The 71,379-nt window shown below is 47.5% G+C and overlaps 1 protein-coding gene across 1 annotated transcript; it reads right to left on the bottom strand.

Annotated features, from left to right (window-relative positions):
- Positions 1 to 29,702: 29,702 nt before the first annotated feature.
- Positions 29,703 to 54,079, bottom strand: WNT11 (Wnt family member 11). The gene is made up of 5 exons (XM_035560499.1): positions 53,997 to 54,079; positions 44,575 to 44,810; positions 42,116 to 42,393; positions 40,320 to 40,612; positions 29,703 to 29,877 (listed from the first exon to the last, which is right to left on the bottom strand). Exons 1-5 carry the CDS (start codon positions 54,077 to 54,079, stop codon positions 29,703 to 29,705), a joined length of 1,065 nt encoding a protein of 354 aa, XP_035416392.1.
- Positions 54,080 to 71,379: the final 17,300 nt, after the last annotated feature.

The following is a 71,379-nucleotide window of genomic DNA, read 5'->3' as shown; positions in this document are numbered from 1 at the left end:
AAAGCTAAATTTAAGCTGTTGCATTACTAGCTGTAGTAGGCAGTGGCTGTCATTTGCTCACCCCTCATCTGGATGCATCAACAACTCACCAGAGGACCCAAATAAATGTTAATTGTTCTCGAAAATCACATGCAGCCCACAGAAAATGTCATGTATGAAAGATTTGTGGTGGAGGTCAAAAATCTGGAGAAACAATAGATCAGACCACTGCCAAATTACACAAAATTTGTAATAGGAATGAAAGATGTGGGAGTTCGAACAAAACGGCTCTCTAGACTTACCAACTGTCAGGGTTTCCTCCAGCCTGTGCAGATTTTATTGTTGTTCCCCAGCATGTAGAATTTGGACAGAAGTAGGTTTCTGAAATATGAACAGCAGGTGAAAAAGCTGAGGACACTGCCCCAAAGATACTGCAAGAAGCCACACACAGCACTGCATCCAGTTTGCCAGGCACTGCAGCATATGGACTGGATTTTTTTCTAAGCACCTAAGCAAAGCGCAAAAGATCGTATTCCCCAAACATCCCCCTTTATGGTCAGTGGGAAGAAAGGGCTACTTCCAGCAGAATTGGGCTGAAATGCCCTCTGAAGTTGTCTCCACTGGTTGCAGTGTGTTGAGGATGCTCCTGACCTCAGGACCTCATTTGGCTATCTGAGGTTAGGTAAAATGAGGTCTTTAGATCTAAAAAATGGTAGGTGAAGAAGCTACGAGGAAGAGTGGAGGTAAAGAAAAGGAGATGGAGGTGGGCACCGTGTGGCTGGAAGAAGTGGAGGCCTTAAGTGGCAGATAGGGTAAAATAAGTCAGAAGAAGGAAGATAATGGGGTTGGGGAGGGAAAGAGGCAGGAAACAGCTCCTTTAGTGAATTTGTGGAAAAGATGAGAGCAATTATTCACAGCCATCCCCAGTTGTCCAAAGCAGTAAATCATCAACCCTTATGCTCCCACAAGAACTCTACCAAGATCTGTGAGCGTAGAAAAAGCAGCTCTGTGAGAGAGAAAGTTCAGGACAGACATAAAGTTCACCCAGATATCAACAGGACACACGAAAAGCCATGGAAATGAAGACACAGAGAGGCTCTACCAGCTGGAAATACAGGAACGATCTAGTCGCATGGGATAGATGGACTGGACAGAAATGCAGCTGAATCACAACACCCAGATTTTTGGGAATAGATGCACTCTCAAGGACACACCATGAAAGCTAGAGGTGCCTCGTACTGGCCAAACATGATCACGGATATCTGAAGTCTGGTGAGCAGATGTTGCACAGGCAAGGAAATGCTGGCCAAGCAACAAACAGAGACAAGGAAAATATACAGCATCCCCAGCAGATTTTGGAACAAACTAGGAAAGGACCTTTTCATCGCAAACCACACAAACTACCTCATCGCTGCAGACAAGTGTTCAGGCCGAGGGGAGGCAGATGAACTGTCAGATGAAATGCAATAAAGCAAAGCAGCATTTCAGCAGGCACCTTGTTTGACTTGCAGTAACTTTGCATGATTTACCCAGGAAGAGAAATCCTGTCCCAGCGTGTCGCCCTCTGACCGTGACCAAGCAGCAAAGCTGAACCAGCAGTTTTATTTGCTAAGGCTGTGCCGAAGGAAGCAAAGACAACGCTTGGCAAGACGTTTCCGAAGGGAAAAATGCTTTCATTGAAGACCAGCATGACACTCTGATTCAAGCACCCATGTCCAAATAGCTGCACAGCATGAAAGAAGCAAAAGGAGTGGAAAAAACAAAACAAAACAAAACAAATAAAAAAAAAACGAAAACACAAGATGAGAAGGAAGAAAGCCAAAGACCAGAGCTTACCTTTCTTACAAGCTAGAGACTGTGTAGAATAACTTTCCAGGTATTTTTCTCAGGACTGGACCATTTCCTTGGTACAAAACGTGAACGTGGAAGAGAGTTCCGTGCACTGAGAAGTAAAAGACATAGAAGAGAAAGCATTTCTTTGAAGCCACAAGTGCATTTGCCCATTGCGAGTACGAGCTCCAGCCGCAGATGTAAGAGATTACAGATCCAGTGAGACTTGACCAGAGGGACACGGAAGGAACACGGGCCATGAGCCTGCAGCAGATACTGGAATATATGTGAAATATCACATACCCCCAGAAGAAATACATTCTGGATGGTTTCCTGTTCTAAAAACAAAGGTCAGCCCCAGTTCACTGTGAGACGTGCATGGGAATTTAAAAACAGTCAAGGGGTGAGGTCTCTGGTCCAGCCCACAACCAGACCTCGTCTCTGTCTTTTCTTACTCCGTGGTCCCTACATTGCCTACACATTCAGGAGCTAAGCTATGGACTAGAATGAGATGAAGAAACCTCTCCGAACCCAAGTTAGTCTCATAATTCTTCAAAACCAGTAAATATTTGGCCAATCTTCCTCCAGAAAGTGTTGCTGTGAAACTGGTAAATAATATGTAACAGAAACACAGATATTAAAGGGAGAGTGGCGGAATGTGAAAGGGGAAAGAGATTTATTACCATTAGCTATTTGTGCTTTTAATTTTCTTCTTAAAAACAAAACAAAACAAAAAAAAACACATGGAAAAGGGGACAGGTCTGAAGGTAGCATCCACACAGGGGAGGGTAATATGATAGCCTGCTTATGTTTAAAGCATTTTGGGGAAAGCAGGGACCCCTAATTGTGGGAAATAGTCAATAGGGGAGGACTGCAATGGGAAAGGAAGGAACCAGGTCTGAGTGTTGAATCTCCCTGTTTATGCTTGAGCTCTGGCATCTGGTTCCGCAGATTTGCTTGAGGGTAAGTGAAGGGGGGTGCAGCACGAAAGCAGGGGAAAAATGTGTGGTCTGGGAGTAATTTCTTGGTAGTGTTTTAAGTCTGGGGAGATGGGACTGATTCCTCCCCTGAATTTCCTTACACCAAGCGTAGGTTGTTGGAAGTTGGTATAGAAAAATAGTCCTGCTATCTAACTGGTATTTTACTAGAAAATGCATCTGTCTGATCTGTTGATCACTGTCTTTATATCTAAACTTTATTTCCTAATTCACTAGAGGATGGGGTGCACTAGAAAAGTGCTCATCTGCAAGGCACTGAAAGCACAGATGGCATTGAAAAAAAAAAAAAAATCCCTTTCCTTTCCCTTCCAATCTGTCAGATTCATGGACCAGAAAGGATATCAAATCAATCAGGCCTGGCTGTGTGTTTAGTAGTAATGGAACATAAAACACATTTGGGGCTCACCTGTTGAGAAATTCAGACGAAAGTTTCCCTTCAGAATGTCTCGCTTTCATAAACACCCAAGCCCTGCATGGCGAGGAGAGCTCCAGAAACTCCCCCTGCTATGCAGCATGAGGATTAAACAGCTGGATTTAGCTCGATTAATAAACACCCTGCTCAGAAAGTCCTTCTCTATAGGGCTGTGTATACTCTACCATGAAAGCGAAGAGGCCAAGGGCTTCCAAACTGTGAGTTATTATTTCGAACTTTCATATAACAGGGTGCTTCGGTTTTCCTCCTTCCCTTGTTGGTTTTGTCTGGCTGGACTTGGTACAGTGTGTTTTTTTGTGATGTTTTTGGGTCTTCCTTGTGGCTGCCAGGTAGATGGCACTGTCCCTGCCAGGCTGGTGTGTCTCAGATTCCCCAGCTCATCTCCAAACATCTCAACACTTACCTTAGGGCAAATCTATTGAGCCCGATATTTTGAGACATAATCTGGCACAAAAGATCCATTGGGTTCTGTTTTTCTAAAACTGGTGGGCTCTATCGTACAAATTTCCTGCTTTCCTAAGTCAGAGAGTCATTGTCAGAGGACTGATGAGTACTTGAGAAACGGACGTGCACCCAACTTTGACTTAAGCACACAGCCACAGGGAGAAATGGGGTCTATTGCTGCCCCTGTCAGTGTTTAAGATAACACTTCTAGAGAGCTGTAAGCTGGGAAAAGTTGGCTGTGGCTGCCTGCAGAGGTCTGTAACTTGGCCATAATCCCAGCTGATATGAAGCTTTGACATTTGTGGTGGGTGCTACACCCTGTAGATACACACAGCCAGGCCTGGTCCTGGAGCTACACCCTGGGGTTACATCACGTACAGCCAGGTCTGGTCCTGTTTGAACAGTTTCTCCTGTCACCTTTGAAGGGTTTTATTCCAGCCTCAGCTATTAAAAGCCCATTTCACAACAGGTATTTGCTATAAGCCTCTTTAAAACTTCTATTCTTAAAAAAAATGTAGCTACGAGCAGCCTGAAATGTGGTCACTGGAGAAGGAGCTCAGCAGACACGGTGCCTCACTGCACGTGTCTGTGGTCTGGTCAGAGCCTCCCTACAAAAACAGAGGGCTCCTTCCATCTCCCCAGGGCACCTGGGATGGTGTGAGGACCAGCCTGGTGTACCAGCAGCCCACCAGCCACTCACCTAGGTGTGACCTTGATCAAAGCACTTTGTCGCAGTCCCCCCACTGGGACAACAAAAATAAAAGCCAAAACTTTCAGTATTTGCAGAGCTGGGGTCGCATAAGGACTCAGGAACATAGCTCCAGTGCCCGCTGTTCTTACAGTGCAAAACGTGTGCCTCCCTGAGGACTGGAGAGTTGCTCTCCATCTCCTCTTGCCCCTTACTTGCCCAGGCACAAGGTAGAATTGGCAGGGGCTCACCTCACCCAGGGTTTGCCACCTGAAGCTCTCAGAGCAGGACTCTGTGACAGCCCAGGGCACATCCAAGGCTTGGTTCATCCCACCAGCCTTCATCTCCTGCAGTGGGATGGGACATTGCCCCTTTCCACTTGTCTGGAAGCATTTAGGATCTGCACAGCCAAAGGACCCGGTGCTTGGGCTCACAGCTGCTGGCATCCTAGGATGGTTTTGGCAGCATTGTCAGAGCACTGAGCAGAGTCTATTCACCAAGCACAGTGTGGGTGCGAAAGAAAGGGAGTTTAATTGTGCGGATATGAGGCACGATCTGCCAGCAAACCTGGCCTGCTTTCCTCACCTGGTCAGATGTAGCCTGGCCAGAAGCTGAGCTCAGAGACAGCAGAAGCCAGGAGAGGTGCATGCAGACCTAGTGACCAACTCAGGTGCACAGGGGTTGCTGAAAATGCATCTTGTTGTCCTGACCTGTAAGTTTTTCCTGCCCTCATCTGAAGAATAAATAATAGCTGCAGCATGGAAAATTAAAGTACCCTTCCCACGACCAGCACGATGCCAGTGCTGCTGCATCTGCTGACACAACTCTCTTCGCTTCAATGTTCACGTGGGGCTCTGCTGTCCCTCTCCCTTTATTTCCAAAAATTCCCTTGTTTGTCCATGGTTGGTGGTGTAAGCATTAACCACAGCTGTATTAGGGCCACCAGACAGACTGAAGCTAGCAATAACGCAGCTGTGTGATGACACCTTGTCTTCTGTGACAAAGGATCCTTCCCTGATTTCAGATAATGACGGTGGGTTTTATTTATGAATAAGCTATTTTCCAGGGGATGAGAAGCAATGAAATCAGCCCAGGCTCAGCCAGCTTTCTGGGGATGCAGGAATCTACAATAAATGGGATCCATCCCATGACTGTTAGCCTCAATTAAGCAGTTTCTTGTTTAAGTGCCCGGAGATGCACATGCTTGTCAAATACTAATAGTTTTAAGTAAATGTCGACCCTAGTGTGACTTAGGTAAGCCATGTCCAAACCCTTACATGTTTCAGAATCCTTCAGGCCTTGATCTAACATCCGCTAATTGGAATAGTCTTTCCGACAGACTAAATATTTGCAGATTCCCTTTCCTCGGCAGCGCACTGGAGTCTCAGCACTGACATCCTCCTGGCACTGCGTCCTGGGTACCGTCCCCCGGGAGGGCGATATTGGACTTTTAACATTATCTGGAGCTGATTAGCATCAGATCTTCTGGCATCTGTCCCAGTCTTCTTCTCTGTCCATTCTGTGTTTTCCCTTTTGCTATTATTCTTATTTTTTATTTATTTATTTATTTTTTAATAAAAGGAATATATTTGACCAGCATCGGATTTTGAGGGAGACTGAAATACATCAGGGGGCACTCAAAAGATTCAAGGCAATGCTGAGGTTGTTAAATTTTTCAGGGTTACTTCTCCTGGAGGGAGGTTATTGTGAATTAACTGTGGCAAAGACTCCAGGTTGACACAATGTCCAGCCACAGCTATGGGTTAAGGTGGTCAGCTGCATGGAAAGGTGCTGCTGGAATGACAGATAGGTGGTTAGACTCAAAATAATTGCTTTCCTCCCCATTTTGCTATAGCCTTCCTTTACAGCCTTCTCTGTCTCAGCCCCCTGAGGGCAAAACACAATGAATCCATCCTTTTTATTCCACTCTTAGACCTGCATCTCTTACTGCATGTCCATGAGTTTTCCTCATGCAATAATTTAGGAAAGGCTGCACTGGGTTAGCCCAGAGGTAGCCTCTCTGTTCTACTTCTGAGAAGATGCAGGAGCTCAGGAAGGAACAAATGAGCCTGCATACAGCAAGACCAGTTTCAGATCTGTCCTTGTTCTGTTCCAGGACCTTAAAAGACATTTATTTTCCATTCTCCTTCAGTTCCTGGCACTTTTTATTGAGCCTGTAGACTCAATATGTGAGGCAATGGCAGTGCTGGGTGTTGCTGACTGTTAGAAATGTAATGGAGGCTACCAAAGACACCTTCATGCCAGCAGCCAGACAGGGCAGTTGCTTTCTTGCCCCTACCAAGCAGGACACACATTCCATATCTCTTTCCTACCTCGGCTATATTTTTCAGGACTGTGTCTCAACTATTTCACATGCTGCTTGTGAAATGCAAATGCACAACACCACTGACAAATCCTAAAGCAATCTGGGATGGCTTAATTTCCATTTTCTCTATCAGCTTAAGAAGTGGACGAGTGCTTCCTGGCATTGTGTGGAGATTTTAAAGGTGGCAGAATCCCTCACACCCTTAATTTGATCTCCTGCCTAGCATACACCAGGCACTTTCACCTCGTAACTAAACTGATTTGTTTAAAGTACCTTTTCCTGAAGGTACCCTAATGATTGGCCAACCCTTTAACCATTCCTTGATAGATTGCCACAGGCTGTCAGCTCCCCCTCCAATTTACAAGGCCCACTTGCTCATAACCAACGTTTTTTTGGCTGCAGCTCCCAGCTGTTGGCTCTTGCTGTTTTTTTTTTTTTTCTCTGACTAGAGCCCTTTATTATTCCCTTGTGTTAAGATAATATGATTGTAGCTCTTGCTGGAAGCATGGATGATTTTGTCCTCTGAACTTGTGGCAGCTTGGATAAGTCAACCAGCAAAAAGGGTAGGCTTGAACCACCATGGCCCAGGTCAATTCTCCTCTTTTCCCAAAACTATTGGGAAAATGGGGGTGGTTGAGCAAGTCTTCAAGCACTCTGAAGGCAGTAAACTTGATGCAAAGCTAAATCCCTGCCATGTCAGAGCAATGGTACAGGGAAAGCACAGCAGTGGGAGAAGACAACCCTCGTGCTTCTCTGCAGTGAGGTCCCACTTCATCAGCTCACTGCGCTTCAGTGATTTCCCAGATAATTTGGCAATGACTGATGGTCAGACAGGGGTGGGAGGTGTTTATCCCTTAACCTGCCATGCAGCATGAAGTTTTGGAGAGCCACGAGCCCCATAGCTCCACCTCAGACTGCCTGGCATCCGTACTGGGAGGATTTCGCTCTGTCCTTTTCCCCATTCTCCCTCTCAGCTGCACCTCAGGTGTCACTGAAGTGAAAAATGTTTTTCCATCGACTTCAACGGGCCCCAGCTCCGTCTCCCAGCGTGTGCTCGTGTCTCACTTCCAAGCGCGGCTACCGCGGCTCAGACGCGGCATGTCTGAAGGCTCCTGGCATGCACGTCCCGCAGCTTTCCTGCTCAGCTCTCAGCCGCATGGCCAAGGACTTCACGCCTTGATTGCAGACCATCGCCCGGCTGGATGCGTGGTTCCTTCCAGACTGCCAGCATTAGTAACTTGTCTGTGTCCAGCTTCAGCCCTGACCGGCGTGGCTGTGGCTGATGCTTCTGGGGGCCCACCTACAGCTCGGCGCCCCCCTCCCTCCCATCATGCACACACAGACACCCCTACGTGTATGCAGAGCCATGTGCATTTCCTGGCTTTGTTTCAACAAGCAGAAAATAAATATATATATAAATATATATAAAAGTGGGAACCTCTGCTCTAATCTGCAGGGACAGGATTCCTGAATTAATAAGTCACCAACATCTAATTCACCTCCCTGTCCTTAGCAGCAAGCATAATGATTCCCTCTTTGCCTCTAACAAAAACAATAAAAAGACAAAAAAAAATATATAGAGAAAATTCCTGAACAATGCTTCCTTTTTGTGCTCCTAACTTCAGCAACTGGGGGTACTTCCATGATCTCAAAATTAAAACAATCCAGACAAACAATATGTCGAGCTCTGTCCTACTTCCTGCTGCAATTATTCCTAATGTTTGGCCTCAGATCAGAGGCAGCAGCAATCTCTATAAATACGACAGCGGAGCAGAGAGCTATTTCCAACAGAAACGCCTCCCGAATCATGTCAGGAATTTATGAGGCTGAGAACGGGCCAAGATTGAAATATGTTCTGGATCAAATGGCATTGCATAGGTGGCTCTGATCAGCTTGGCAGTGGTGGGATGAAGGAGGAATCCTCCAGATGGAGGAGTGGAGGGATATTTATTGATTTAAAAAATACTAAATTAGAGCTGAGAGTGACAAGAAAAAGCATTGGTATTTTCAAACTCAGGCTCTGCCAGACAGGCCCAGCAAGGAAAAGGCTTTAACAAGTCTAAATTCCTCTTCATCTTTTTTTTGTTGTTGTTGTTGTGTGTATGTGTGTGTTGTTCTTATTCCTAAAGCTCCCTGGACCACGTTGTGCCTGGTACATAGGAAGAAGCAATCCCTATCCCTTTACCTTTTCCTCTCTAAATCTTATCTTCCTCGGGGCATGCTTTCAGATTTGGGCCCCCACTCACTGCAGACTGTTTGGAGAAGGCATCAGCTGTGGGGTTTCACTCAGTGCCTGCCTCTCCTCAAATATAAAGCATTTTTTTGCTGATTCCCCTTTCTGCTGAGACCATGTCAGGCTGGACAGAGTCCTCCTCAGAGCCAGCTCAGCCACCTCTGCCTAAATAAACCAGGTGGGGAAGGGAAAAGAGAGCCATGGAGAGATGGACTGGCACACTCTCTCCCGTTGCTGGTTCTCGAGGTACAGCACTGGGAAACACAGAAACTCGGAAAAGGAGCACCAGCATCTATTTTATTTCACTGCATTTGCTGAGGCTCAGTGTGAACCTTTTCACCCCATTTTCCTGAACCTTGAGGAGACCAGAGATCTCACCTCTGCAGAGACACAGGGACCAGCATCATCTCAGGCAGAGCAACGTTTCTTTAGTAAGCAAACTGCAAACCTATAGCAGCATCACAGCCTCAAACCAGGAGTTTTCAGGGGCAAGCTCCTGGTTCGCACCTTAATAGGGCTTTTGGACAGGGACAACAAATACGATGCCATGTTTTATCAGTCTCAGCTAGGCTCCATGAATTCCAGGCTGGTTTTGAAGGAGCTGTGATGTTCTGAAATCATTGTGTTTTTTTTTTTTTTTTCACTGAAACCACTCCCAGATGTCAAACCCTGTGAGCAATATCATATGTTGATCAAGGTGGCATCACGTAGTTGAACACCCATTTGACCCTATGCGCACACAGGGAGTACAGGGGTCATGGAAAGCCCATGCCCTCTGTGAACTTTTGGACCAATTTAATAGTTGTTATGGTAAATTAGTCAGCATTTGGGGCAGCACCCATCTATACTGTCTCTATAGCCAATGGAAAAAGACTGAAAACTAGAGAGTTTGTCCACCACAGTCAGATATTGAAGATGAGCTGCTGAGGGTGCATGGACAACTACTTTTGTCTAGGTGACAGTATTTAGAAGCAATACCCATTCTTGTCCTCTGATTTATATGCCAACTCAAAGCTGGGATATATATCTTATTTTCCACACTGTCCATGCTACTGGTAATATGTATGATAAGGGGAGAATGAGGGGAAAAGGGAGAAGTCGTTTTTGAATAAATAAGGAGATCATATAGAGCCATCAGATAGTGTCTATATTGCTAAGGAGGACATGGCTTAGAGCTGGCATGTCTAACAGGAGGAGAAAAGTAGCCAGAAAAACAGTATAAATTAAAACAACCTTCATCTCAGGGCCAAATTCTCCTTTAGCTTCTTTAGGAATTCCCAAGGATGAAATGTGGGACCTGTATATTGGCACTTGAATACAATAAAATTGTACCTTAGGCTGGTGTCAGAGGCTAGGAGGATATTGCAAATGAAAGAGGAGTCATTGCTTGCTTTTATAAACACTTTTTCAAACATTGCTGTCTGCCTATGTCTGGGCACAGGACACTATCTGTGACCTGGTCTAAGGTAGTCATTCTTACATCAGTGCATTTGTACGGACAAATGGATTCTGGATAGAGGTGACTTTTCAAGCGTGTCTCCCCAGCTCATGAATATTTAATTCAGTTCTGCTGTGGTGGCAGATGAAGTCATTTTACGGGCAAGATGTTGCCCTGACTCACACCTACACAGCCTGCGGGATTCTGCTGTATCCTCGTGTCTTCTCCAGCCCCTCTGCACATAAGCTGCAAATATTTAGACTTCTTGGCTCGCCCTCGCCAATGTGCAACTTAAACCCTCATCTGTGTGACCCCTGACTTTTGCCTCAAACCTTACAACTTGTATATCATTACCGAGTTCCTGCTCCATCATTCCTGGGCCTCCTTTTGACTTTTCCATCAGATTCACTGGAGGTGGAGTTCCCATGTTTTTCCAATATTCTTCCACCGAGCGCTCTCATTCCTGGGGCTGGTCCATAATGCATAATGCTCCTCTCATGTTCCTGCCAGGTAGGTCTTTATTAGTTTTGGTTCTACGTGTTGGATCATTGTTTGGATCATTATGTGACTAAGTCCTGGACAATAACAGGATTCTGTGCATTCACTGGGGGTTTCGTCATCATTTCCAGGACCAAAACTTCCCTAATTAGAATGAAGTAAGAAGAGAAGGAAGAGAAAGAAGAGGAAGAGGAAGAAGAGAAAGAAAGAAAAGAAAAAGAAAAAGAAAAAGAAAAAGAAAAGAAAAGAAAAGAAAATAAAAGAAAAGAAAAGAAAAGAAAAGAAAAGAGAAAAGAAAAGAGAAAAGAAAAAGAAAGAAAGAAAGAAAAAGAAAAGAAAGAAAGAAAGGAAGAAATGAACACAGACCATCCACTGTTACCCTCTGTTTGCAAAAGCCATCTAAGCAGTGAAACAATGCTCCCAAAATTTGCCTTTAGATGTTACAGCCCAAACTCACTAACTTTTGTCACCTTTGACAGTTTTTTATTGCTGTTTCCTTCAACACTGGTCAATATTTGCATAATAAAGTTTCTCTGATGCTGGAATGCAGCCATGCCTTTGGAAACAAGCCCTGGCTCTGTCAAGAATGCCTCTTAGAATGAAAGAAATATCTGAATTTCCTTAATTTGTGTAGGGATTTCCCTTTCAGTAGCTTGGCTAGCCCTGGTGGAATAATAGCTAAAGGAGACATTGTGCCCTGTTATTTTCTTCTTTCTCTTTGTGCTTCAAAGGTCAAGATAATATAAGATGCAGCTCTGCAAAACTGAAGGAAAATCTTCAGATAATCACTGTGAAGGCACAATAGAAGACGCAGCTGGATTTCTGCAGGGGAAGCAGCTGTGGGCTCTGTTTCGAATAGGTAGGATTTGGGAAAATTCCTAAAGGCTGGAAATACGTGTGGCATTTGTAAAGTACAACATACCTGGCAGATACAGAGCTAACATCAATGTTTATTATAGCAATAACACCTGTGGCCTCTGAGAGCTGAGTGCTCAACAGAGGAGAGACATTCAGGGGCTTGTTAGTCTGCTGTGATATGCTTTAGATGCTAGTTCAATTCCAGCCTGGTTTGACAGCAGTGAAAAACTGGTATCCCCTCCCTGCCTGGAGTCAGTAAATTTAGTTATGTCCATCTTACACAAGCCACAGTTGTCCCCTGTGATATCTTGTCATCAGTGAGGGGGGTGGTGAAAGAGCTGCTTCTTCCTCTAGGCTCACTGAGAGCTGGTTCCCCTTCTGTTATGTCTGAAGACCTCACAAGCCCCTCATATTGTTTGACCAAGGCACACCACTTCCAAACTTTGCAGGGTGATATCTGACCTGGTATTTCAGCTGGCAAGCCTGCCTTCTTTGCCCTACCTGACCCGCCATCTCCAGAGTAACTTCTTGCAATGAGATCTGCATGAAGAGATGCAGATTCCTCAAGTCAAAGCAAGGGATGTCTTGTTACATAGTGACCTTTCAGTCACTTATTTATTGATCGCACAGAATCCAAAGTGTGTCCATAATTTTATGCTAAGTTGGTGCATGAGGCACCTATTTACCCCTTCTTACGCAGTCAAGTCACTCATATTCCCATAGACCACATCCAGGCTATCAAACAGATTTAGACCACAAGTATTTTGGCATGAGATCTTTATGTATATATAACAAGATACTCATGCTCATGCTGCGTAGGGGACCTAGAGGTTTGCTCTAATATTTGCAGCAGTGTCAAAGTATGCCTGGAATGCTGAACCCATGCATTCTGGATTAAGGACAAGCTGGGTTTTCTTTCTCGTAGAGCAGTCAACATCTGCTGGCCCTTCGTGGAGATGCAACCCATCATCTGTGAGCAGCTGGGTGCCGGGGCTCAAACACACAGCCCGGTTATGGCAGCTGCACACATTGCCATATGTTGGGTGAGATGGAGGAACTATCCCAGCGCATATTCTCCATGCAGGGCAGGCAGAAGTTGGACACTTCTGCATGGTAAGCTGAGCTGACGTGAATGACCTCACATTTGGCTGCTATGGCTCACCTTGCGTTTGATAACCCTATTAAATGGCTCTGTCGCGTTCAGGACCTAACCAGAGGTATTTATGGAGACTTGTTGGGTTTCAACTATTGCCACGTGTCTTTCCAAAGGAAGGTTTCGCCGAGGCATGATTTTCATCCCATGAAGGTAAGCAGGGAAGTCGGTCAGATGACTGCATGTCTGACAAAGTATTTCCAACGTCTGCACTGGCAAAGATCTTTTTGCCTCCTAAGGGCACAGCTCCCCTTAATCCACAACAAACTCCCCTGTAGCATTAAAGCAAGGAGGGTTGTGCTCCAATCTAGCCTTGAAGCCCATTTGCACGGCCTGGTTTGCATCAGCAGACTGCCGGGTCCGCAGTACATGGCATTTGGTCTCGGGCCTCCTCTGGGCCCTGTGTGATGCCCCATGGCCCTAGTTCATAGCAATTATTGGAGGGGTTCAGTTCAAAGTGTCTGAAATATTAAGTGGGCTGTGCTGCAGCCTGCCAGAGCAATGTTTTTATAGTAAGAAAGTGAGGGTAGGTGTTACAAGCTCTGAGATGTGGCATAAAGACTTGTGGGGGTGTTTGAAGGTGCAAAGCCTGCCGGGACAGTGTTGAAGGACTGCGCCGGGCAGAGGGAGCCAAAAGTGGTGCAGTCTCATCACCGACACCTCCTCTACTAAATAAAGCTGGCCGGGGCCTGTTCGCTGGCCCTGAGGCCAAGTGTCACAGGATGGCTTGTGTCCAAACACCTCGGCTCTCCTCTCCCTGAAAGCAGGGCTTGGGAGGGAGCTAATAATGAGGCAGTGTGGACAGCCAGTGCTCAGGCTTGTGCTCTGGACCTCTCTGACTTAGCAGTGAAGGTATTCCTTGAGAATCTGGGAAAAAAAAAAAATCATGGATTTTTAGACCGGCTCTGCTGCATGACCTAGAAGCAACAAGGACCTTCTTCAGCTTTATAATGCAATCTGAAAGTAGGTGGTTGCCCAGCTCTCCTTCATCAAATGCAACAGCAGCAGCATTGCCCACCTCCAAGTGCAATGTCACCCCAGAAGAGAAGCCCACCATGTCTTCTGGCTTCCCCTTCCATAGGTCATTCATGCAGGCAACGCCATTCCCAGACAAGGTTATTACAAAACTGTCTTATTCCACAAGGGAGTTGCAGACTCAGCACTGCCAAGACTACAGGGAAACAGCCCCTGGTCTCATGTCACTGGAAATGGGCTGGGTCCAGTCTCTTGGAGGTAAGTGTCTGTCTCTCATTACTGTAATATCTGAATGATCCTCATGCTGAGAGGGGAATAAAGACCTTATCTTGCAGATGGGAAAGAAAGGGAAATACAGATGAAATATCATCAACAAATGTTACACCCAAAACCTATGCATTTCATATGAACCATGTCCCCACTAGTGACAAGGGTTACCTCGTTATAGAAACGCAAATTTTCTACCATGTAACTCAATAGTTTTGTACAACATAATAATATAGCAGTTATATCTTCTGAAGATCTTTGTGCATATGTTATGCAAAAGTTGGCTAATACATCCCAAATGTCCCAGCTGGTTTATGACAAAATACACATTAGCCTGGCTAGCAATCACTCAGAAAAAGGCTTGTTAGGCAGCTCTTTGCCATTATTTTTTTTCCTCAGACATTAAACAGCCTCGTCCACCTAGATCATAAAATGTCTTCCTAGCCCTGCAGACTGTTAAAAGTGTGCCTGCAGACATTTACTGTCACATCTGGAAAAGCCCATGCTATCATAATGACTTCAATACAGATTTCATCAGAAGACACATGGAAATTAAGTTGGATTCACCAAATCCCTTGAAAGCTGGTGGTGCTCAGCTTGTATTGCCAGTGAGTCTCCAGGACTAGTGTTGGATCAAGCTGCCACGCTATACTTACGCCTTTCCCTGTTCCAGCAGTCCTGTCACTGACTGGCTCTGCATATTTTGGATTCCTGAGTGCCTCTGGGACTCTGGTGCATGATTCCTTCTCTGACACTTGCTAACATGATGAAGTCACGTCTCCTTCTCTTGAAAAACCTCTATAAAATCATAAAATCATATGGCTTGGGTTGGAAGGGACCTTAAAGATCATCTCATTCCAACCCTCTGCCATGGGCAGGGCCCCCAGCCCCCAGCCCAGGCTGCCCCCAGCCCCACCCAGCCTGGCCTTGGGCTGGGGCACCCCCAGCTCCTCTGGGCAGCCTGGGCCAGGGCCTCAGCGCCCTCAGAGGGAAGAATTTCTTCCCAACGCCTCCCCGAAGCCTCCCCCCTGCCAGGCTCCAGCTGGTGCCCCTCGTCCTGTCCCCCCAGCCCTGACCAAGAGTCCCTCCCCAGCTTTCCTGCCCCCCTGCAGGCCCTAGCAGGCCGCTGGCAGCTCTCCCCAGGGCCTTCTCTTCCCCAGGCCCACCACCCCCAGCTCTCTCAGCCTGGCCCCACAGCAGAGCTGCTCCAGCCCCTGAGCATCCTCGCGGCCTCCTCCGGGCCCGCTCCAGCAGCTCCGTGTCCTTTTGCTGGGCCCAGAGCTGAACGCAGCGCTGCAGGGGGGGGCCTCCCGAGAGCGGGGCCCAGGGGGACAATCCCCTCCCTCGCCCTGCTGCCACGCTGCTGCTGCTGCAGCCCAGGGCATGCTTTGTTTTCTGGTGCTTTTCTGCACTCGGCCTTGGTGAACCTCACGAGATTTGCACAGCCCCACCTCTCAGGCCTGTCCAGGCCCCTCTGGATGGCATCCTTTCCCTCCAGTGTCCCAACCGCATCACACAGCTTGGTGTCATCGGCAAACCTGCTGAGGGTGCACTCAATTTCACTGTCCATGTCACCAACAGAGATGTTAAATAGCTCCGGTCCCAATACTGACCCCTGAGGAACACCACTTGTTACTGATCTCCACCTGGACATTGAGCAGTTGACTACAGCTCTTTGAGTGCGACCATACAGAAACCCCAGGCTTGATTACAACTTCTTTAACAAATGTTTCAGGCCAGGAGACAGTTCCAGATTTTGCTGCAGTGCTAGTAGCGGCAGGGTGCTCCCTACCTATCTATGAGCCTGCTAACTCATCCTCTTGTTTTCTAGTTGTCTGCAGTCTGTGGCAATGGATGGTCCATGGTCTGGGTCATGTTATAACAATGCGGTGCAATGGGAGCTCCATGAACACAGTACTGCACATCTTACAGGTAGCACTAGCTGTGGCTGGAGAAGAGCAGACCCAAAAGACCCAAAAGAGTCCTTGGCCTGTGGTTGTGCTGCTCCAGCTGATGGAACATGTATCAGCTGGAAGATGGCCATGCCTTTTGCAATGCTATCTTCAAATGGTGGAAGTGGCAAAATTGTATTTTGATTATAAATGTCTCATTCCCTCCTGGGACTGGCAGCCTGTGGCTTTGGGGACTCTGCCCACAAAAGGGCTGTTTCCACACCGGAAAATGTGTGAAACATGAAATTTTGCATAAACACAGAGAAATGTTTCTTCCTAAAAAAAGCATCCAGTGTCACAAACCCAAGTATGGGAAATCTTGCCGAGAAAAAAAAAAAAAAAATCTTTTCTCTTGTTGAACATAGACAAGTTTTACTCCCAAGTTTGATTTCAAGCCAGGAAGGACAAAAGTCCTTTTCATGAAACTTTAAAATACTGGGAAAGAAATACAAAATTTACAAATTCCTTTCAATGCTCCTCCCTATTTTACCATCATTACTGGAAACTCACTGGACCTGAAACCTTTCTGGCTTGAAAACCAATCAGGTGACATTTTAAAATACAGCCTTGAGAGGCAATCAGTGTCTTCATTCCCTTCTTTCCCTTGATTGTTGCACTTTCTTTTCTCGGTGGTTCCCAGCCCTGTGCCTTCCAGCCCACTTTTAAACCCACTACCTGCCTTTTTGCACACACAAAGCAGCACGGTCATGTCAGGCCCCTGACTTCCCACTCAATTCTACACCCGGGTCATGATTGAGTTCATATGCTTACAAACCCCACACAGGCTGTGCAATGAGCTCTGCCTTGAGCCAACCAGCACTCCTGAGCCCATTGCAGATACTTTCCCACGGATGTAAAGCATGATGAGGTGGGTGGCCACGCCATCAAACACACGCTTTTGCACCCTCTTTGCACGGCATTCAGTACTGGACACTAGCAAGGTTTGGTGGTGCCATGAAGGTCTTGTGGGCTGTTTCCCCAGTCCTCCATTCAGCTTCTCATGATAGAGAGGCTTCTGCTTCCCCTGCAGCCCTCACCTTGTGATACCTGAGCATGTTTCCACTGTCTCAGACAAGGTGCAAAGGCTTCCAGTTGAAGTAGAGACCTCTGTGACCGAGGTGAGCCCCATGCAATGAACCTCTCAGGAGTTTATTCTTGAAACCCCGTGCCCAAAGCTAGCTGAGCTGGAAAGACAGTGAAGCTACCAGCTCCTGAGGCATTTGGGGCCAGCCTCTGGTCCTCATCATTCACTCCTCTCTCTGAGCAGCATATTAAGGGATCTCGTACATGGTAAAGAAGTGTGATGGAGGTACAGAGTTTTCCTGCCATAGCTGAGAGAGAGGAAAAACAGAAGTTTGCTGCTAGCCCTTCCTGGTTAGTTGTCTTATTGTTCTGTCCCATGGGAGATATAGCAGGAAGGGGCTTTTGTGACCTCTGTTACTACCTCCCAAGAGAGATGCATGCTTCTTTTACTCTGGCAGGGGATTTGGCTCTTCTTTCTGTAGCCCTTCCAAGTGCATGCAGGCTGAGCCCCAGTCATTGTTCGTAGGCCTACCATGGGGTGTCAGGGTTTGCCCAGACATACATCCTCTCTGCTTGTTCATCAAAATGGGTGGAAGAAACCTATGGAGGAAAAGCAGCAGCTCAGGAGAACCTGAAGGTAGTATGGGACCCACCACTTCTTAGTCTCATCCCTCAGACTTCAATTTATTAAGCGAGAAGGTAAATGAGTAAAGCCAAACTTGACCTGATGTCACCAGTGAGGATGAAAGTGGTTCATTGCCTGTGGTCAACAACTCGGTGTTTTTGTGAGAGAAACTTTTATTTATTTATTTATTCATTTATTAATCCAAAGAAAAGGTTGTTTCTCTCTCTACAGACCTGTGACCATGTTGTGGCCCAGGATCACTGCCTGAGATCTGTCTGTTGGATATGTAATCTGTAGGTCTCCTGGAAGGCACCGGGACAAGGAAAATAAGCAAAGGGGACCCAGTCCTAAGCCTTCAAAGCTGTGTCTGTGTTAATGAGCCAGCTACAGCCAGAGCAATGGCTCCAGATCTGTCCGATGATCTTCCAGACTGCTCAAATCTTAACTTTCTCCCTGTTGTGTTTGAGGTCCATACCAGCTGGTGAGACCAGACAACGTCCCGGCTTGGTCATCCCAACAAAGGGCAAGGATCATTGACAAAAGTCAGAATGATTGAAGTCATCTATTTGGGGGATAAAAGCCATCTGTTTGCCAGTTCTCCTATGCCACTTGCCCTGGGGGCCAGTGAAAAGGATCCAGCCTGTTCTATTTACTGCTCAAGTGCAGACAAAGATGCAGGTATCTTGGGGCTGTACTTAGGCACTTGAGTCCAAGAAAGGAGTGTGATTTCCAACACGTCTCTCCCTTTGGCACTGCCTGTTGGCTGGGCTGAGACATTTCCGTATGAAGCCTTCAGGCTGCTGTGATGCTGAGATGCCAGTGGTCCTCATTTAGACACGTCCAACTGGCCTTACCCCATCTGCTAGCAGGGCTGTGTCTCCGCTAGACCCTTCCCCATTCCTCTGATCCAAGGAAGGTAAGAAACAAGTACAATGCCAGCTGGGACAAGTACCAGAAGAAGCATGGCACCGGCAGCAGGAACACAATGGCTCATTAGTACCTCACACCTTCCAGGAGCAGCAGACCTGTTCTGGTCGAAACAGTTTGTCTGATAGGGTTCTGTAAGTGAGAGTAATGTGGTCCATCTGGTAGCTCCGGAACTGGGATCTAAGCCCAGCACCTTGGTCAAAGTCCAAACAGAAAGTTCAGCTGTAGCTGAGACTCCACATTTGAAGAATAATATGGTGTTCCACTCTCAAGCACACACTTAAGAAGCCCTGGTTATAAGTGAACATAAAGGAGAGCAGGAAAATGAATTGGTGTTTCATAGAGAAATGCCTTTCTTTGACACATTATGCTGATGATTTACCATATTTCAATGACAGTTTAGCCAGAATAGAGACAGGGCGTCAGCTCCAAGAGTATGGGGTTATTATTACTAAATGAATTTACCTCTCTCTACAAGAAGTACAGTTACTTTGTTTTTCCTCGAAGTACAGCGAGTATAACTGGAGTACTCTTGACAGTGTGCTGTTTTGGAGCGTTTCTGGGCTATTTTACACCAGGATGAAACAGGCACGCAAATGCTATTATACTGATTATACATTATACATTATATATTATTACAACTGATTATAGAGGGACTGCAGGGTGAACTAAGTCAGCAACAGAGTTGGCACACCCGGGCAGACGGGATATCTCCCACCTTTGATGCTCTTGACACATCAATCCCCTGACGAAGTTCACTGGAACTGGCCACTGAGATCACAAGGTATTGACAGAGGACAGATTTACAGTCATTCTTGAAGACAGAAGAAGAATGTCCCAAAAGGCTTATATGCTTGGAAAATCAGGGTGCAAACTCTAGTCCTCACAGCTTACCAGAACTTGCCACCTCCCCTACAACTCTCAGTTCTGATAGACAAAATCTGGGCAAGTTTACCAGGTGGTTTAGGCCATTGCCAGTCCCAAGTGTACTCTCTTTTTCTAACCCTCTGCCAGACATAGCTAGCCTTGTGAGAGGAGCAGATGTTCTCCGGGATCTAAGATGCCCCTAATCAGAGGTCCACGTATTTATTGTCACTCCTTTAATCCATTTGCCACAGGAACAGATCTGTCGGTCTTCCTGAGGAAATGAAATACATTTCCAAATGTATTCCCACCTATTCCCACCTCCTTCCTTCTTGAGCTTCCAACCTGTAGGCTGCATCTGTCACAGCTCCACTTGCCTCTGGAGGCCCCTTAGATCCCTGTAAAGCACCGTGGGCTCCAGCTGGGCTTGTGAGCTGTCAGTACCTCAAATGGGATATTCAGCACCTCAGCTTCCAGACTTGCCCATGATGTAAGAGGGAGCTTAGACCATTATCACCCAGTTCCTGCTCTGTTCTGCAACAACAAGTCCATCTTTCCTCTGGTTTAACCATGCAGACAATGTGGGGATATAAAGGATATGAAAAAAAGATGGTGTCAAACATAACTGCATTTTTACATAATGCTCCTGTAGCTAATATAATGCACAGTCCAATGCACTTTACAAGGTAAGCCTTCTAAAATCTGCTACCAAACACCAGAATTCATATGTCCAGCTGGTATAAATCACTGCTGCTGATTTACACCAGCTGAGAACCAAGTCACAATTTCTTAATTAAATAACTTCCCTTTGAGCAAAAAAACTGCACTTATAAAAAATGTAACCGAACTACTTCATACAGCATGTCATTGAAGAGAGAGAGAGAGAGAGAGAGGGAGAGAGAGAGAAAGAAAAAAAAGAGAAAAAGAGAGAAAGAAAATGAAAGAGAGGGAAAGATATATATATATATATATATATGTATATATGACTTTAGAGGTTCAATTCCTTTCATTGGGAAGGAATGGGGAAGTTTGGGAAGCCCAGACTAAATCACTCACAATGATAACAGGGTGATACTGAGAGCAGTAAAACTGATTTATCGGGCTGAGTTTATCTGATTCCAGAGAAAGTGAGTACTGCTGAGTGCAGCCCTGACTGTGCTTGCATCCGACAAGACACACAGTTCAGATGCAAAATTACATTAAGCAGATGTAGCCCATTAAGAAGCTGAGTCTGAAAATGTACTTTATCCTGTCATGGCAAATCCTAGTTGAAAACTTTGGTCCTTAAAAAAAAAAAATCCTATAAGAAATGATCTATTTTGGGTTTTATTACTTTAATCTTTTTTGTGTCAGTCCTAGTTACAGGGCAATGATAAATATAAACCCACCTCCACTGGATTTCTGACATATCATAGCTCTGTTACCTAGCCTCAGCTGAAACATTGGAAAATCCCTGAGGAGGAAACCCAGCAGAACCAGTCTTGGATTTGGTTATAATCCAGAATTAGTCTAGTTGGAGATCAGATGCAAGCCAGGTAAAACACAATTCATATATTCGTACCCCATACCAGGGTAAAAACCGGCATAACAGAGGGTATGCAGCCGTTTTTCTCTTCCTGGTACACATCCATCAGCAAGATGATGCTAAGTTAACTCAGATGTAGACATCTTCATTGCAGTCACCTGAAGTTTCATGAGATGATTCTCCAACGAGGTGCCTGTCTGCATGGGAGCATCTGATATAACGTGGGACCTAGGCAAGAAGGAAAGCTTGGAGGAGATTTGAGATCTGTGGAATCTCTTTTGTTGTGCTAGGAGACGGTGGAATTTTTGTTTAAGAAAAATTGTGGTGAATTCCTGGACCCATTCATTTATATCTACCCTAATTATACATTTATGTCAGTTATACAGTTGGGAATAAACATCTGTTCTGGGCTGAAAAAGAATAAAAGGCACAGAAAGATATCAGTCACTCGGACGCTCAAGTCTCACTACTGAATGTAGCTGCCTGAAAGGCATTTTGAAGTGCCAGCCCCTGCATGCTGGATTTTTGGCTTTGGAGCATTTCAGTTTATTCTCTATGATTCCTTTATTCTCCTGTACTTTATCCAATATACACACCATTGAGAGAAGCTTTCAAAAGTATTAGCAGGATATAAGTAACAAGAAACAAGGTCAATCTCATTAGACTGACCAGGATCATTTTGAGGAGAAAAGGATGAAATTGAGAAGAGGATCAGTGTATTTCTATGCAGGGAGATCTCTCAGCTTATCTAAGTCTCCTAAAGGTAAGCCAGGGCACTTAAGCTGTTCACCAGACCACATAGAGTAATGGAAAATATTTTTCAAGGAGAAATCCTCTACCAGCAATCCAGTGTTCATATAAAACAGTTACTGTATGGCATTCATTTTGTTCTTTGAAGTTTCTCTGTTTACATTTTATTATCGGGAATAGTCTCCTTAATGGCTGGGAAAAAAAATGATGCTTTGTACCAGAGCAATTAACAATATGGGTCAAGTTCAGGGGACTCGAGTCTGACATTTGGTTTCAACCACAAAGTGGACAGGGCGCTTGGATGGTTTGTTTTTCTTAGTAAACTCCATGAGAATTAACTTCTTTTGTTATCTCGGAATTATCTGCAAGTCCCAAGAAGAAAATGTTCCCTCTAATGGAGAGAAGAGGAAAAAGTGAATCTAACCAGCCACATTTAGATGTTTACAGTACTTGATATTACCCACTGAGTTTTGTTGTTTTATTTAGAAGTATATTTAAGCAATTTATATAAAATAACAGATGTCAGCTGCAATCATCCTGGGCACAGCAGCTATTTAGGATCATGCTCTGGTTCTAATAGTCCAACTAGGCTTAACATCTTATTTGCTTGGTTCATAACAAGACCAAACATCAGAACAGAAGGACCTCTACACTGAGCCTCCAGATAAGGATAAATCTCCTCTGACTTCCCACATCTGCTCTCTGGATGGCCATATAAAAAGTGTCACACTAAAGTGTCACACTAACCAGCGGGCACCATTTATCTTCCCCTGATCCCCTCGTTGTAGACACACCAGGTCTCCAGCACTCTGAATTTTATCTCTTTGTGAACAGCACAGGGAATGGAGGATGGTTTGCACAGAAATCTGGGTGCTGTCAGAGGAGGTGAAGAATCCGTGACTTTGCGCTGAAGCCCTTTTTAACTCAGAAGCCCATCTTGGTGATTTGTGGCTGTAAGGACCAGGTCTCCAGCAGCCGCCTGGACGTGGGGCTGGGCCCCCTGCTCGGGGTGGCCCTGCTGGAGCAGGGCTGGCACCACAGGGACCTGGAGCTGCCTGCAAGCATCAGCCACTTGGGGATCCTGTGGTCTGGAGGTCTGACCTGTCCTGTGCCAGGCAGGATCAGCCTGAGGCTTGCTTACAGATGACTTTGCGGAGCTCATTTTGGAATGTCACCCAGCTCGTTGGTCCATGGTGGGCCTGTCAGAGCCCTTGGGACCAGTGCTATGGAGGGAAGAAAGTGTGCTTGAGTATCCACAGATGCACGGATGTAATTCAATTGCATGAATGTTGGAGCTATTTGGAATACCCTGGGGTGTCCCCTGGGCTTTCCTCTTCCAGCCTAGGTGGACAGGGGTCTTCTGCGGGGCCAAGGTCCCTCCTGCAGTCCCCTGCAAAGCCTCAAAAGGCACCAGATGCTTCCCTGCAGGCTGCCGAGGGGAGCCCTACGTTCAGCAGAGGAAGAGTTATGTGGGGAGGTCAGGGCGAGCTGGGGAGCTGTGACTGCCTTAAATCAAGCAATTCTTTGCAGCTGTCAGGTTGACACTTTTACGTCACGCCAAGGGCTGCTCCTCAAGCATGGATATGCAGGGGGGGTTCTTTGCACTTCTAGTGCAAGGATATTTCCAGCTTGTGCTCCCCACAGCTCACCCGCTGCCTGCAGCAAGGAAGGAAGCACCTGCAGAGGTGAGCCGGGAGGTGGTATTTTAATCTGTCCGAGCCAGATGAGGAGAGCAGCCCTGGACAGAGCATTTGGTCTATCTGGAGTTTAGAAAAGGAAACAGTTTTCCTGCCTGACCTTGGCCCCGGTTGACATGTGCAGCACTTTGTAAAGTTAATTGCGTATTGAACAGGTAGTGGAGTGGAAAGGAGCTGCAGGTGGCGCGTGCTTGCAGAGTCTGCTCTCAGCAAAGCAGGGTTTGGATCTTCCTTTGCATGATCAGCCTCCCAGATCTGGGAGGAATCTGCCTTGAGCTCTGCCCACCAGTTGGTTTTCTTTGTTGGTGCAGTTCCTGCCATTAGTGATTTTTATAATGATCCATTTTATAGCAGCTCATCCTAAACAGTTTGGAAACTGTTTAGGGTAAGACAGAGGGGAAGAGAGAGGAAACCTCTCTTTCCTTTGAAATTCCGTATGAATTTAGAGAAAGCAGCTGGTGCTTGAGGAGGTTGAAGCTGAGCTGCCACACGCTCCCAGAGGCCCCAGATTAAGACAAAAATGGGGTTGGGAGAGTTGGGAAGAAATGGGGAGAGACAAGAGGCTCTCACTTCATCCTTTGCTGATGTCCCCATCACTGTTCGCACAGTTACAAAGCTTTTCCAAGGGTTTATTTTTCCCCTTCCCTTCCAGCTTTTTCTGCCTAAACTCAGACCCGTGAAGATGGCATAGACCCCTGCCTGATTTCGCCTGCTTTTATTTTCAGCTCCCACCTTTGCTCCAGCCCACCTTCATCGTGCATCACCACCGAGCAATGCTACAGCTCCGATCCCAGACTGGTTGAATTTGGGGCCCGGCGTTAACCCTAGGAAATCTGAAAGAAACGTGCCTCTCCGTTTCAAAAAGCCGGTGTTTGTCAGCAGTTACCACTTAGATCTGAGGTATCGATAACCGCCCTTCAGTCCTCCCAAGGTTTTCAGCACTTTGGCCCTGGTCCAGAGGAGCACTTACACACGTGTTTAGCTCGGAGAGGGCGAGCAGTCCCCGTTCGGGTTGTGGCTGTGCGTTGTGGATGGGCATATTCTCCGTGCAGAGCAACCCACAGCAGATTTCATGCACCGTGTTCATCCCCACGTGCAGAGGGGGTGCAGCGTTTGCATGATTTCCCTTCCTGCCCCAGCTTCTGGTGTCGTTCGATTATGTGACACCCTCTTCTGCTTTTTTTTTAATTATTTTTTTTAGGAGACATTTCCAGGCCATGTGGTTCTGGTGAAAACCTTGAAAAATTCCACTTAAAGGAGTAAAAAAAAAAAAAAAAAAACCACACCTCCACGTAACACAGACATGATCTTTAAAATAACTCACTTCATATTTACAAGGCAGACAAAAACACATTTTTACTTTTAACAAAAACAGACAAACAAAAAATAACAATCCACAATGCATACCATTGTTATTATTTTTTATTATTATTGTTGCTCTTATAATTAGAAAACAAAGCTAATGCTGCGTCCCTGAACAGGGGGTAACTTTTGTTCTAGATGAATAAACCATAGCTCTGCTGAAATATTTAATCAAACTCCATCTGACTGATGAAACTGCTCCTGAGGGGAAAACAAAGCAAAACAAAACATGTTGTGCATGTTAAAGTCATTAATCTCAGGTGGATTTCAAGTTTCCTGTTCTTTCCCCCCTCTCCCAAATCTTGTTTTCTGCTCCATCTCGCACGTGAAGAGGGCAAAGTCTGGGTCCAGTCTGCTCTTGGTGGCAAAATGATGGTTTTTCCCCACAGGGAAGGCAAATCCTTCGTGGTGGGATGAGGGTGTCAAGGACGAGGTTGTAGATTGCATGGTAAGGAGAAGGACTGGCTAGGACTTTGGTTTGGGATAAAAAATTACTCCAGACAATGCAGGATGGTTTCACTGCTTCCTGCTTGGATTCTGTCTGATGCCTGGAGTGATCCCATCAGAAATCTGTTTGCAAACGGATGGTGCGGGAGAAGGAAAAGCCCAGGGTTGCGCCTTCCTCCTGCTGCCCTCATCCCCTTGTACCTCCAGAGCATCCTCCCAGCATCTTCCCCAGGCTGGTACCTGGGGTGGGCACCGCATGCGTGGCTCACTGGGAGGATGCTGTCTGCAGGAATCTGTTTTCTAGCAGAAAACAGGCATGGTCCCTCGAGGACTCTAATATCTTTCTCCTGACAAAGGCACCATTAATTGCATTCAGATTTGTGCCTCCTTTCCCCTCCTGCTGCCCTCACCAAGAGCTTTTGTAGCTGCACGTGAAACACTTGTGGGGTGCCTGCTTGAGCATGATCAAGATGCTTTCCACTTTGCAGACTAAAAAAAAAAAAAAAAAATTGGACGGGAGTTTTCTATAATGAATGTTGTTTGCCTACCTTGGGGAGCAACCTAAATGATATAAAGCTGGAAGGGGGTGAGGATGGGGGGAATTCATCAAAAAGTATAAAGCCAGCTGGATGCGTGCAAGGTTTAAATCCTCAGATTTGGAAATAGCATTAAGTACAAGCTGTTTTATTAAACCACAGATATTTTTTTCAAATGAATAAATGCTACAAAGCCACCGACATAATACTTTTCAAGATTGCTTGTCTTTTTCCCTCAAGGGTAATATTGAAATATTTTGAAATAATAATATTTATAGGAATATATCAGCTGTATTTTCCCAGCTAATGTAAATCAACAGAGCTGTATAGTAGGATGTGGAGCTAAGCCAAATTATGCCAGCTGTTAGGATCTAGCAGGGCATGTTAGGAGAGAGGGAACTGTAGCATCACCCTACAGAGACATTCACGTTAATTAAAGCCATTTCATTCAGAAGCTGAAAGACATTTGTGTTTCAGAGCAAAGTTTTGAAAGCTGGCTACCATGGGGCTGATATGTGAATGTGTTGCTCTGCTGTTAGGGATAGATCTTCCTTGCAAAAACCTGCAAAATTGGTTTGTGGCAAACATTCTTTCAGGCCATACTTGCACAGAGAATTAACTGGCAGCTGCATTTCGGACTCTCATTGCACTGAGCATTGCAATTGCAAGCAAGAGCACTTCTCTCTTCTGGCCTCTTTCATAGAATCACAGACTGGTTTGGGTTGGAGGGGACCTCAAAATCACCTAACTCCAACCCCCTGCCATGGGCAGGGACACCTCCCACTACTAGGTTGCTCAAAGCCCCATCTAGCCTGGCCTTGGGCACTGCCAGGGATGGGGCACCCAGAGCTTCTCTAAGCAAACTTCTCTCTGCACTTTGCTGCTGATGCCAGGAGAAAAGCACCCAGAACACCAGGAACTCGATGACCCTAATTTGCTGGATGAAACATGGCTGTGCAACGAGGGGTGCTGGTCAGGGTGCAGCCACTGCAGAGAAGAAAAAGGTTTCTGAAACTTGGGAGTTACGGCAAAAGGAGTGTAGCAGCATTGATTCATAGATCAACAGCCTAGGACATGAGCTGGGGCCTCAATGACTCAAAGAAGCAAAACACAGATGAAGCCAGTTGTGAAGGATTTGGGGAGGAGCAAGAAGAGATTTTGAGCCTGGATGCACTGAACCACAATCCTCCAAGCACTGCAGCCATTTCAGTTCAACATCTAAAGGTCACTTCCCACCTTGGGGTCTAAGGACCTGCAGATGCCTGGTAGGCTTACTCACATCTTCTCTCATTCTGCAAAGATAAGAGTTTTTCTGACATGGGAAAAGCAGCTGAGGAACAAGGGCCTGACATTGGAGGAGTGAAATGTAGCTGAAAACAATGTGCATACGGAGCATTTCTTCCATCTCGCTATTTTTGCGCCAAGCCCAAAGATTCAAGACATCAGCAAGGGAGCAAGAAAAAGTCATTACAGAACAGAATTGAAATGCTCAAGTTTTCCTTCAGTCAGAACATCCCTTGGCTTCGTCAGAAACTGGAATTAAAAAGAAAATTCCTTAAAAGAATGAAATCTGACTTTGTCTTTACAATATCAAACAAAGCCAAATTCTGGCTTTGGAGAGCAGTGGGACTCGTGCCACCGACCTGTCTGCATGTCAGCCTAAAGACACCCAACCGCTCATCACACCGTGCTGCGGAGACATTTTAGTCCACCAGCTTTTATGGGGTGACAATAACACAAACCACTGACAAAGTACCAAAAGCCTCTTTTTGCCTCACCGGGACTGGGGGAGGGAAAGGCAGGGAGGAGACCAAACCCATTACAGCAAAGCAAAGTAGCTGAGGAGAACAAAATATCTCTAATTTTGCTATAGCACACAATGCTAGAGAATGAAACATCTCTAATTTTGCTCTACAGCCCACCATGCTATTTTCTTCTAGCTCCCAAGGGCTGCTCAGAAGCAAGTCAGAAGCAGTTGGCTCCTAGAGAGTGGCTGGTTGGGAAGAAAAGGATTCAGGGGAAGACAATGGCCGTGTTTCCCCCTAGGGAAGTGCCACTGTCCCCACATTTGTGTAGGAGTGATTTGCTGGCTGCTTACATGACTTTGATTGCAGAGCAGGCTCCCCAGAAATGTTTTGAAGGACCTCACAGCCTCTGCAGCCTTCTCCTGGAGCAGACATCCCCCTCCAGCGTCCCTTTCCCTAACAGAGACACAGAGGTGAATGCCCATAGCAAAAAAAAAAAGAGAGACAAAGCAACTTAACTTGAGCTAAAATCTCCACTGCACAGCATCTCTCTGCACTCTGGAGTGAGAAACAAGCCACCCATGAGAAGCATCAGTCACGTTTGTGAATGCACTCCCTGGGGGCACTGGGATATTTAACTGATGAACAACAAAAAAAAAAACAAGAACGGTGACTCTTCCTTCCTCCGAGTGCTCCGTTTCATTATCTTGACTGTATCTTGGCTAATTCTGCTCAAAATAAAGAGGCTGGGGAAACAGGGAATACAGGAACTTATCGATCGCACGCCAGCGAGAGCCTCAAGCCATGCTCTTCTCCTGTCCTTGGGAAGGAGACCGGGGTTTGCTTTCCAAGTAGGAAACAATGTCCTTGGGTGAAACATAATAAGCTAACATTCTGCTGTTGCACCAGTAACTTCAGCATTTATTTCATACTATTGTTAAGGCTTGTTTATAGTATATAGATATGTTTACGTAGGAAGAAGAGTAGAGGAAAGCACAAGATATATCTTATAAATATTTCTGTATGTCTGCGTACAAAAGAAAATATGTACAGCCACCGATAGTGGTTTTCTCTGCGCCAGGGCAGAAGGACTGATGTGTTCCCACTCCTTTCTGCAGGGAATAGCTGCTACCCTGCATGTCTGCTTGCCAGGACTGGACCTGCTGTGCTCTCTGCATATTTTTGGGGCTGGGTCAATAGTTTTGCCAGGGGGAGAGAGGCAGTGGCACCTTTCCCTAAGGACTGGATGGCCCAGTGTGGCAGAAAAAGTATGAGTTGCCACAGGTCAAGACAGAAAGAGAGCAGGAGCTTTTTTCTTATTTTTTTTTCCACTGGATTTTTCACTTCACTTTTGTATTTTAACCTAATGGCTCCACTACAACCCAAGGACCCCATTAAACCCTTCTCAGCGTGCCCTATTCTCACTGTCTCTGGCATCCCATAGTTGTTTTTATTTTCCTTGGCTGAGTGTGAAGCCCCATCCAGCCCAGACAACTCAAGGACAGATTTTCCTGTAGCAGTAACTGGGAAGTCACAGACCTGCTTAAAAGAAAGGTTAAAACGGGTTAGTCATTTCAGGGGATGGACCTGAAATCTTTCCACCTTTACCATCCTGAGTGGATGCTTCCATGCTAAAAATTTAGTCTTTGGCAACAAATGCAGTTATTGCTGAACAGTTGTAGCGTTTTTGCTTCTGGGATGGTCCTAATGCAGACTCGGTACCTGTGTGAGAAGGCATAAGCAGGCGTGAGCCTTGGTTATTTTCAGGCAGGTGTTGCTTTTCTTCCCCAAGGGAAAGTTTCTAATTTTGCTTCTCAAAATATTAAGGCACTTGATGGCTGGACATTATTGGCAACCATAGGAAATATTTTGGAAGAAGATACCATCCCAAATGAGTTTTTGTCTTCTCAGAGAGCATTTTATTGGTGGGGGAAAGCCTTCCGTTTTTTACATTTTTTTAAAGGTCTCATTTTTACGTGGCATGATTGCTTTTTTTGTCCTCCTACCATGTGTCTTCAAGTCCGTGTCTTTACAAGATGAACGACGTCTAGTCAGGGAAATGTTTTCTCTTCTCTGAATAGTGCTGGGGTGCCGCTGGCGTCTCAGCTCCCGGGCGGAGCGAGGGGCTTTCACTTGCACACGTATCTCTCGACAGTCCTCTCGCACTTTTTACAGGTCACGTAGCAGCACCAGTGGTATTTGCAGTGGCACCGCTCCACCACTTTGTCCATGTAGGGGTTGTAGCCTCTGCCGCAGCACATCAGGTCACAGCTGTCGCTCCCATTGGAGGTCTTGTTGCATTGCCTGGAAGAAAGGAAAGGTGGTGAGCAGTTGTAAATGCCAGCAGGGCTTTCCCAACCAAGTGTCTGGGGTGATGCTGGGGTCTGACGGCTCTGCAAGGTGCTGGGTGAAGGCAGCGTGGTGGAGACCCCAGGGCTGCACTTGCATTTTTCTGGGCAACCTTCTTAGGGCTGAGAATAGCTCCAGTTGGAAGGGACCTGCTGGAGCGGGCCCAGAGGAGGCCGCGAGGATGCTCAGGGGCTGGAGCAGCTCTGCTGTGGGGCCAGGCTGAGAGAGCTGGGGGTGGTGGGCCTGGGGAAGAGAAGGCCCCGGGGAGAGTTGCCAGCGGCCTGCCAGGGCCTGCAGGGGGGGCAGGAAAGCTGGGGAGGGACTCTTGGTCAGGGCTGGGGGGACAGGACGAGGGGCACCGGCTGGAGCCTGGCAGGGGGGAGGCTTTGGGGAGGCGTTGGGAAGAAATTCTTCCCTCTGAGGGCGCTGAGGCCCTGGCCCAGGCTGCCCAGAGGAGCTGGGGGTGCCCCAGCCCTGGCAGTGCCCAAGGCCAGGCTGGGTGGGGCTGGGGGCAGCCTGGACTCAGGGGATGTGTCCCTGACCATGGCAGGACATTGAAATTAGATGATCCTTAATGTCCCTTCCAACCCAAACCATTCTGTGGTTCTGTTTCTATGACCATAAAGTCCTTCTTGGGCAGGAGGTTTGGACCTAAGGACCTCCAGGCAAAGAAGTGAAGCTATCGTGATACCTTCACCACACCACAAGCTCATCATCCCTAGCAAAGTGTATTCCCAGGCAGGCTCCTAGGCTGTCTGAAAGGAGCTGGGGTAAGATGATGCCCTGAAGAACAAACACCGGTGTTTGTCCAGCATGACCTAACCTGAAAAACACAGGGGACGAACCCTGCAGCCAGAGAGTATTTGCAAAGGCTCCGTGCCAATGATCCCAGGCTGGGAAAGCTCCTGAGCAGACTCCTACAGCCGTTACTCAGCCCTGAACCTCTCAGGGAAATTACAGCCGATCCTAACAGGGCCAGGCTCTGCACTTTTCCCTCCGAGTGTGTCCCAGCCCAGCAGAAGCAGCCGGGGAGCTGGCCCTGTCCCACCCCGAGCCCTGACCCAGGAGCAGGCAGCACAGCGGGAGCACAGCGCAGGATGACAAGTCGCCAAATATCACATGGCCTTTCACTGCTTGTTTTGCTTCTGCTTTTAATTAAAGCCAGGCTCGTCGGGATAAGTCGGGCATTGTGTGGGGTTCCCTTGCTTCAAATGCTTGCGAGCAGCTGGCTTGAGGTTTTTGGAAATAACCCATGAACTGGGGAATCTTTTTCCTTGATCACCAGCATGGAGAAGCCTTGGAAGGGACTGAAGAGCTGGATCCTCAGCCACTCTCAAAGACCAGCTATCACACTCTCCTAAAATACTCCAAGCTGGTAGACATGAAAGCACAACAAGCATTGACTTTTGGGTGGGATGAACCATATCCTGGAGATGACATTTCTCCAGGGGCTGTAAAGATAGCCCTTGAGACTTGACATTACTGTAAGAAAGGTAATTTGAAGATTGCAGGGAGACTGCTGACATCTCCCCTAAATCTCATCCTGCCTGGCTAGTTTGGACAGAAACAGTTTAAGGCAAATTTGGGGCAGGGAAAGGAGAAATTCGGACGCTTGAGCTGAGCACTCCATTAATAGATGAAAACAAATCCATGAGATTTATAGGAATTCCTCATGAGGTAATGCTTTAGGAGAAGTTATGGGATTAATGAGGTGTTGGGATTTTGTTCTTGTTCTTCTCTTATTTATTTCTGACTCAGGCGGGCCTCCTGTTTGTTATTTCTGACTTGCATTCCTCCCCAGGTTCAGTTTCTAAAGGCTCCCCCCCTTCTCCCCTTCATTCAGGAGTGTGTGTAAATATTTACAAACCTTTGAAAGCCTCTACCGAAGGCAAAGTCTGCAACCACACCAAGTGTGTTTGCCTAATGCTGAACCAAAGGCGTTGTTACTGCCCTGGGGGCCAGGGCCCCTCTGCCAGGAAGCCTCCGAATGACTCCTCATAAATGTATTTGTAAATGCATTAAATATTCAGAGCAAAGGTTCAAATATAGGGATGGTGACATTAGAAGAGGGGAGGGAATTTGACAACCTTATTCAGCTTTACCAGAGGCTGGAAAGGCTTCTGCATGGAGGTTGCCCTAGTGAGGACTGTGAATCTGCAGGAGCACGGGGCTGGGTATGCAGTATGCCCCTGCCCCCTTGTGCTAAAAGCCCATTAAAATGGCCAAGGAAAGGGACATGGTGCCACTCTGGCTCCAATTCAGCACCAGAGAGTCAAATTTATCCCATTTAGAGAACAAAGCTCTTCCACCTGTTGTCTGGGTTCAGGGAATCACCATTTCCTTGCACCCAACTCCTGTGGTTTGAGGGGGGGAAAAAATGACCTAGATGGGATTTCCCATAGCTGTGTCCATCCCTTTCAGCCTGAAATATAGGAAAAGAACAAAATCTACCAAAAAATACCCAAATTTCCCTCAGTTTTGGATCAAGGAACAGTGACATTCTGGAAGGAAGGAGGGGTAAAGAGCCAAAGCAAAGCTTTTGACTCTATCCCGAACCTAAATGTCTTTCTAGAAAACTTTTCCGACAATGCCAATAACCAGACATATTGTTCTCTGTTTTAAATTATAGTCACGGGCGAATTATCTTAATTTTCTTTCTTTTTTTAAACAAACCCAAACAAAGTTAGCTTCTCAGCTGTAACTAGCCATACAAAAAGCAAGTGGGGGAAGGCAAAGGAGCCCAAAGACCAGAGTTTACCCACAGAAGCTGCCCCCAAGCATCTGCTTTCAGAGCCCATGGCTGCGATCTCAGCAGGCTCCCTGCTGATGGGTTAAGTTCAGTCTCATTTGTTTTGGGCCCGGTCCAGCACAATTCCAGCAACTCGGAGAAATGCCCTCCTCCCTATTCTTGGAGAGAAAACATGAACACAGGCGATTGCATCTTAACACAACACCGTAACCTCTAGCAGCACTTCAAAGACCGGTGAAAAACGATGCTTCGGCCACAATCCCAGTCAAGGTCCTGGCTCAGGAACAGGCTTTCACGTTGCCACGGTGCTTTGTCCTTCTTTATGCAAGAAGGGAGGAGGCCAGCCCTGCTGACTGGACAAATCCTGCTCAATCTCCTTGTCCAAAACTCCCCCTTCCAGCCCTCTTTGCAAAAACACTGCCGTGCATCACTCCCTGAGCCCCAACAGCTTCATCACGGGGGTGTTCTCTGGCACAGATGGGCAAGGACATCCTGGCACCTCTAAGAGTCTTCCCCGTCTCACATCTCTAGGCCATCTCACCGTTACCTCCTGGGGGATTTTCATTTTAAAATTTCCTTTGCTCTCTTGCAGAGGGGGGAAGGAGGTTTGCTGCTTTGTTCTGCAGTGAGCTGCAGAAGGAATTTCAGCTGGAAATCTAAGTACAGCAGGCAGGAGCACAAAGCAAACGGCAGCTTGCTCAAGCTCTCCTTAAAACCACCTGAGCCATGTGTTAGGAGAACTTGAGCAAGATTTTCTAGTCAAAAGCAAGATCAGTGAGCCCTCTACCTGGAAACCATCCACCTTCTACCATCCTGCTTAGGATTGCTCTTTCAGATCTCTTAGGGCCTTGCAAAAGTGCAGGTACATTAAAAGCTATGGGAAGATGTCACATACTTTCACTGTGAATGCCAGTTCCCTTCTGTCCCATCAGCAGATGACAGGATAGTTTTTGGTTGCCCAGCTGGCATCTGAGAGCCAAACTGGGGCCTGCTCTGTCCTGTGTCACCTGCAGTAATGCCATGTGGCAACAGGGACATGCTAGGCATCCGCTGGGACCTCACTCCCCAAGTCCTATTGAAAAGTGGGAGCTGCTTCCAGGGACATAAGAAATGTCCTGCCTGGCCCAGCACTCTGCAATGGCTGCGGGAGATGCTATTTAGAGAGGAAAACACAAATCTGGCCACTTTCTCTAGTCTTCCCCCTCACACTCCACCAGCATCTGGGCTGTTGCGTTAGGGATGACAGAAGATACATTCCTGTTTGACCTCACAGGATCCCCCTGTGGGCATGCTGGCCATGGGTTTGTCTCATCCCTTTCTGACCGCAGGGAAACCACCTGTCTCCATGAACTCCAGCAGCCACAAGTCCCAGAAGACACTACTGCTGTGTAAAGAAATACTTTCTTTTCTCTCTTTTAGATCAAGTTCCTAGTCGTTTCTCTAGTGCCCTTTGCTCCGGTAATGTCATGCTGCACAGCGGTACATAAAGGAAAGAAAAATAATTTGAGTCCCCCAGGAAGTATGTAAAACAATGGGCATTGCTAAAAATACATCAAAGTGCACAATTTCATGTACGATTTTGAGGGCAGGATCTTAACTACTTTTAAATTGCTTTCTCATCCACAAGGAATATCTGGAGACTGACACTGAACAACTGTACAAAAGAGAGTTATCAATACTTCATGTCAGCAAGGAGATGTCAAGGGAGATCCTGGAACCAGCCTGTATTTTCATTAAAGAATAGAGAGAAACCTTACAAGCCTGTGGATAATGCTGGGGCAAAAGGAACCGAGAGCATTTTGCGAGAGTGGATTAAAATGCAAAGCAAGCAACACACTTTGAGAAAGATCCAGATAAATGTGGGAACATTCCCAGGAGAGTCAGAGGAGCAGTTCAGAAAGCAGAAAAGGTTGAAGGAACTGGCTTAGAGAAGTAAGAGCTGACTCCCCATCTACAAAAGATTATTGCAAACATGGGAGAACAAATGTTCTTTATATGCAGAGGAAAGAGGACAAGAAATGACCGGTTTGAATTGGAAAAATAAAAAATAAAAATAAGAATCAGGTTGAGACAAACATAGCTCTAAGGATAGTAAAGGTCTGGAACAGGTTGTTCCAGAAGCTGTTTTTTAGAGAGTAGATAAACACCTTCAGTAACGGGCCAGGTATTCTCAGTTCAGTCTCACTGCTAAAGTGATCGGGCTCTGTGGAGTCATTCCCAGCCCTGATGTTCTCTAACTCAACACTAGTTTGAGGCACAGGGACTAAATAGGCTTAGGAGAGCTGGCTTGTTTTTTTCCCCCACAATTCACTATCCACTGCAATTTTACTATATGAAATTATATTTAACCACCAGTACGCTCATTATTCACAAATGTTTTCGGGTCAAATTCAGGTCTTTCGAAGTGGGAAGGATTCAAACTTCCCTGGGGCTTAAATGAGAAAAAGCCCAAGAAGGTACAGGTGGGCCAACTGCTGAAATTGGTGCCAACCACAAGCATGTTACCTTGGGAAGGTGGAAATGGCAGGTGGAAGGAACAGAAAGGTCCTATTTTTCTGACTTTTCTTTGGTTTAAGCTTCTGGAACACTCACAAAGGAATTTTTGTTACTAGTTATTTGCTATTTGTTGAGTCCCATGAACAAAAGGTGGCACATCAGTTCCAAAAACTGCTAAACCATCACACAAATTATAATGAAATCAAAATCTAAGCTCAGTGTATTGTTCCTTGTGCTCTCACTGAGCGATGGAAACTTAAGGAGGGTCTAATAAAAACCAAACACCAAATGCTGTCATCTGCCCAAAACTACCACTCATTCCCCTCTAAGTATGGGTGCTTCTGCTAAGAAATTTCATTGCCCACATAATCACACGATGCAAAGCACTCCGGCAGATGAAAGGCAGAGTGACTGGACACTAATGGGGTCAAAACAAAGGGTTGTCATTGAACATTGAAGACCACTGGGTCCTTGTTTCATAGCATTTAATCAACCTGGATGTCTGGACCACCAAAATGCCAAAGAGGCAGCCACCAGCCACTAACTCCTTGCAGCTAAACGAGTCACCACCGAGCAGCATGTTCAGTTAACTCCATGCATGTTCCTATCCATGAAAACAAATCAGCATAAGACACCTCGGGAGAGAGTTAAGACTAATATTTTATATTGCAGAAATAAAAGAGCCAATACATAAGCAAGGAGCAACCACCAAAGGATGGCCGCGTTCATTGCCAAAGTCAGCTAAGGAGTGGTGGCTGAGCACCCCTGCCTAGCTTCAGCACGACATTGCAGCCTGATTTCTGTGGCGTTAAGACAGCTCCTTCCCATCTTCAGCATGGAGGAAGCCGCATTTGCTTGGCTCCAAGGCTGCTCTGGGAAAGATCAGTAATAAACAGCTCAGTAATCTCTGCAAGGCCTCGGGGGCTGGAGACTTCTATGCGTGGCAGAATTTCCCTTGCCTTGGATTCCTTATGGGACCTTAAACAGCCTTTGAAATACGACACGTTGCACCCTACTGATAAAGAAGGTTAATACTTTTGCCTCTTTTCTCACAAACGAGGTCCCATTTTTATAATCTACTATTATTTATCTTCTGCTTGAAGCTGATAACAAATTTTTCAGGCAGGAGAAACTGAACTATGTCGTTAAAAGATGAGTTATAGGGTGTTTACTTCCAATAAGGCTCTGAAACAGGAATATATATAGGATATGCATTTCCCCGTGGTTGACTTGTATTGAAAATCATACGAGCCACATGCTGCTCCACAGATCAGCTCCTTTAGATTTGTCTCCAGATGATTTTTATTCGCTACGAAAGCGTGATGGTGGCAAACAAACACACGGAGTTTGGCTGCAATCAGTGAGGGTTGCAGCAAGCCTGTTTGCAGGAGCCTTGGACACCAGTTGCAAAACTCAGCTCCTTAATCAGATTTTGAGCACTTCAAAGAGTTGTGAGGCTTCAAATCACAGGTTTGGGTTCAGCTCCCTGGCTTTGAAATCTGGATACACCCCAACTGCTTGGAGGCATGCAGATTCCCAAACCATTTCTAATTTCAACATGGAATTAAGAAGGGCTAGGATGTCTTAGAAAACACTTCAGGGTCATTCTGAATAAGGCTTTGAAAAGAAGTGAAGTGAAGAGCCCTGAAAGGCTTTTGAGTAATTGGGCTCACGTTTTCTGAGTGGATTTTCACACAGTTGCACTATAAAGTTACTTGATTCCCTTTCCTGCCTGAGAAACACACAATATGCCTGAGCCATGTGAGGGATAATTACAGAGATGGAAGCAACTGATTAGATTATCCCTTCCAACCACCTGCCAGTGCAGGATTGTTCCCTACAGCATACATGGAAACCCAATATGTCCAAGGTGTTGCAACTAAGCCACCAACCCTTGTCCTGCTTCCAGTGTGCTCCTAGCAAGCACCAGACTTGGGGGAGAGGGAGAGCAGAACGGACTTTTCCTCCACGTTATATGAAACAACTCATGTTTTGTAATGAACGTGCAATAATCTCAAGGTTTTAAATCCAGTAACGGGAAAATGGGTTGTTTATCACAGAATCATAAAATCATGGAATCAGAGAAGGATTTGGGTTGGAAGGGACCTTAAAGACCATTTAATTCCACACCCCTGCCATGGGCAGGAACAGCCCAGGCTGGGCACTGCCAGGGCTGGGGCACCCCCAGCTCCTCTGGGCAGCCTGAGCCAGGGCCTCAGCGCCCTCAGAGGGAAGAATTTCCTCCTAACATCCAATCTAAATCCACCCTCTTTTAGTTTAAAGCCATTACCCCTTGTCCTGTCACTACACTCCCTGAAAAAGTGTCCCTCTCCAGTGGGAACCTCTCTTAATGGGAACCTCTGTCTTCTACACCCCTTCAGAGGCAGAAATTGAGGCTGAAAGATGCTGAAGCTGCCCAGAGGTCTCCTAGAGCACAGTGAGATAGGTCTGCACCATGACACCCTACAAGGAAGTCCCACACCCCTGTTCATGACCCAAAAGAGGTCAAACAGGGAACAGGCAGGTGGTGGAAGAATAGAAGAGAAGAGAGAAAACAAACTAAGGGACCACCACTAAAATCCCTTTTTGATTATATTTGCTGTAAAAGACCTTAAAAATTAACCTAGTAGGAAACAGCAGGATTTCCCCCCAAAATTTTGATGTGCACAAGGATAAAATGTTAAGGTGCCTCCGGGACTTGACTTATAAAATAAAAAACCTGTTTGGGCTATTTCCATGTGAGTGTTTTACATCTTTTGGGGTAAGCATAAGCCACACCTTTTTTTCCTGCCCTCTCCCACAGCACCCTGTTTGTGTTCCTGCTCCTTGTCCCTGTCATTAGCCACTATCTGCAGCTGGAACAGAGCCACTGTGTTTAAAATACATCAAATGCCCTCTCCGTGAGAGAAAAAATTGTAGAGGAAAAAAAGGCATCCATGGGAGAAGGAGAAAGAGGAATAAACCCAACACATTGTGGAGGTCTTATACTTCTTTCCTCTAATTTCTCATTGTGGAGGTTTTATACTTCTTTCCTCTAAAACAAAGGGCTGCTGTGTCTTGTGTTACACTTGCCAATTCTGAGACACCAGGCATCTTCTCAACTGCATTGAAAATGAGTGTAACTGCACATGACCTTACAGCTTGGCCTGAGAGAGACCTACAGCTCAACACAGGTCTGTCTCGCCCTCCTCCCCTCCTTCATCATCATCTTGCACATCCAAGAGTAAGGAGTATTTCTTGACAGGTTCCTTCTGAATGTCATCCCCTCCTGCCTTAATATCTCACTCTAAATCCTCACTCAATCTCACTTCCCCTGGACCCTCGCCTGGAAGGCTCACAATCACTGCTGTCGCCCAGCTCAGGATAAACAGATGCCTGCAATACACATTTTCCTATCCCCAAGAAAAAGACAAAAAAAATCATTCAAGATCTTTACATATTTTTCATCACTAGCTTGGATAAAAAGGCAAAATCTCCTGCAAAATGAAATTAGATGAATAGGAAGTAACACCTCCCTCCCCTCTAAAAGGATTTCAGCTCATGGAAAATGTTTCATTTGGCAGATCTCTAATGAATTTAGTTTGTTTTTCACACAACCTGTTGATTTCACGCAATTCCTATAAAACCAATTTCCAAATAACCTCCCCAATTTTTTTCATTGCAAAACAGCATGTCCCAACAAAGAGGTCTTTTTCAAGACATGAGTTTGTCAAAATCCATGCAAATCCACAAAAACATCACTTCCACTTACATGACATTTTCCTTCAGAAAACAATCTCGGCACATGCAGTGCCCTACAGTCCTCAGTGACTCATAAACATCTTCATTGCTAATTACTGCTCCACCGCTGGACTGGGAATGAACGAGCTATTGTATGGCAGTCCAGCCATTGCCTGCAGTCCTGGTGGAGGATACAAAGCTCTAACTTTCACCAAACAGCAGAGGACAAAAAGGACACACTTCCCATGAGCTGCCTCACTCAACTGTCATCTTTACCAGGTTGGCTCCACCAGATAAATGTTGATTTATTGTCTATAGAATGGTGGTTCCAGATTAAAGGACCATTGCCAAAGGGTATCGTCTAAAGACCATTCACCAAACATTGCTTGAAAGAAAAGTATCCCAAAAGGATGCATCTTTTGTGCATTTGAGTCATTTATTTCACGTCTCTGACAGTAAAATCTTCTCTCCACTTAACTTCTCAATACACAATTGAAAGACCACTGCGTCCAATAAGAGTTAAAATAGAGACACCCAAAAAAAGGGCAGGTGCATGCACCTTGCAACGTGACTACATGAGACTGCACCACAAAGTATCACAAAGAACAAAGAAGAATTAAAGGAACTATCTGAAGGAAGCCAAGTAAGCAGACAGCAACATTAAGCCATCTTGAAATCCAGCTGTTGTATGCACTTAACAAAAATCCTGGAAATTCTGCAAAATTCTGGAAGCACAACTATTTGGCTGTTAGAGGGTCTGCTGCCCACCAGTGGAAATGATTTGTCAAAGAGGGAATTAAACAGATCATGGGAAGACACACGCACGTCTGCTTCCTGTTGAAGGGACAGCATTGTGCCCACTGTGGGTTTGGGTGTGATGACCTTAAATCACCAGTCTTAATGGGTTGAAGACATACCTACGCATAAACACGAGACAAAAATACCAGGATTTTTAAAAGGCAGTGGAATAAAAATCCTAAGTATTAATCTTCTTGGGTGACAGGGCTTTTTTAAGGCTGCCTGCAAGCACTGGTCCGAATTGGGTTAACACTTGCCTGCTCAGGGGAACCTTCAAGTAGAGTAACACCTCATCACATGAGCAAGGGTTGCAAGAGGCACTCAATAAAGTAAAAATCAGCTGCTTGATCAGTGCACCTGCTGAGGTGAGCTGCATAAATGGCTTTCTGAGAAGATTTCAAAAGGTATCCTGTACCTGCCAGTATAATGGAAAAGGTGCCTGCAGCCCTGTCTCGGCTGCCACACCACAAAGAGCCTCGAGCATCTGTGGACCATACTGTTCATTAAGACGTTCTATACCTGCACGCATGTGCTACCTCCACAGTTATTTACCTCTTATTCATACACGGTCCCCTCTGCCCCTTCCTTCTTTGGGGTACAGAGTGCAGTCAGCACCCGCTGTGGAAACCCTCACCTGTCCTGGGTCCCATGTGACCCCACTTTCTCGTTCTTCATGCAGAAATCAGGCGAGCTCTGTAGGTAAATCAGCTCTGTCTCTTTAACCGGCCTGATATCAATATCCTTTGGCACGAGGTATTTGCGGGTGCCCATGGGCCGGTGAACGACCTTGGTGGCCGATAAATACTTGTTTTTGAGGTCCAATGCAATGTCTCGCAGCTCTTGAAGGCCTTTCCAACAGGTCTTGATAGAGCATGACCCAGAAACTCCATGGCACTTACATTTCATTTCAAGAGAGGCTTTTAAGACCTGCAAAAAAGGAAGGCAGGAGTTAGGAAATGGTCTTTAGTCCAAATATCCCACAACCTTGCTAATGAAGATTCTTTCTTAATGGAGACTGCTATAAAAAAGGACTGCTGCTCTGATTTCTGCACATGCTAGGGCAGCTACTGTGCAGAGGGAATGAAATCCCACAGCTCCGTGGTGATCTCTGTCAGCCCAGGACTGCTTTCACCGGGTGCTTTTCACACCTTTGCAGCCAGCAGACCGAAGAGTACTTTGAATTTTGATGAGATATCTACATGGGGCTGCATTTACACCCTCTGAATTCTTAAGGAGCTGAAATTCAAAGCAATCCATAAATAGATATATAACATGCATTTCTACCTCCTGCAGATTTAAGCATTGAGTAACAGATGTCAAGGCTTTGATGAATTCAAAGCACCCTCACCCTGCCTTTCTGCTGGCCATGGGGCCAGAAAAACATTTTACTTTGGTACATCTTTAATTTGACGACTGTAGGAAATGGCAGGGAACGCTGACAGGAAAGGGTGAATCCACCAGCCATGACAACATTGTCCCAAATGAAAATTTGCCCATTGCAATTAAAACAAAAACTCAAGACATTGTAATAACAATAATAATAATAATAATGATAATAATAATAATAATATTAATAATAGTAATAAACAGACACAAAGGGAATGCAGGGAATGGTAGAGAAAAACACCCAGAGGAGGAAGGGTTGTGCTCTGCAAAGGTAAGTTCAGCCGGTAGCTACACAGAAAGCTGCCAATGAGCTCAGCATGCTCCAAATTTTATCTGCTTCAGCGCCTGAGAGCAAGCAGCCCTGGAAGGATCAAGCTGTGTGGTAGGACCAGAGCTGGGAACTGCTGAAGCCTCAGAGATGGGTGCAGGGCTCACCTTTATAGTCCCCCACCCCAATTTCTCCAGCTGCACGGAGGGCTGCAGCGGGGATTTGCTCCCTGGTGCATGCCAAGCACCACGCATGGTAAGCGTTATCCCTGCGTTGGCACACCCACAGGATGCAAGCTGTTAAAAGCAGCTTGTGCCAGATATGGGAGTAATCACTAGCGAAGCAGTTTGGAAAGCAACAAATCAGCCCTCCTGGCTGCAGGGATGGCTGGGAGGCAGCTGCTGCTGGACACGTCTGGCAGATGATAATCCTCCGTGCTTACACAGCACTTCGCATGTGCAACGCCCTTGGCAGAGCACTACGGGACCCGTCCCCACCGCACCTCCTGGGGTAAGCAAGCCAGAGCCTTCCTTGGCTGCGGATAGGGTGGCAATGAGACATCCCACCCACGGTTCTAGAGGGCTGCTGTTAGCATTCAGGGCCTCCTGAGTCCCAGCATGAGTTATATAGCCAGAGTCTTCAGCAGGCCAAAGGAGTTCAGAGCAATCTGGGAGAAACCTGCTCCTTTCGCTAGCTGATAGAGACACTGAACCTCACAGAGCGACCGACCACTACAGATGGTTGTACAAGTACAATAACTCTCGTGGATTTGTTACCTGTCTCCCTACTTCACTGTTGTGCAGATGCATCAGTTTATTGGCTTGTGATCCTGATTTTTTCATCTTCATGGGAGCATCTGAAAATTTGGACCCCATGATAAGACCATAGTTGAGGTTGTCTGCACATCCTCCCCATCGATACCCAGGTCCAGGTGTCTCACCTGGGATGGGACCACAGGAACAGCCAGGGAGGTCCCCGGTGGTGCAGGCTCTGGCAATGGTGTGACTGATGGCAGCAGCAGAAAGGGCATACACAAAGGCTGACTCCCTTGTGCCTGGAAGAGACAAGAACTCCAACTCAGCCTCCTGGGACAGCTAAATGTCTCCCCAAAAGAGGCTCACATAATCTCTGCCCCACAGAACACCAAACACACCAACTCGCTGCAGCTGAGAACTCTCATGGCATCATCAGCTTGGAGAAAATCTCCCCAAAAAGCTCTTCAGCTTGTGAAACAACATCCCAGCAGGGCAAGGAGGCACATGGATTCATGCAACTTGTCCACTGTGGTGAGATTTGCTCTTGAAGCATGTGAGGAATCACAGAATCACAGAATGGCTGAGGTTGGAAGGGACCTCTGCAGGCCACCTGGTCCAACCCCTACTGAAGCAGGGGCACCCCAAGCAGGGTGACCAGGACCATGTCCAGATGGCTTCTAAGTATCTCCAAAAAGGAAGACTCCACAGCTTCTCTGGGCAGTCTGTGCCATTGTACAGTACAGCAGAGAAGTGTTTCCTGATGGAGGAAGCCCCCCATGGATTATCCTGCTTCCTTTTGTCCCTGTGTGCAAGGATGCTCTGACCCATAAGGGAGCTGTCTGGACAGCCTCAGGGGTAGCATGTGCTGTTTGCAAATCTGAATGTCGTGAAAAACAGCTCCACAGCTGTTAGCAAGTGCTCCACGACTCCTTGGGGGCCAGCAATAGCCAGCACTTCTGCCATTCACCACCCACACGGGTCCTCCCATGACTGTGGTGCAGGTTCAAGCCCGCAGAGTGCTTGCTAGACCAGTCCTTTTTGGAACTACAGACCAGTCAGCCTCACCTCTATGCCTGGGAAGATCATGGAACGGATCCAGGAAGCAATGTCAAGGCACATGCAGGACAAGAAGGTGATCCCAGAAAGCCAGCACGGCTTCACCAAGGGCAAATCGTGCCTGACCAATCTGGTGGCCTTCTATGATGGGGTGACTGCATTAGTCAATGAGGGAAGACTGACCAATATCATCTACCTGGACTTCTGGAAGGCCTTTGACACAGTCCCAAATGGCATCCTGATCTCCAAATTGGAGAGAGATGGATTTGATGGGTGGACTACTCAGTGGATAAGGAGTTGGCTTGAAGGCCGCACCCAGAGAGTGGTGGTCAATGGCTCCATGCCCAGGTAGAGGCTGGTGACGAGTGGTGTACCTCAGGGGTCTGTCTTGGGACCAGTCCTGTCTAATATCTTTACCAGTGACATAGAGAGTGGGATTGAGTGCACCCTCAGTAAGTTTGCAGATGACACCAAGCTGAGTGGTGTGGTTGATAAAACAGAAAGAAGGGATGCCATCCAAGGGGACCTGGACAAGCTTGAGAAGTGGGCCCATGTGAACCTCATGAGCCAGCAGTGCACGCTTGCAGTCCACAAGGCCAGCTGCATCCTGAGGAGTGGCCAGCAGGGCGAGGGAGGGGATTGTCCCCCTGGGCCCCGCTCTCGGGAGGCCCCCCCTGCAGCGCTGCGTTCAGCTCTGGGCCCAGCACAAGGACACGGAGCTGCTGGAGCGGGCCCGGAGGAGGCCGCGAGGATGCTCAGGGGCTGGAGCAGCTCTGCTGTGGGGCCAGGCTGAGAGAGCTGGGGGTGGTGGGCCTGGGGAAGAGAAGGCCCCGGGGAGAGCTGCCAGCGGCCTGCCAGGGCCTGCAGGGGGGGCAGGAAAGCTGGGGAGGGACTCTTGGTCAGGGCTGGGGGGACAGGACGAGGGGCACCGGCTGGAGCCTGGCAGGGGGGAGGCTTCGGGGAGGCGTTGGGAAGAAATTCTTCCCTCTGAGGGCGCTGAGGCCCTGGCCCAGGCTGCCCAGAGGAGCTGGGGGTGCCCCAGCCCTGGCAGTGCCCAAGGCCAGGCTGGGTGGGGCTGGGGGCAGCCTGGGCTGGGGGCAGGGGGCCCTGACCATGGCAGAGGGTGGCATTAGATGATCCTTAAGGTCTCTTCCAACCCAAACCATTCTGTGATTCAAGTGAGACCAGCGAACCAGACTGATGTCATGCACCTTAAGAGCTGTGGGAGGCCAGGTCTTGGATTCAAGAGCTCCTGGGCACAGCTGGCAGCACGGAGATGAACGTGGTCTCAGAGAGCAGGCCCACCACACCATGCAGTCCTTCCACATCCCCCTGGCAGCACGACCCTTCCCCAACACGCATACACACACACTGGCCGACTCTACTCACTCATGTCCCTGGCTGAGCCCAGCAGTGGTGTTTACCTCTCTCTAAGTCTAGCAGGTAGTTTGGAGCCAGCTCAATGGATGAGCAGTTCCACCGCATGTCTGAGAAAGTTTTACGACAGGTCTTTATCACTTCCCGGGCCGCCTGGATGATGGTCTGCATCAGCTCCAGGTTGCTGCGGCACAGCTGCACCTGGGAAACCACCAGGCCTTCGAGCTGCTTGCAGTGCTGGGTTTGATTCAGGGCCAAAGCCGAAGGAGTCTTGGACAGAGCTCTGAGGAGACAAGCACATGCAAAAAGGCATTAAAACCCACAAAAAGTTAATCTCCAGGTCGGTATTTATTTCTCCAGTATCTCTGACCCAGCAAATGTTTTGGCCTGCGTTCATCTGACCTAATATTAGCTACCTGCAAATTATGTGCCTAGTTTAAGGTGGTAACAGAGATGGGCAACTTTTAAAAGTGATTTGTCTCAGCTAAAGTAGGTGTTGAAGATGGGTGGGAAGAGTCACCCTCTAAACCTGTGCATTTCCCTCCGTCATCTAGAGGAGCCTGAACAAAAGCTCCTGGGGCGTATGCCAAGTTGACTAAATGCGTAAATTCTTGTGGGAAGGGGTTTTTTTGGTGAAGAACAAAGAGGACAGACCTCCCAACAGAGTGAAAAATGACCCATCAGTTCCACGATAACAGAAAGCTGGATCTTCCAAGACTGTGGTATTCAGAAAAAAAAAAAAAGTCAGGTTGGTGTTATCAGTGTTTTGCATTCAGCATGTGTCTCACACACTCTCTAAGGATTATGCCAAATGTCATGTGATTAATTATGGAGAAAATCCTCTGCAAGGCCTAGGGGAAAGCCACCAAGTTTGCAAAACAGATGCTTTCCCTTAGAGTTAACACCAAGGGCCTCCACCAATTCCATTGCTGTCGCACTTAGATAAGTCTGTTTCTCTAGTCTCCAAAGATTTAGTGCAGAAGCACAACGCAAATATGTGCAAAGAGACTATCATGATCAGAACTAAGAAGGGATCCACTAAAAGCAGAAGGCATGTTACCATGGAAGAAGCCATTAATACCCCATGGACCCCACTGGTTCTTTTAGGGTGCAATTGCCAATGTTTCACACTCCAGGTAAAAAAAAATAAAAATAAAAAGCAAATGGTGCCATGCATCAGAGTATTCTGTGCTTTTCTTTCCCAAGCACCCAGAGAGATCAGCAGAAGCCTGGTGTGTAACTCTCTTTGTATCTTTATGACCTGCTTAGGGCAGTCATAAATGTTATTCGTTCCCATAAAACAACTTTCGAGCTGGCTGCATCAGTAACTGGCATATGATCCTGGCAACACAACTGCCTTAACACATATTTCCTTCTCTCCTTGTTAAATGTGTTGCCTTTCAGTTTCATCCTAAGCCATCTTGGTTAGTTTGGCATACTAGCAGACACATTTCTGGGCATATTTCACTTTATTGCTGTAACATCCCCGTCCTTCAGAAGTTAAATGAGATGGAAATGGAGCTAAAAATGAGCCCTAACCAAGATTGGGGATATTAGCTCTGATCTCCAGTTTTCAGGAAAACACATCTATGTTCTACCGACTCGCTTGAACCAGCTGCTGTGTATGTTGGAGCTCTCCCCGGGCTGCACATAACTGCTAACCCCAACCCCTCCTTGAGTGAGGAAAAGCTCAAACCTTTGCTAGTGCTGAGCAGGGCTGTGCTGAGAAATTCCCAGGCGGCTGGAATCTGGCATTTCTGGCACTAGATAATCAGTGGCAAACTTGGAAGGGAAACCACCACTCTGCTAGCAATGTAAACTTATACATCATACATATATTTAAAGAGGTCTATTAAATATACAGAGAGCAGAATTTTGGTCCAGTGAATTGCAAGGGAAAGAAGAAAGCTGAGGATCTAATTGTCAGAAATTCTGCCCTGTTGTTCATCTCTGTTCCTTGCTCACCAGGGACAATGTTGGCTGCATGAAGGGGGGGTTACCTCCAGAAGGCACCTCACCCTGCCATAGATGTGGATCGGTGCTGGACTTGATCTGGTGGTGAGTGACAAAATATGTTGGCGATATTCTGGGTGTTCAGGGAGCTCAGACATATCACGTCTCTGAAGGCAGCGAGGCAGGAGACTTGGGACAATCTTGGGACTGCAAACCTCCGTAGTGTGGACTTAATGCTAGTCCTTCAGATCCTTCTTTAGCCCATGGAAATAAAGAGGTCTTAGGGTGTAATTAGCTGATGTTCATCAGAAAGCTACAGCAGGATAAGATGATCAACCCTGGAAGAGCCCTTTTTCTGCACTGGCTATAGGGGGAACCCAGGCACTAAGCTCGGATGCAGACATCTGGACTGTATAAGCACAGGGATGGGTGAGATGAGTCCAACCCCTAGCACTTGGCTCCAGAAACCTGTGAAAACTTATCCCAGAAAACCTATCAGCAACTCTCAGGAACGGGCTGAAATGCAAATCAGGCAAGAGGCCAAAGCAGCTCGCCACTAATAGAGTAAGAATGATAAATACTCCAGCACAGTACACCCCGAGCAGCAAAATAAGCAGGCAGGGTGAGGCAGGCTTCACAGCCTGAGCTTCAGGCGAATGGGGAATGCTCCAGGTCTCAGAGAGAGGCCAGACCATTGGGAGCAGCTCTAATCAGAGGTGCCAAGCGAGGCTGCAGAAGCTTTGGGTTGTCCCACCTGGCCCTGGCTGTCCCTCAAGGAGGATTCATGTGTCTGATAGATCCTGCACCACATCTGCTAGCCCTGTGTAGAGGTCTTGGGTGTCTTTAAAGGACCTGGAAGTCTATATTGATGCACCTGCCTCTCACCATTACAGATAAACCAGGAACAACAAAGAAAACCACCTTCAAGTTGGGGTGAGAGCTGAATTCAGACTGAAGCTCACCCCAGGTGTGAAAAAAGGGAACTGTGGAGGTACGAAGAGATCGCTGTAGCACGGTGTTATTACAGAAGGCCTGAAATGGTCACCGCTGGAGAAGCAGATTTGCAATGCAACAAGAGAGAAATTCGCTTTATGGAAGAGGGGAAAAGATCTGCCAGAAGGTCGGGAAAGGAAGTACTGTGGCCCCTTTGGGAAGAATTTGGTAAATGGCAGCAGTGGCTGTTCCTTGTCGAATGAGCCGAGCTCCAGGGAGCCCGCCAAGAATAAAAAAGCACGACACAAGAAGGTGTTTTCTGAACATCTCCCAGGCCTGAACTTCATGCCTTTGCTTGTGAGAACCTATAATTGGAAACATCTCCAAGCGTCGGGAGGAAAAAGTAAAGGGTAATGGGGATGGAAAAGAAAACTCACAGTTATTGGAGTCACTTGCTGAGACCGAAAAGTACATTTATAAATCACAGATTAGGAATGTGAGAGGCCTATTAGGTCATCTAGTCCATGCCCTGACAGCCCAGGTTTGCTCAGTCTCTGTCCTACATTCATAAATGTCTTCCCCCATCCCCTTGTTGCTTTAAACCTTCCCCGTGGAAAGGCACCGGCCCTCCCTGCTCCCCATATTCTGGCAACACCATGGGGGGATGCTCACCACTTGCAAAGGACAATGTTGGGGTGCCCATTCGTGGGCAGCAGGAAGGAAATTTGGTGGCGGGGGTGGGTCTCTGCCCCATCTCCCCCAGCTCTGGGAGAGAAACGGGAGCCAAAGGGGCATAGGCAGCCCAAATAAAGGAGCCCTCAGGGGCACAGTTAACAGAACAGACTTTAATCCTCAATCTAGGAAAAAATCCCTGATAAAAACATTTGTTTGGACTCCCACACTTCATCTGAGAAGCAGCATACAAGGGTTTTACCTGCTGCCATCCCATAAATGTTGCTTTTCACATTTTCCTCCTGCTAACATTATGCTCCCCTCCCTTGACTCTCCTGCTCCATCCCTCATTCTCCAAATGGTGAGGACAACTGAAGGGAGGTTGTTTTTTCTTTTTTTTTTCTTTTTTTTCTTTTTTTTTTATAAATATATACACATTTGACCCATCCCTTTAAATAAACAGGCTCCAAACCAAACATCTCCTGCTATATATATAGCATAGCAGGGCTTTCAATTGAAGTTATGGATGCTGACAGAAAACCATAAACGTAATTACAGAGGAAATATGATGCATGGATGGATCATGACTTTCGTTTACTCTTTTAATTATCTCAGGCAGTTAATAAATTCATTTGGAAACATGAATGCTCTACAGTGTTAGGTCCTTTGAGAAGTATAGACCCGGTCCTGCAGATCTGGGCTGCATGAGAAGACTATTCATAGGAGCAGCAGCTTGGGAGATGGACCTTCAGCTCTGAGCAGACATCAATGAAAGCCGTACACGAGGCTTTACAAGGACAACTCTATACAGGACACTGCTTCTGGTCAATCCAAAGGGAGAGAAATTCCTTGAATTGAACAGGGAAACATTGGTGCCTGTTAAAATGTCCTTAAAGGGTGGAAAGATCTCCTCTCCTTCTGATGTGGGGTCTCTCTGGAGAGCATCTCCCCATCCTCCCTTGTGTCATACAACCCAACAACACAACACAGAGAGACCACTGGTGAAGAGACAACACAGAGGGACCACTGCTGAAACCATGAACTTCTGCTCCAAATTGTCTGCTTTGCTTTCTGTGAAGACACCCTCAATTTTACGCTTATTCTTAAACCCTTTAATTTTCCAGAGATTTGGGTGATACAAAAAGATTTAGGCAAAATTACATCACTGTGGAGAGATAAGTTTGTGGTAAGCTTAAATAAAGAGAGGCAGTAATTGCTTTTCTGTGTGTGCTAGGCCTCATTTAAGGTTTTTAATCTGCAGGAGCTTCATTTTCTCAGGATTTTAACTAGAAAGGGCTGGCAGGACTGCTTTGGGGTCCCCATCTGAGTAGTCAGAGGCAACCTATGGCCCTGCCACCCAGCCCTGCCACTGTTTGTGCAGGAGCAAGGATGCAGGGGAGCATCCTCAGTCTTGCCCTGAGGACTGCAAGTCCCAAAGTGGTTCGGCAAATACCTAAAGCCTTCTCAAACAGAGAAATGGGATTTACATAGTCAAAGGAAGAGAGAAAGAGAGAGGGGGAGAAAGAGAGAAAGAAACAAAAGAAAAGAGAGAAAGAAAAGAGAGAGAAAAGAAAGAAAAGAAGGAAAAGAAGAAAAAGAAATAAAAGGAGAAAAAGAAAAGAGGTGAGGAGGAGGAGGGAGAGGAGGAGGGGAAAAAAAAATCCCTGAAGTAAAAGCTTAAAATAAGAGTTGCTTTCAGATATGGTGCCAAATCCAGCGCTGGCAGCAGTGGGCACAAGGCCATTGACTTCCAGCCCAAGCTCTACTGAAGTCGATGCCAGCGGCGAGTTGGCTGCCCCGCTGCCGGAGGAAGGCCGTGGAGCTTTGTCAAGTTTTCCCGAGCTGCCTACGGAGCGAAGAGCGAACTTCAAAGCGGCCCCCCCCTAACCCCCAGCCCGCTCCCCTCCTGCCATCCCCGTCCTGCAGTCCTTTCACGGCAGCTCATCTAGCAGCCCCCTTGCCAGGCAGACGGCTCCTCGCCGGCGCCCGTGCCCCGCAGTCCCGGCCCCCTCCCCGGCCAAAGTAGAGAAGCAGGCGCTGCTGGGAAGGACAAAATCTTTCCATTTTCTCCCCGGCTTCTTGAAAGTGGAGGGAGCACGCTGCTGGCTCGGGGAAGGTCTTGGTGCTGCAGGCGTGCTTGAGGTCAGTGAGATGGGGGAAATGTCAGGCTCACCGCCTTTTGGTCCTGAAGGGCTATGTTTGAACCATGGGAATTGGAAATGGAACATGGGAGGTGCCCTCTGCCCCTCAGGAAGCACTGCTGGGCTGGGCGGGTGCCGGAGCCCTGGCACAGGCTGCCCAGAGAGGGGCTGGGGGCTCCTCCTTGGGGATCTCCAGCAGCCGCCTGGACGTGGGGCTGGGCCCCCTGCTCGGGGTGGCCCTGCTGGAGCAGGGCTTGCACCACAGGGACCCGGAGGTCTCTGCCAGCATCAGCCACTCGGGGATCCTGTGAACTGGGCAGCTGTCAGTGCTACAAAACTGTCCTCATTTCTGGGAATGGTGCTCTTGTGGCCTGGAGGGCATGGGACATGTCCAGAAGGGACCGAGGGTCTTCCCAAAGTGGCCAAACAACACCTAATGATGGCATTCCCAGTGCTACAGCTCACTGTCATGGGCTGAATTTGCAGGAAAAGAAGGAAAACAAAGAAAACCGTGCAAAAACCCCTCACTCTGTTCACCCTATTTGCAGCCACTCTTGCACCAAGGGTGACCCTCAACCCAGAGGGACTGTCCACCCCATGCCTCAGCACCCAGGCGAGGAGATGCCGCCTCCAGCAGGCAAAAGCACCTTGGAAACTGCTCCATGCCCGGGGTGTTGCAACATCTGCAGCGTGCACATCTGGCCGCAGCTCCCTCTAGTGCTCATCTGTTTTCCAGCGCTCCCCGATCAAGTCGCTTCAGCAACCTGCTTGGCCAAGCCCAAGTCCCCTAGGGATGGCTAAAGGGGGGTGCAAGAGGAGGTGGGTGAGGTGATGGAGTTTCTACGTGCTGGCCCTGAGACATCTCACATTGAAACCGATTGCTGCATCTCCTCCTCGGCTGCTGTGATGCAAAACAAGCGCCAAGCACCACGAGGCTCTGCTTTAAGGACGGGAGCGGGTTTGCAAAAAGCAGCGTGCCAAAATAAGACTTTGAAGCTGATACACCCTGATCAGAGAGCTCTCCAGCTCTGGTCCTGCAAAGATCTGTCTGTACCCTGACTTTACACCCCGTCAGCTGCTGGGGCTGGGATGGAAGAAGATGAAAAGTGAATTTTCTCCTGCAGCACGAGCAGGTTTTTGGGATGCTGAGCATCCACGCACCACGCTGGGTGCTCGGCGGCGCGCGCCTCTGCGGCAGGGAAGGGCACGGTGCCGATTTACAACAGCTGGGGATCTGGACCACAGAGCTCATAAAAATAAGCCAAATAAAATAAAACAAATAGCTCCATTTTATGTTCTCCCCGCTTTTACTAATTTACAGGGGATATTCGTGTTACAGGAAAGTCCTAAATGGCTGAAAAGCGTGTTTTTCTTCCCCGCCTCCCCCTGCAATTACATCACGCGCTGAATCAAAATTGAATTTCCTATCGCCCTTCATATCAGTCGCTCCCTCTTCCTCCGACTTGCAGACCCGGCCCGCCAGGCTTTCTGCCCCAGCCCTCTCCAGGCCCGTAAACATCTGGCAGCAACCTCCTCCTTATCTTCTCCCCCATCCATCCCCATTCCTCTTTGAAGCTTGCTTCTGGCACCGTGCCTACAACAACGTCGCGATGGGCAGACCGCGGAGGCAAGCCCGCGACCAAAAACGCCTCCTCGTGCTTCCTTCCCTCTTCCTACCATCCTCTCCCCTCTCCATCCACAAGCAGAATTTCACCCGTGCCATTTCCAGGGATGGTCCCTGAGCCCCAAGGCTGGCAGCAGCCCGTGTCTGGCATCGCTGCAGCGGTGGAAAGAGAGCGATGGATGGGGGGAAAAAAATTGGCTGGTGGCTCTGTAGAAAAACAAGGGTGGGGAAGGGAGGAGAACGAAAAAAAAGCACCGCCACATTTCTTTGTGAAATCCCTGCTGGCAGCATCCCCGTTGCACGAGGTGCCCTGGGACGGGGAGCGCAGCTCTCTGCCAGGTTACAAACAGGTGTGAGGGGAGCCCGGCGGCGCATCTGGATGCGGTTCGTGCTTCGAATGTCGCTTTAATCCCAGCTTTCATCTTCCCTACTCGCTTTTCAACAGGGGGGATGTGTTGGCTGGGAAGGGGAGGAGCGGCAACCTCAGCGTCTTTGCCCCTCTGACTGCTGCCCCATCCCCAAAAGGAACCCTCGCAGCTTAACCGCTTACCGGCTGGAAGGATGCTTTCACCAGAAAATACCTTTACAGACCTAGCCCTGCCTCACAGGCTTTGGAGGAGATGCCCACCCTATGCAAGGTGCTGGGTAGGAGCAAAGCTGAGAGCCCAAATGCCCAACGAAGCTGGCAGAAAGAAGTAGCTGGGCTGTGCGGTGTAGCTGTGGTGGCTGCTACGGGGTGTAAAGACAAGATGGAGAAAAACAAATCAGACCCTGGCTCCCCTCTGCTTCCAAGGTGGTCCTTGGAGTATGAAGTAAGTACAGTATTTGTACATGAAAAATTTCCTAAAGTAGGCAACAAGCCTTTCCTCCCACCTGACCGTGTTCATTTAAACACCCTATGGAGGGATTCACCCTGATTCTCTTTATGTGTATAAAAGGTGTGTGAGTGATGTCAACCAGCTCCCTGCAGTCCATGTCATCCCCAGAGGGCATCTCCTGATGTTCGTGTTGGATGTCTATCACTGGGGTGGGTGAGGAGCCGCCGCAAAGGTCCTCTCCCCCCTGGCTGCAGGCAGGGCAGCAAAACCACTGCCTCCAAGATGCTGAATTTTCAGGTGTCCAAATTTAGAAGAGAGAAATCCCAACTTTATGAAAGCTGACGTGGGGAGGGTCTCGAGCGGCAAAGATTGGGGCAGTAAAATGGGAATTAGACATGGCACGGGGTCTGTGGTGGAAGGAGGAACACAGTAGGAACCTTTTGTCCTAATTTCACTGCTTTCCCCAAGATCCTCGCCTTGACACACTATTCCATACATGACAGACCCGACCCTCCTGCTTCCTAAGCCATCACATTTTATCGTGCCTTCTACAGAAGGTGCTCAGTTGAGGTTCACCCACCTCCCACTATTTACTCTGCGCACAGCTTCAGACCAGAGCAAAAAGGACTGATTGCTCCTCCGGACGGGAAACCAGATGGGTGCTGGAGGGGTTTGTTTGTTTATTTTGCAGTAAGCAACTAATTGCTTGCTTGCTTAAGCAAAGAAATGAGATAGCGATGTTTTCACTTTGTTTGCAGTAACATCACCTCCGAGGAAACTCGATCCAGACTTGACCACGCTCCCTGGTATTCCTTCACCCTCCTCTCCCCCCCCCTCCCTGCATCGTTTTTAACACCCTTCACCAAACCCAAAGGTTAAAAGGTCCACAAAAAAAACATGTTATCTGTCAAGCATCCCCTATGGCTGGAGATAGGCGGCATTATCTCAGCTGCCCTCCCTCCTGCTCTCAGCTCCTACTCAGCACGACCAGTGGTCCCGGTGGGAGACTTTCCCAGCATGATAGTAGCTGAGGCTAGAAACTTCATTAAGTGGCTGATGTGAGCATTCAAGTGTGTGCTTCTCTTTGGTAGCAATGAGGAGAAGGAAAAGCAACCCCAAACCATGCATATTTTAGAAAGACTGAGACATATTGTTAGCACGAGCCCCCGGTACACACTCTTGCAATCAATGAATGCTGGAGAAATGCAGCACGCTCTGCTCTTTAAATGGCTTTACAGACTGCCTTGAGCAGCACCAAGGGCTGCAAACCCGGGTAACAGAGCAGCAAGGACTAGTCTAAAAATGCTGAGAAATAGCCAGGTACTTACATCCATTTTATCCCAGAGCAAATCCCCGTCTGCAGAATCAAAGACAGAAAACCAGCTAACAAAAACTGCGGGCTCGGCTTCATTTTCCCCCACCGTCCCCCACTTTCAGAAGGAAATCAGTTTCTCCAAGGGAAAAAAAGGAGTCTTCCAAATTTTCTGTGCAGTGTATTTCCTTCGGTGCGGGTCTTGCCCCTCCTTGGAGATGCACAACCTGAAAGGAGAGAGAGAGCACGAGCTCTGGTTAGCTCTGAAGCTTAGCAAGTCACTGCTAAAGAGGGATCTATTATCCAAATTGCAAAGGAGTGGTTTATGAATCACGGAGAAGTTTGGATTATCCCCTCCGAGTCCCCTCCCTCGCCAAGCCTTGATACAACCTTGCGAGTCAACAGACAGACAAAACGTATGGCTTGAATTACACCCTGAGTTATGGTCTGATTGTGTGTTTCCATTTAACCCTGCATATGGCAAGGCTTCGTGCACTGTTTCACTTTTTTTCCGCTCTCCAAAAGGTTTCTGCAAGTGCTTGTGAATAATAATAAGAAAAAAAAAAAAAAGATAAATCTTTAGGTGAGCCCAAATCTTTAGCTCTTCATCTCTCCCTTCCTTCTCTCCGGAGTTTTTTCCCCTTTTTTTCTGCAGAGGAGACGAATTAGAAAAACTGCACTTCCCCACTAACGCAGGTGCCCGTGCCCTGCAGATGTTTCGGGCTGATCTGTTACAACAAAATGTGTTTTGCTCTTTCCCTTCTGCTTTCCTTCTCACCTCATTAACTCTGCCTCTCACTTCTTCCAAGTCCTCGGGCACCTGGAGCTGCGGCTTGGTAAACATGCAACCCCACTGCCGCCTCTGGGGAGCAGCCAGGAGGAGACAAAAGCCCCCCCAAATCCCCCCTTTTTCCTTCTTCACCCCAAACAAATAAACAAACCAGGTGCGGGACTCAAATTCTTAGAGGGGTCCTCTCTGTCTCCGGGGCACGCCTTGCTTTGGCAGCGGCATTAATAGCAGTAAATGGGTTTCCCTTCACTTATCCTCTTCAGACACCGCTCCGGGCTGTTCTTTGTGGTCTTTGCGGTGGTTTCCCAACAAGAAGCCCACCCCATGAGAAAGCCAAGAGTAAAACAAGCAGAAAAACCTGCCTGCCCCACCAGGGGCTCTCCAGCATCCCCAAGCCGTGTCCATGTCTCCCCCCATGCCCCTCGGAAAGGATTTGGGATGGGGAATGTCTGGAGCCATCAGCATCACTTTGGGAACCCCTTTGCCACCCCTTAGCCTGGGGCAAACACATCCCACCTGAGCCCCAGCTCCAGATTTGTCCCTTTCTGCCTTGATGCCCCATTCGGGAAGCAACTGGGGAGCAGGGAAAGGAATATTCCTGGGTGTTTTCTCTGCCATCTGCAGTGTATTTTTCCATTCAGGCTGCTCTTTGGCTATCACAACCCCAGCGCCTGGTGGAAAGGGTTACCAGAGAAGTGCTGTTATTACAAAGGATTTTAATAACCTCTAGGGGCGAGTTCCCGGCTCCCTTGAAGTCCAAGACAGAACTCGGCTGACTACAAGGGAGGCAGGATTTCATCGCCACGGGCTGTTTTTCTTTAATGCCCGCTCGGGTTTGGGGTCGAGGTGTCCCTTGATGTGCTCCCAAAAGCATCCAGCCACACTGCTCGGTTCTGGGTATTTCTCTATCTTTTCATTTCTGGAAGCACTTTGCTTCCCGCCCTGCTCCACGAGCACACTGGAAACCTTCAACCCTTAATCCTGCCCATGTCTTTTAGTGTCCATTTAGATATTTCAGACCCCTTATCTCCCTCCCTTGAATTGCTGAGCAGCGCAGAGGCGGGTGTAAAACGTCTCAGATGGTCTCACTAACCCTGACCAGCCAACATCACAGGTTCCTGCCTTGCAAAAAAAAATCTTTCTTCTTTTTTTAATTTTCCAGGAAGGAATGGAAATTATCTACCCCCCCCCCCCAACCCAGGAGCCACAAGTTTGGCCAGCGATCGCGCCCCTGTTATTTGGGGAGGCAATAACTCCTTTTTCCACTCACTCCAGCACAGGTTACGTTTGCGAGAGGAATTTGCAAGGGGAGGGAAGGAGGGAGACTCGTCGGGGCAGACGTGATGTTTACAGCTCTGGAGAGCTCTGGGTCACCGATCAAACCAGCAGCAAGTGGCCTGCGGACTCCCCAGACCAGCGCCGTTTTTAACTCTGAGCTCCCTTCTCCCTCCACACCGGGGCTGTTTGCAGCCAGCCCCGCTCTTGCGTGCAGGAAAACCTTCCCTGCACGCAGAAATCGCTCCCATCTGACACCTCCGAGAGCCCCGTGCTGGGATGGGAATAGGCAATGTGAGCTGTACGTAAATCTGTGAGTATCCATCCCACCTTTTTTCCAACTTCCCCACCCAAGCAGGAAAGACACCCACCTGTACCCACTTCTTTTAAGGGCACTGCATCCCCGAACGACCTGCACTGGGGATGGGGAGCAGGGGGAGGGAGCAGGGGGTGTGGGGCTGATGCAGCCCCCAGATCTCCCCTCTCCGTGCAGCTTCCCCTCTCCCTGTAGCTCCCGGCTCTCCCCCCTCGCTTTTAACCCTCTGCATCTCCCTTCTCCCTTGCAGCCCCCGGGGGTCCCTGCGACCCCGCCGCCTCCCGCTCACCTCTCTCCGTTGCTGCCCTTTGCATCTCCCTTCACGCTTGCAGCCCCGAGTCTCCCCTTGCAGCACCCAGATCTCAGATGTCCCTACAAACTTCTGCATCTCCCTGTTCTTTTTTAGCCCTGCCAAGTCTCCCCTTTCCATCACAGCCCCTGGGTCTCCGCTCTCTCAGTCTTTGGGTCTCCCCTCTCCCTTGCAGCCTCTGAGTCTCCGGTATCTCCGCACCCTCTGGGTCTCCCCCGTTCCTTGCAGCCCTTGGGTCTCCCCTCTCCCTTGCCCGCCCTGGGTCTCCCCTCTCCCTTGCAGCCTCCAAACCCCAAATCCCCCATCTCCCCCACACACCCCCGTCACCCCTCAAAGCCCCTCTTTCTCCCAACCCCTACTCTTTCACCTCCACGGGTTCGGGGTCCACTGCCCCGTCCCTTACCGGGGGTCCCGGCAGCGGCTCGCCGCCCGTCCCCCGTCCGTCCCCCTCCTTACCTCCGCACTGGGGTTTGCTCGGGCGCTGCAGAGGCCAGGGCAGAGCGGAGGCCGGGGTTCCTCTGCCTCTGCGCCCGCGGAGCCTCCTTATATGCGGTCCCCGCGGCTTTGATATGCGGCGTGATGTCAGCCCGGATTAGCATAACAAAGGGCTCGGGCCAGGAGCGCCGTGCGCCCCTCGCATCCCTCCTAGGGTAGGGACCAGGGGGGGCGAGCGAGGCTCCGTGGGGGCTCCACTCCCACCCTCCACGCGAGGCTGGGAGGTGGAGGCTTGGGGGGCACCCCCTGGAGCCCTCCCTCTGAGCTGATTCCCCCCCCCCCCCCCCCCCCGTCAGGGGGATGCCCGGGGGGGGGTCCTCGGTGGTGGTGGAGCCGCTGCCTCCGAGGGTCTGGGGGCCACGCGGGGCGCTCCTTCTTAATTGAGCGGTTAATGATTAGCAACAGAAATGGCTAGCTGGTGTTTTCAACCGGAAACTTGGAAGCGTGGCCTCTCCGGAGGATGATTAGCGGGGCCGCCAGGCTGCCGTCCCAATTAAAGGACAAAGATACTTTTCACGCACGGGGCTGGCAGGTGGATTTGCTTCTCCTGCGAGGCTAAGAAATCTCGCCGCCACAGTCGCAGCGCGGCGGCAGGCGCACGTCCTGCCTCCTGAGTCCCGCCGGCTTTCACAACCTCCTCTGCTTTGATCTGTCTTTAATCGGGGGAAAGTTCAGATGCCGAGATCTGATTTTTCCTTTCATGCCTGTATCAGCAATGGAGGCTTGATGACTGCGTGCCTCCAAAAAAGCAAAAGGGGGAAAGAAAAGGAAGCACGTCTGGCTTCTCAACCTCATGGGTCTGAATTTACGACTTCTGTGTCAGCTCTGGCCTGTGAACAAATTGGCACCGGTTGCAAAAGTACCTGTGTCGTTTTGCTTCATCATGGGTTTCAGGTGAAAGGAAAGAAGAGAATGAATGCTTTAATCCTAGCACCAAGAGACTCAGAGTAAATTTCCTTAAGGTCTATTTTGGGAAAAGCTATTTATATGGGATAATACTTTTATGTATGTCTCCTTGCGCCGGAAAGATTGTGTTCATATACACGGATCGCTAATGGGCTTTCCTACATGAACTGTAAAGAACCCTGCATACACAGTCCCAAATTCCCCAAACCCTATATTGTTTGTGTAAGACCCAGTTTGCCAGCAGCTCTGCAGTGCGTGCATCTGTCCATGCGTAACAGTTGCCCCCAAGTGCTCAAAGTTCCTGAGACTCCCCCTTTTCCCAGCCTTCTTCCCACCCCACTGCCCCCCAGGAGCTCATCCTCCTCCTCCTCCTCACGTGTTTCATCAGGACTCTCCAGCGAGGACTCGTTTACATGGGGAAATTTTCTGGAACATCTCTTGCACTTCAGCTTTCTGCCCCGGTTTCGCCATGAATAGTCTTTTTTTCCAAATTACCTTGATTTTTCAAGTCTTTTGGTGGAAAATGCAGTTGTTATTAACCAACAGGAGCAGAGGTGGGAGACAGCAGTAGCTGTAAGCCCCGTGTTTTTGCATTAGGCACCTGCTGTGCTCGGGGCTGTGCGAACCCAGCATGGCAAGGCACGTCCCACCTTCATGGTCTAGGTATTGGCGATGGGAGCTGGGTGGCCAATGATGGCAGTGTGGAGGCAGGAATAAGGAACAGTGACGACAGAAGGACATACAAGGTCAAAAGGTAGGATAAAGAGTACGAAACCAGAAGAATAGTGAAAAAAGCTATATAGGATACATAAGTCGTGTGGGATATATGCTCTAGACTAACCACATGCACATAGGGATTTATTCAGGAAGAGCTTTAGGGACTTTAAAACCACCCCAAACCTTTAATCTCAGACAATGTCTTGCACAGACAAGCCCCCAGGCTCTGATGTGCCAAAACCTTTCAGCACGTGTTTAATTCCTCCTAATCTCTATGTGACACGCTGTGCTCTAAGTGCTTTGCTGAGTCGCGGGTGTCATTGCTAAACCACTGCGGGTCTTCGCTTCCTGCTGCTCACGCACACATCGGGGTCTGGTGGCAAAGCACGGATGCTTTGGGGGCACAGTGGAAATAGGGAGCTGCCTCAATGTGCATGTAGAGGGTTATTTGACAGGACCTGAGTGCCAAGCAAAGGGCTAAAATCTAGAAGTTTAGCACTCATTAGGTTTCCTAGTGCATTTGTTGGTGAAACATATTGCCATCTTCATCTGCAGAAGACAACTCGATTCACCATCTTCCACGGGATTTTCGTGGGAGAGAGCTGGCCCCACCAGTGCGACCATAAATAAACCAGAGCTGGGGCTTCCCAGAAGCTTTTAGGACTGCCAGCTGAACAAGCCCCATGGAAAGCAAGCGGTCATTGAGCAAACGACCCTTGTCGGCACCACAGTCTGCTAAGACATGGGGGAACGTGGGGAAGGGACGCATCCAACCGTTATTGGAAGTGCAGACAGGGGACGCAGTTTTCTGGATTGCATTTCCAAAGTGACATAATTATTAGCCTCAAGGAAGTGTCTGGAATATCATCTCCTTGGGAATCTCGAGAAATGTTTTTGGGGTAGTAGAAGAAAATTTTTAAGCCTGTCAGAAAGGAGTTGGGCTGGAAATTAAGCTTTGTGGCCAACTCTTGCAGCAGGTTTGGGATCTCTGAGACATGAACCCCCCAAAATCTGGCAGGATGCACCAGGAGAGTGCATGGCGAGGGGACATCAGTCTTCAAAGCAACCACAGGCAGCACAGTGAGGGTCCCTGCAGCCAGCAGCTGGTCCTGTCCCTGACCCCAAACATAATGGGGTGAGTCCTGCATCCCCCTGCAGAAGCCCTAATACTGTTGCAGACCTGCACAAACTACACAAACCACACATTGCCATTGAGAGACGGCTACCATTAAGATGCTGAGGAGCTCAACCAAACACATAGATGAAAAAAAAAAAAAAGGCATATTCTATTACTAATGCCACCCATGCTGCCTTCGGTAGCATCATTTGTCATTAGTTTCTCTGCGGGTGTCTTCTCACCCTCTCTTCTTCTCCCGTTCCCCCCACAAAGACAGAAGTCCCTCCATGGATGACTCACGATAACATTAAACATGTGCAGAACCAGGACCCCAGTGTAAACTCTCCTGGAGCGGGGGGCCGTGCTCCCTCGTTTAAAAATCTCCCAAGCGCTGTGCCAAGCCGTGGCACTCTGCAAATATTTATTAACATGACATGGTTATGTATACTGTGGGGTGTGGTATTACGGTTTTATCAGCGAGTTTCAAGATGCTGCGTGCTACGAATGAGCTATGTAAGCCATCACACACGCAGAGGGGTTAGGATAACACTTCACCCAGCATTAGTGTGTGTTCTGCATGTGACAGTCGAAGGAGCCATTTATAAATGTTCCGGATTATTATTTTTTTTAATTATTTAGCTGGGACCAGTGACCAGAAAGTGCCAAGGCATGTGACAGCGGGCCCTGTGACAGGATGCCATTCCCCTGTTTTAAATAATTATCCTGGTCATCTTCAGGCACAGGCTGCAGCGTAAGTATTTTACCATGCCTCTAAGTTTCAATTATAAGCACTAATAAAGTTTATAAAGGCTTTTCCATGTACTAAAATAAGCCAAATGAATGCACTTGTACGGGTTTTGAATATTGACTCAGGTTCTTTGTCGTCTGACAGGGAAAACAAACAAGGACCATTTGATGCTCGAACCTTCTGCAAAATGCTTGAAAGCAGGAACATCTATGGAAGTAAGGACTCAGAGACTGAGGTTCCTCCAAATTAAAAGCAAGACCAAGGTAAATACATGGAGATTGTTCCCCCTAGGCTGCCAAAGAGCAAGCATCAATACTCCAAAGGGGCAAATACATTGGTACTAGACTGGATACGTCCCTTCCTGGCCTTCTGTACTGCATCCAGGGAGAAGTGCCTGGCTGTATATTAAGTAACAAAAACCAGATTTCTGTCCCCAAAAGGTGCAGCCAGAGTGGCACAAAAGCTCAGTGGATCCCCTTGCAGTGCCCAGACTATGGTGACAGCAGCTACAACTTACAGAGGCTATATGCAAACTCCCTTGTACCCATATCGAGGACAGGTTTAAAAGGGGATGAGGCCACCACTTGTCCTCCCTCTGGCATGCGCGGCCAGCCCTGTAGGGCTGTAAGATTGCAGCAACCTGAGATTTCCCCCCACCAGACATCTTGCAGAAGATCACAGTGGTATGAAAGCCTGCAGCCTCTCAGCTCTGCTTTCTTCTGCCTCTTTTCTCCCCCAACCCTGCCCTCAAATAACAGAGATTTTTGGGCACTGATATCCCGTGTACCTGCCTGTAAAGGGATAGGATTCAGAGCCATATCTCCTTCTGCCCCCATTTCAGTGGGGTTTCTCTCCCCCACCTTGCCTTTAGCATTATCGCCTGCACTGCAGAAGTGCCCAGCTAGAGCCCCAGAGGGGGCCAGCTCTTCTCTCCCATGACCAGGCAGAAGAAAACCAAAGCAGAGCCTCTCGACTCCTGTGCCATTTGGCCAGAAACTGAGCAAGCCCGACCTCCACAGCCTGTGGAATGAGCAGAGCAAGCTTCTCCCTCGGACCCAACGTCCCACCCCTACCCCAACGCTGCCTTTTAAGGCCTCCATCCTAATAAAAACCAGCTGTCAGCTCCTCTCTCCAACGCTGAATGATCCCTTCAGGGTGGGGTGATGCTTTCTCTTCCCTACGAAGAAGTCCAGTAACCCCTCCCTTGCTGCAGCGTGGGAGCTGGAGTCCTCCTCGCAGGGGGCTTAATCGTGGAGGTGTAATTAATAACAGTGACTTGCAAGAGCAGAGAGATGGAGACCAACTGGAAAAGATAAAATGTCCCAATAACCTTTTTGGAATAGGAGGGATATTGCGAAATGTTCAGGGGAACATCTCCTGTTATGATCCCAGCTTTGTAAGTGCTGGCTGAGAGTAAAAACACCTCGTCTGTGAGCAAGACATTTGTTAGACATCCCTATTTCTGGCCATTTTTAACCCAGTCCCTGATCCCCAAACTCATTCTGACTTTGACGGGATGCATGGACCGGGACAGAGCTGTGCCAAGTTTTGCTGTAAGGCAGCTGGTCTCGGGAACTCTCATGCAAGGCAGCATTAGGGCCAGGTTACCCTGGCCAGAAATAGGAATGTTTTCCCAGAAATAGGGAACCCTAAAGGGTTTCTCCTAAAGACCTGTCACAGATATAGGCACCAGGAGATGCTCATCCACTTGCACTGCTGGCAGACCAGCTTCTGAAAACCTGGTCTGATTTTCTTTAAAAGCCTGAAGATCCGTGTTTTGGAGCATCTTCTCTTCCAGCAGGCAGTTTTATTACGGAACAGTCTTCAAGGGGATGCTCTGAAAACCTTTCCCAGAAACACGCAGGCTTGTTGTTTCATTGTTATCTAAAGCAGCCTGGAAAATATTGCAGATGAGTCCTTTTTGTTGACAGGAGCGATTTTTTTTTTTTCCTGAGTGGGGTGGTGTGCTCTCTGTCTGCTCCCACCTTGACAGCTCAGTTGGGATTTCTGTTCACCTCCAAACACCCGATTGTGGGGTTTGGTTCCTCGTCCGCGATGGAAGCCTTCCAAGCGAGTGGCCCTGCAGAGCGTCCATTCATCTCCCCTCTGTGTGTGTCCCCACGCAGACATGCACACCTCTCTAAACAACTTGTCCGACCGTTGTTTTACTTTAGTGAAACCGAATACTGCAGTTTACATTCACCCATGATGTCACGATAAGGTTTGTAACAGCCTGAGCCGGTGGACAAGGACCTCGGCGTTCTGACAGCTGCATCGTGCGCCAAAATGAAATCATGATTTCATTTATGATTTTCACGAAATGATTATGAAATAGGTGCTGAGCAAGGTATAGTATTTCTGAAGATGTCATACAGATTCGGGGCCTGCCTGAGCACTGGGTTACTTTATTTTTAACCTAGAACCCTACCACGGGTAAATTATTGGGTGGCTTGAAAACCCAGGCAGGCATTTGCTCCTTTTGCCTCCTCATAGCACTGCTACACTATCACTAGGATGCCGTCCTGCTCTTGGAAAACACAGGCCATTGCATGTCAGCTTGGCCACTTAATTGCATGGAATCCACAAATATTCATGAAGCTGTTTTAATGGAATTTATTTGCAGTGTAAATATTCACGAGGCTCATTCTGTCCTCAGCAAAATGCCGGATTTGGAAGCCACTCATCACTATGGTCAGAAAGACAAGGGTTTGGCATGCTGATTGCAGGCAGTTCATTAAGATGAGTTAAGATTAAGTTCATTAAGTTCATGAGATGAGGGGGAAGGGAAATGGGGACTTGCTTGATCTGCCCTACCTGGGCACATCCCCACAGTCCACTGTTGCTGATGTGCATGGAGAAAGAAGAGAAAAGAACATCAGGCTTTTCTCACGGACCAGCCACAAATATCTGAGGAAACCATGGAAAATCCTTTCTTATGATCCTGTCTCCATCCCTGGTCCTCACCAAACCCTGAGAGAAGGGTCTAAGGAGATTTCGTGGCACCTTCAGGAACCTGGGAGGTTCACCAAGCTGCTGCCAGCCCTTTCAAGACAGGGCTCCCAAATGCCAGCAACGCAATGTAAATGGTATTCTTCATTTTTAAATGCCGACCATAACAGATAGAAAGCCTCATGCCTCCTTGAATGACCATGATCTGTTAGATTGCCAGCTCCTTGAGCCCACAGAGCCTTGGACAACAACACAGAAGTTGGGGGCTTGAAGCCATAATCATTTTGGGGAGATTCCCTGGTCTGCCCCATGCAGGACGTCTGACCAAAAACTTTCTTCTTGATTTTCAGCCTCTGCATCCAGACCCCACAAAACTCAGTGGAAAAGCTCTATTAATATCAACAGGAATGATCAGATGTGAAGAGCAGCCTTGGTGAACTATAATAATTCATACTCACTGGGGAGCTGATCATCCTTCTTTTGCTCCTCCCATACATCCCATGGTGGCAATAACATTAAAATATTATGCTACGAGAACAACCCAGAACTTGCTATTTCCATTTGAAAACACAACAGCTTCATTTACTGACTCATCTTAATACTCTGCAGGACAACTCCCATGTTATTCTACCTTTTTTTTTTTTTTTGCCTTTGTATTGTCCCTTTCCTTTAATCTTGCTCCCTTTACTTGCTTTTGTGTGGTTTTATTTTGGGAATTGGGGAAGGTGAAATATAGGGGCAAGGGGAAGGAGCATAGCAGATTGCATTAAAGCAGACACTGCAATGGCAAGGCAGCAGTTATCCAAGTACATGTGAGAGAACGCATCACTAAATAAACAATAATATTAAAATAATAACAGTAAAAAAAAATAAAACAGCAGAAAGATCTCTCCATCCAGCCAAGCCAAAAAAAAAAAAGGTCTGGCATGGAACAATCTGAGAAAGTGTCTGAAGAGCTACAAGTAGGTTCTCTATCGTACGGAGGAGCCAAAAAAGTGTTTGGCCACAAACAGCGGGTGATGCATTGCAAAACATTTCCCGAGGAGATTGTTAGAGGCTGGGATGGCTGGCATGGAGAGGAGAGGGGGGAGGCCTCGCTGCGGGAGGAATATCTTCAGCCTTCAAACAACAGCCACTAAAATATCCCCAGTGCTCTGCCTCCTCAGAGGTGCCAAGGGTTGAACGTTTTGTGCAAAGTGACTTTGGTGGGATAATGCAATCTCGTTGAAAATTATTTTTTTAGCTGCCCCTTTTTGTCACAAGGAGGAAAAGCACAAAAGATAGGGCTTGATGCAGTGATGTCACTAGGCTTTGGATTAATGGGTTTTGGATTGGACCCATGGTGCAAGAGACGGTGTTCAACTCCAGCCATAAATAAAGTAGCTTCCATTAACGTTTGTATTTGCTTTAATTTATTTAACCAAGAAAGGCAGGAGAGGCCCACAGGTCTCAGTATTAAGAATGAGCTGGCCAAGACAGCAGCAGATAAAGCTTGCACCAGCGTAAATCAAAGCTTCCATAAGTCATGCTCAAGAAACCATGGGTGAGCAAGGCAATAAAATGTGGCCACTGTTTTTTTATTTTATCATTCTCGGCTTTCACTTTCTGCCGGAGCCGAAATGTAATTTCTGCTCCATGGTTTTAAGAGGTACTGGAGAGGATGGACCAAGCTTCTTGCAAAACTGGGATGTAGGACAGGAGTTCAGAAGCTGGGATTTGCAAGCAGCTCGCAAATGCTTTCCCTCCCTTTATGGCCAGATAATAATAAAGATGAGATCCAGAAGCTTTATATTATTTTTTTTTCTACTTAAATGTTGGAAAAGGCTGCACCTCCACCTTGTTAGACCTCCACTGTGAAATATCACTGTATCCAGCATTGCTTAGCCTCATATAATTGGGGCTTATCCATGTGGAGCTGGTGCCATCCATCCTGGAAATTGATACGTTTAATTTTCTTCATCTCAAGGGCTTGAAGAGCTGAAGAGCTGACCCGAGCAGAGTTTCTTGCTCCAGCTTTGATGCAGAAACCACAGATCCATTGTCCATGCAGTGCTAAGCCCCTCATGGAGGGGCTGCTTTAGCAGCTTGCCTCCCTCGACACGGGGCTGCAGAGACACCACAGGTGCTGTTTTGTGAAGGGGATAAGGAGGTTTCATCCTTCAAAGTTTGTCTTGCCAAAAAGCTGTTTTCCCATCCAATCATGGCACCTACGTCCTCAAACCTTTTGGGAGTACCAAGGGCACTTCAGATGCTTTTTTTTCCTTTTATAGTTCCCCACGGGATGGCACCAGTTTATGACTGTGATACAATGATGCTGTTCCTGCTACTACAATCATGGCTCTGTCACGATTTCCATTATAAACCTCAGACTGGCTTTTTCTTCTATTTTTTTTTCTTTTCCTGGGGTCTATAATTTGATCATAAAAGCTTGTGCTGGGCTGAAATTCAGCTGCCAGGTCTTGGCTGGATAGCAAATCTGATTTAACTCTGAGTATGCTGAATTCCTTTCACACAGAGGAGAGCTTTGGGGGGCTGAGCACATCACAGTGTGGGAGATGAGTCCTGAAGGGCAGCAAGGAAAGACGGTTCACTTATATGATATCTGGGGACAGAAACATGGGGAAAATCCAGCTGGACAATGCCACATCTAACCTGCCATAGTCTCTTCAGCATCTCCTAGACTACAGATTATAGATGATACTCTTTATTCCTTTTACTGACATTTTTGCTCTCCATCCTCACGGGTGTCTCACATTTGAACTGTCTGTTCCTGAGCTCTTCACAAGGAATTGTTTAACATATTTTAAATATGTTTTTATTCAAAGCCTACACTCATTATGTTTTGTTAGACATATGTCACTAAAAAGCATCTTTTCCCCCCTGCTCTATGTTTTATATAATATATACAAATCTTTGAAGCCCTCCTCCAAAGGGCTGAGTTTTCCCAAGAATACCACTTTGGTTCAGGTGGTTTTTGGGTTTGTCAGCAGCTCCAGCCCACCAATATCTGGTTTCTAGGCCAAAACTCTTCCATTCAGTGGACCAAATTTACCACTGGCTCTGCAGTCTTTTCCTCAAGGAGGAACCAAGGTGAGGACTCAATAAAGCTGAGCATGGCATAGACACAGCCGTGCCATGGACAGAGCTTTACTGAGGTAAATTGCATAAGGGAATGTGGAATGGGAACTGGTGATATAGCAGGTACTCACAAATTCCTGATCTATGTAAATTAAAAAAAAAAAAAAAAAAAAAGTGCAATGATAATCATATCTTGTAGTTACTGTGGGATGGGGCAAGCACTCTTCCAGTTCAGCTCACCTTCTTCAGATGCCTTGTCTAGGCTGTAAAATGACTTTCCATTGTGGTGCCTCTCTCCTCCTCCTTTTTTATCTTGAGATAATTCTTTACACAGAGGCACCTAGCTTGTAAATGCAGCTAAAATGCTATGAGGCGGTGGGTGAGTTTTCCTCCCGTGGATGCTGCTCCATGGCTGGGATGCTGGAGGACACCAAATGCAAAGCTTCCAGTCCCAGCTCCACAAGTCTGTTCCCTTCTAGACCTGTTTATCTCTCCCCACTGCACAGGGATGGAGCAGAAGGAAAAAAATGCTCTTAATTAAAGCAATACAGCTTGGCCACCAGTTCCTCATCTGGACAGCGGGTGTAATAGCACTTTCCTGGCCTGTGGGGGCATGGTGAGGATGATGCCGCTAAAGACTTTTGCGGTGAGCAGATACCTCGGCCGCGAGGGCTCTCTTGAGAGCCTAAAATTGATGGGATGAGGCATCACGGCTGTACAAACCCCTAATCTATCAAAGCAATAAGCTGTGGAAGAAAGATACTTTACAACACACTTACACCGCAGATGGTAAGTGACTTACGGTGCATTCTACCTATCGTCCGCAGGAAAACGGTATTAATAAAATACACTGACATGACAGATTAATAGCTCAGAACTGCGGTCCAGAAGAGGCTAGGACGAGCCCATTCTTCCTCTGGGGTTTTTAACAATGAGGAATTAAGTAAACGTTACATGCTAAAGGCAATATTAAAGCAAGGCTTTGCTCTGGATGGAGACTGTGAAACCAACATTGTGGGGCTCCATGTTTATTGTCACATGTTAATTTTGCATGGTTTATAAATAAACTGTGGCTTTTAATCGCTGCTCATGCTGCAAACACATCCCAGGATCAGAGAGGCCGTAAGTGCTCCTTTGGTTCCTCTGGTAACAACGTGGGCCTGATCCTTCAGGTCCTTCACAACCCACTGCTGTGACTCTTCCCAGACTGGAAACAAACAAATAAAACCCCAGAAAGGGCTGGGGTTTTGTTTTAATTTCGGTGTTCTGTTGTTGTTGTTTTTACTTTTTGGAGGTGAAACATAAAGTCTTGCTGGAGTTTATCACTGCTGAGCAATTGGTGATTTCACCCTGTGTCCCTATTTCTCTCCTTGGCCTTGATTGCAACTCCTTGGGACAGCCCCCAGGGAAAGTAAAGGGAGGGGGGTTGTTCACCCCAGCTGTTTTTAAGCACTTACAGCAATTTTCTGAGATCTTTTGGGTCTTGCATAGAAAGTGGTGGGAGAGGGGATGCTCCAAAGGGCATTTGAGAGCTCTGGGGCTGAGCTTACAGCCAGTATTTTAGTTGGGAGCTGCTGTGTTTCAGTGCAGGGCTGGAGCAGCTCTGCTGTGGGGCCAGGCTGAGAGAGCTGGGGGTGGTGGGCCTGGGGAAGAGAAGGCCCCGGGGGGAGCTGCCAGCGGCCTGCCAGGGCCTGCAGGGGGGGCAGGAAAGCTGGGGAGGGACTCTTGGTCAGGGCTGGGGGGACAGGACGAGGGGCACCAGCTGGAGCCTGGCAGGGGGGAGGCTTCGGGGAGGCGTTGGGAAGAAATTCTTCCCTCTGAGGGCGCTGAGGCCCTGGCCCAGGCTGCCCAGAGGAGCTGGGGGTGCCCCAGCCCTGGCAGTGCCCAAGGCCAGGCTGGGTGGGGCTGGAGGCATCTTGGGCTGGGGGCAGGGCCCCTGACCATGGCCGGGTTGGAATTAGATGATCTTTGAGGTCCCTTCCAACCCAAACTGTTCAGTGATTCTCTGATGGACAGCGCAGTCCCTACCAAACACGGTTCTGCAGGGGATTTCAATAAGCCTTTGTCATTTCAGACCAGCATAACCACCAGCACTGCAGGATTAAATTTTGATCTCTGGCTTTGAAAAACAGCACGGAAGAGTCCAAAACTTTAGCATCTGTGATGTCTGGTTTTAGGGATCCATATAATGTATTAGTGGGATCAAGCTGGGTAGAGATGCAGTTCTCACCACAGCTGTACCAGCAAACAAACAAATAAACAAACATTGCATCTTACTATTACTGGGTCTTTTCTCCTTCTAATACCCATCATTTATGTCAATGTAGCTGTTTCCTTGTTGGACTGACAGAGTAGCTGTCAATACCGAAGGAAAGGGAGGGAGAAAGGAAGGAAGGAAGGAGTAAAGGACAGATAGAAGGAAGGAGAGAGGGAGGGAGTGAAAAGAGAGTGAAAAGGAGAAGAACGAAAATGAACACAAAAAGAAAGAAAGAAAAGAAAAGGAAAAGGAAAAGGAAAAGGAAAAGGAAAAGGAAAAGGAAAAGGAAAGGAAAGGAAAGGAAAGGAAAGGAAAGGAAAGGAAAGGAAAGGAAAGGAAAGGAAAGGAAAGGAAAGGAAAGGAAAGGAAAGGAAAGGAAAGGAAAGGAAAGGAAAGGAAAGGAAAGGAAAGGAAAGGAAAGGAAAGGAAAGGAAAGGAGAAAAGAAAAGAAAAGAAAAGAAAAGAAAAGAAAAGAAAAGAAAAGAAAAGAAAAGAAAAGAAAAGAAAAGAAAAAAGAAAAGAAAAGAAAAGAAAAGGAAAGGAAAGGAAAGGAAAGGAAAGGAAAGGAAAGGAAAGGAAAGGAAAGGAAAGGAAAGGAAAGGAAAGGAAAGGAAAGGAAAGGAAAGAAAAGGAAAGGAAAGGAGAAAAGAAAAGAAAAGAAAAGAAAAGAAAAGAAAAGAAAAGAAAAGAAAAGAAAAGAAAAAAAAAGAAGAAAGCTACCTTTGTTCCTTGATACATTAAATTTAAAACATCACACTGGTAGTAATATATTGGCTTCATTACACAAAGACTGTAAAGTCCAGTTAGCTCATAATTCCACCAATAAAGATCATGATTTGCCAATAAAAATTAGGGCAGCCACTGATCCGTAGTCTAGATTTCCTGCTTGGGATGGAATTGTAAAATATGATGAGCTAATTTGGTACAAAACAGAGCAAATGGGCAAGCTAAGCCAAGCAAAAGTATTCTCCTCTCCTTGCTGCTGCCACGTGAACCCAGACAGGATCAGGTCCTTCAGCAGAGCACCCCAAGTCATGTACGGCAGCTGCAAGCAGGAACCTCAGTTTTAAGCTATATCGAAGTCCTTGCTCACTATTTTATATGTAACTTTTTCAGAAACTTACAAGAGGCCTAGAGAGGCTTGATTGGAAACCGATGACACAATCTAGCCCTGCTTTTAGCATTTTGGCATGCAGCACAAAAGCATTTCTGAAATCCCTCCAGCATCTAGAACTGTACCTGGAATGTTTTTAGGACTAATATTAAAAATGCATGGTAGGCTAGAGGCAGGTCTGCTCAGATGAGGGAACATAAATGAGTTGTTTTCCTGTCTATCTGTGAGTGATAGAAAGACAAGAGTCCTGTGAGATACATTTGCCCTTGGGGGAAGAAGAAAGAGAAATCTTGATAAAGTGCCTTCAACCTTATTTAAAGCTATTTTATTTGGTGTTCTCTCCAAGACCATTAGGAATGCTTGCAATCTCATAAGCACGGCTACAAGTCTCGTTCAGTTCACCACTGGGCCCTGGTTGTCCAGGAACATCTGCCAAATAAAATGTTTGAAAAACAAAAACAAAAACAAACAAACAAAATGCAGTCTTTACTTAGAAGTCTTGAGGGTATCCAGATCATAAATTTGTTGTGGAGCATGTGGCACTGCTTATTTACTTGCAATTGATTTTAAATTTGTTGTAGAGCATGTGGCACTGCTTATTTACTTGCAATTGATTTTGTTGTTGCTGTTGTGGGAGCTTTCCAACCAAATTAGAAAGCCAGAAGGCAGGGTCGTAGTACATGCATAATGTGACTTCAAGTAACAGCTGAAGGGGCTCATCAAAATTCATCCTTGGAGTACAAAGACGTAAGAGCTCCGTTTGTATTGATGAAGATGCCCAGAAGAACAGAAATATCATTATTAGAGGGGTGTAAATGCCAAGCAAAACTCTGGGCAGATGAAGATTGTCTGGGCTTGGGGTTTGAGATGGAGATGAGATTCTCCTGAAAGCTTTTGAAGGAGCAGGGCAAAGCACGCCAGCCCCGAGCAAACACCTGGTGGTCTCTCTGTGGCTGCTAAGGGAAACTGCTTCTGGGAAGCTTTGGGATGAGGTTTTCTTTCAAGTTGCTGGTTTTATCTGGACTTCAAAGTTGAAGCAAAAGTCATAGGACATGGACTCGAGGGGCAAAAGCTTTGCATGCTTTTCCTCACCATCATATCTTTCCAAGGGGAGGGCACGCATCTATACTGAGTGTAGGTGATCTATTTTGATCTACATTGGGCTCATACAAACACAAGCCGGAAGACATGATCCAGGGGAGCACATGCCAACCAAGAGTGGATCCTGGGAGCAGGATGTAGACCAACATAAAAAGCTCCTGGGACTGCGGATGGCAAGTCTTTGGCAATGTTTCACCCTGTGGCCTGGTGATGTGGATGTAGCCAG

This window comes from Cygnus atratus, chromosome 1, assembly GCF_013377495.2.
Source record: "Cygnus atratus isolate AKBS03 ecotype Queensland, Australia chromosome 1, CAtr_DNAZoo_HiC_assembly, whole genome shotgun sequence".
NCBI classification, from domain to species: Eukaryota; Metazoa; Chordata; class Aves; order Anseriformes; family Anatidae; genus Cygnus; species Cygnus atratus.
The sequence above is the reverse complement of the archived record's forward strand: the minus strand, read 5'-3'. Positions and strand labels throughout refer to the sequence as shown.

What these genes read in the sequence shown, in the direction of transcription:
- WNT11 (XM_035560499.1), bottom strand. Translation starts at nt 54,079, where the DNA reads ATGAAGCCGAGCCCGCAGTTTTTGTTAGCTGGTTTTCTGTCTTTGATT. An exon ending in TGCTCTGGGATAAAATGGAT is followed by an intron (nt 44,811 to 53,996) that starts GTAAGTACCTGG and finishes TTGTCTCCTCAG; the next exon opens with AGCTCTGTCCAAGACTCCTT. An exon ending in CCTGCTAGACTTAGAGAGAG is followed by an intron (nt 42,394 to 44,574) that starts GTAAACACCACT and finishes TGTCTCTTCCAG; the next exon opens with GCACAAGGGAGTCAGCCTTT.